A 70,356-nucleotide genomic window follows, 5' to 3' on the forward strand; every position below is an offset into this window, starting at 1 on the left:
AGATTAAAACTTTCTACCTGATTCATATTTGTGATAATCAGTACGAAAACACCAGATGAGATGTTGAGTATCTTGTTCGTACTTATAAAAATGACTTTAAGGATGATCCCACATGGACCTTGTATACATTGCAACAAAGGGTTAAGAGAGACCTCAACATAGATATTCCTATTGCTCGTTGCTATAGATCAAAGAATGAAGCATTGCATCAACTTTTTAGCAGTCATTCTAATCAATATCGCCTCACTAGGAGATACGCGTTAGTAATACTAAGCACCAAACCTGGTAGTAGTGCTTATGTTTATAGAGATGGAGCATTCTTCCAAAGAATGTATATTTGCCTTGATACATGTAAGAAGGGCTTCGAGTATAGTTGTCGGCCCATAATTTGTTTAGATGTTTATCATTTGAAGGGGGAATATGCGGGGCAACGACGACATGCTCCCCATTGCATTTGTTATGACCGAGGCCGAGACAAGAGAGTCATGGCAATGATTTATTCGCATTTTGGTGGAAGACTTATGTGGGGTAAACGGCGGACTTGGTTGGACTATTATGTCTGACAGGCAAAAGGTATTTGGTGTTATTATGTCTTTATGTTCTTATTGTTTTTTTTTATTTGTTTATGTTCTTACATATAATTCAATGCATAAATGTATATGTGTAGGGGTTTGGAATTGTTGTTGACGTTGTGTTACTACATGCTGAGCATCGCTTTTGTGTTCGACACTTACATGCGAACTGCAAAGCGAGAGGCTACACTGGGAAAGCTTTTAAGGATGAGTTGTGGGGGGCTGCATGGGCAGCCAATATTTATGTTTTCGACGACCACATGCAGAAGATCTTCTCAATGGACAAAGGTGCGCAAGCTTACCTTAGTAGTGTACCTAAGGCATCGTGGTCCAAGCATGCTTTCAGCTGTCAAACCAAAAGTGACATGTTATTGAATAACTTGGCTAAGAGCTTTAATATTTAGATTAAAGAAGCAGGGAGTAAGCCCATACTAACCATGGTTGAAGATATTCGTCGGCAGATAATAGCGTGCTTCTAGTAAAAAATGAATGAAATCCAGTCGACACAATAAACAATATGCCCAAAGATTCTGAACAAGTTAGAGAGGTCAAAGAGTGATGCAAGAAATTGTATCAGTCGGTGGTAGAATGAATTAGAATTTGAGGTCTACCACATGTACGATGCACGACAGTTAATCAGGTTAGATCAGTACACATGCACATGTGGGAGATAGCAGTTGAATGAGATTCCTTGCTCACATGCTTGTGCTGTAATTTACATGCATAAACAAAAGTCGAAGGCATATTTGGATGGATATTACATGTTAGACAAGTACATGCGAGGAGATGAAGCTCAAGTTTAGGGCATGCAAGGTCCAAATACATGGCCATTTGATGATCCATGCGATGCCATTCTGCCACCTATCATTAGAAGAGCTTCTGGTAGACCAAAGATTGCTAGGAGAAGAGCTGCTGATGAGCCGACCAACTGCTACAAGCTAACCCATAGTGAATATGTTGTGAAATGTGGAAATTGTGGTTGTTTAGGGCATAATTACAAAGGTTGTCAGTTATATAACATCCCCAGCTCGTTAAGGCTGAGTTTGCCACTTTTCTTCTTTTACAACAAAAGTTTTTACAAAGATCTATAAGGTCTATCAAAGCACTTGATTTTAAAGGATACGATAAATGTATAGAACATTCTTCAAGAGATTTTATTACAAGCGAAATAAGAAAACATTAAACTTTAGTTGCAGAATATCATATTATTACAATAACTGATATGAAAAGACTTTGAAAGTTAATAATTATTCCCGCCCCCATTCCGGCCTCCTATTCCAGCGTCCTTTCTACCTGAAAACAATAAATAAAACTGAATGAGCCCAAAGGGACCCAGCAAGTAATGTCCACAACCATAAATAGTTTTACTCTTTGTCCTCAGTTTTAAAAAAATGTTTTCACTTTTCACAAATATATATACATCTAGCCATAATAATATATGTATGTACGGTTGCATCTCCCATAGCATATACATACTATTACATCTAGTAATAAATCATTGTCATAAATCATCATTATAAATCATCATCATAATGCATCATTATAAATCATCATTGTAAATCATCATAGTATATAATTGTTGAAATTATATTATCATTTTCTCATATTAAGGCCCATGTACACTGTTACCCATGTGTATGAGGGTTGCGGATCTTTGTGACCATGGCATTGAACTGTGGTCTCAGCCATGCCCGACCGTCAATTAACTTTTTTTGGTGCACTCAACTGTCATGTTGATGGAATACCACCTTCTTGCATAACCTCCTTCAGTGGTTTCGCCTCCATCTGAGTATCGGTGCCGAACTCCTCTCATCCTTACTTATCTTGGGGCAAAAAATACTCTCATCCATACATGTGCCCTCATTTCATAAATATTTAACTCATTTCTTATACTTCTCTTTGTACTTCTTTTGATGCATCTTAGGGCAATGTGTAAGAGGGTTTATCATCATTCTTCTTTCTTATAATCATCATCATTTCTCAACTTTCTTTTCTCAAAAATAAAAACTTTTCAAATATAAACGTGTTGTACTTAGAAAGCGTTTAAAGAAATAGAAGCTGTCTAAATAATTCTTTTAGAAATCTTTCATGCATGCAACATATCTCCATGACAGGTAAATAAAATAATTATTTGAGAAAATTACAGTTTACTCCCCCAAAGTTGATAGCATTTTTCAATTCGAACATCAAAGTTTCAATTTTTGCAATCCACCCCCCCCCCCCAAAGTTTCAAATTTTTGTAATTTGACCAATTGTGTCCAAAACTTCCCATATTGCCCCTAATTTTTATTTTTTATAAAAAAATTTTAAAAAAATTCGGGTTGGCCTTTGGCCATCTGGCTATTTTTGCACCTCCAAATTTATTTATTTTTTCATAAAAAATAAAATCAAGGGCAATATGGGAATATTGGGATAATATTGGTTGAATTGAAATAAATTGAAACTTTATGGGGGTGGATTGCAAAAATTAAAACTTTGATGTTCGAATTGAAAAACGCTGTCAACTTTAGGGGGTAAACTGTAATTTTTCCTAATTATTTACAGTTTGATACAAGATTGTATAAATAGCATGACATGAAGAAATTTTAGAAGGAGTAGTGAATTTACTTATCTCTAGACTGAAGATAAAAGTTGTCTGAAGGATCTAGTTGCTCCAATCTGACTAACACTACTAATATATCTTTTGAAACTAATTTCTCAAGTCCGTTCTCTCTCGTGTTCTTTATTTCTTGTAGCGCTTTGTCTCGCCCTTTCTCTCTCTGCTCTGTGTAAACACTCTCAGAAAGAAGAAAGACCGAGTAGAAAGCGGAAGAAGGAAGAATATGTGGAAGAGAAGGGAGATGAGTAGTGAAATTTGTGAAGGGGAAGAGCTCTATTTATTGGAAAAACCAAATACTATTCTATCTTCCATTTATAATTCTACCCTCATTTTACTATTCCACCTACCAACACTATTATACCTACTATTGACTATTCTACATTCCATATACAATTCTACCCTCATTTTACTATACTAATACTATTATACCTACAATTAACTATTCTACATTCCCTTACTATTCTACCTACTAATACAATTCTTCTTACCATTTACTATCCTATTATTTCACCAATTACCATTATCTAATTACCACTTTCTGTAACACCATAATTTTTTCAAGAATTAAAATCAATGGCTAAAATGGATATTAAAATAATATCATCATCAAAATAATTTATTTAAATAACTTTAAAAATTCTAGGGCGCTACAAGTTACCTTTGAATCCGGACCGGAAAAGGTGGAAACCAAAGAAATATAAGTCAAAAAATGATGCTAGTCAAGAATAGGTCAAACCAAGAAATATATACCAAAATTTATTAACTTTGCATTTATATGAATACTAGAATGGGGATAAGTTTTGTTTTAATGTTTGGTTAATGCATTTTAGGGAATACGAGTTCAACCCCACGTAGAAGCAGCAGTTCAAGGATCATCACAGCTAAGTGTTCATGCACGTAGGGCGGCTCAATCACAGGTAAAACCCATACTTTTTAAGGTTTAGATTGGAGCACTAAGTTTTTTTTTTTTTTCTTTTTTCTTTTTTCTTATGATTTCCTAAATATTATTTCTTGGTAGTTATGCTACAGAATTTTATTTTTTTTTTATTTTTTATTTTTTGGGACTAGTGTATGCATTAACAAAATTTCATTTCGATACATTGATTCTTCTCCATGGATGCCAACATAAACCACAGGCGGAAGCAGAAGCGGGGTCATCACAGCCACGTGTTCGTACACGTAGGGCGACTCAGTCACAGGTAAAACCGATACTTTTTATAATACACATTTTATATACCTGTGCAATATGTTATGTAATATTAACTAAGTTCGGAGCTCCTTGGGCCTTTTTGGGCCTCCTTGAGCTTGGTTGGGCTCTTGGGCCTTATGGCTCCCTCTAGCTCTTGCGAGCTTTCTTGGGCCTCCTAGTCTCTTATGGTAAATAACCTGTTGTGAGGCTCTCTTGGGCCTAATAACAATGGTCTCTTATTCGGTCTGGGTTTCGGGACTCAAGTGTATTTTTTAGATCTATCATACCCCATCTCCATCTTGTCAATTAACTGTCAAGTTAGCTCATGAATTGCTGCTAAATGTAGGGAATGATGATGACTGGAAAAATCTTTAGAGCCTCAAAATTCAACATCGACTAAGGGCATATTTGGTTGTGCGTTTGAGGGGCCTAAAAACCAAAAAAAAAAAAAAAAAAAAAAAAAAGTACATGTTTGGTAAAAAAAATTGAAAGTGTTTTAAAGAGTCAAAAAAACCTAAAAATGGTAAAAACACACTTTTAGCAAAATCTTAAAAATGAAGCTTTTGCCAAAAAATACGTTTTGACTTAAAAGCTCTATTTTTCAAACGCAATTCCAAACATGCTCTAAGATATTTATTCCCTATGAAAAATATCCTTGGACATCCTTCCGGTGAGAGCAAAGTTGGCAAAGTTATTTCCATCCAATGGCAATGAGGTTTGGCTATGCCCTTTATGCAATCTTAAATTAGAAACTACTCAGCATCTTTTCTTAGGTTGTAATAGTGCTAGAATAATTTGGAGACAATATTCAAACTGCGCTGGCCTCTTAATTTTTTAGATGCCTTTGAGGATCTCTAGGTTAACAAAATAATCATAAATCCAACAAAGCATCTATCTAGCTAGCCCAAAATTAATATTTGAAAAGCTCCCATCACTGGATTTTTCAAAGCTAATGTAAATGTATTTGTTAGACCTTCATTCTCAGTCATCTTTGCTATATCTAGAGCTAATGTTGTTGCTAAGTGGATACTTTACTACTCATAATTTTATTTATTTATTTATTATTATTTTTTTTTGTGGAGGGGGGTGGGGGGGGGGGGGGGGGGGGGGGGGATTATTCCTTGTAATTCTTATTTTATTTCAGCCTTGTAATTTCTATTATTCTGTCCCTTCTCCTTTCCTTGTATTGCTTAGGAAAAAAAAAAAGAAAAAGACAAAAAGACAAAAAAAAAGACAAAAAAAAAAAAAAAAAGGAAGAAAAAAAAAGCTCTCAAGCCAATTCATTCCCAATGAGCTCAGCATTTTTAAATTATGACATCATTATGACATGCATGATAAGCTTAAAACCCTTTTGTGAAATGTTGAAATAAATATACAAAAAAAAAAATAATAACAAATAAATACTATCAGAGTATACATCACATGCAGATTCCGATAAGCTAGCCTACTTAATCTCTCATTTTCTGGAAAGCCAAATAAATCCGAATAAAATGGAGGATAAATAACCTAAGCACATAGGAATATTAATATATCAATTTGTTCATGATTAATCAGAATTTCCAACCGAATCCTTAATGGCACTAGATGCTTTACAATATTTTTGGTCCAATTAGCACTTACCAGTCATTTTCCCACTCGCTCTTTTCTGTTTTGGATGAAACTTTTTGTGAAGGAAAAATCTGTAATCACCATGTGAGTCACCCACCTACCAATCATATCCCAACTTGGAAAGTGACCTCAAAATTGTGATTTCTGATTGCCTTTCACCTTCAAGCTTGCAATTTAATCATAATCAAGGTTTCCAGTGGTGGCTCATGAAAATATCAACTCATGCATGCAAGAGCAAAAAGGCCAGGAATATTCAATCATTCAAAAGCAACGGCTATTTTTTTTTGGGTGTAATGTGGTTGGGATGTGGATTCTCCAAGTACTATTGAAAGGAAATGGCTCCCTCCCTTTAAAAATTAGTCACATAAGGGGAATAAGGAGTGGGTGGCCGGGTGCAATAATATATATTGTCTAAGGTTTTTTCATGTCGAATATTCATCATGTCTGGTTTTAAAAAAACGATGGTGATTATATGATTCCTCCTTATCGGATCCTTGGTCAACAAGCAAGCAATTATGTGCTCATCTGTTCTATGTGGAGTTTGAATTTGATAGCCATATCAGCACATGTGGGCCTCTCAGGCCATGCTCTGAGGGCTTTTCTATCACAACATGTGTTCATAAACCTTTTTCATCGCTTATATTCTGTAGTAGTTGTGCCGCTCGCAAATATGCTTATTAATATGCTACATAAACACCAATTATATTGTGACATGTGTTTTTAAAACACGCATGCACATGCATGTATAATGCATGCAACAACTTTTTTTATTTTTTCCGTTTGAACTATATTCCATTTATGAAACTTTATTTTGGACCACCTTGTTACAGGGAGTGTCTTGTGATCTTTACAATGGATATTGGTATACGAGAAGAGAAGATTAATACATTACTTATTCATGCTTAAGGACCTAATTAAGAATACTCTCATTCTTTAATTGCTTATTTTCACCCACCAAAACCTAATAGCATAAACATACAGTAAATCATGTTAAATAACTTATGTTTTTTGATTGGATGAAAAATTTCGAATATTTCATGATTTATGATTTAAGGTCACAGCCAGAGTGCCCGTGACACACCCGTGGCACTGCCTGCATGCTCGCGACATGCCCTTGGCACAGCCAAGGTGCCCCCGACATACTCATGGCATAACTTGCATGCCCCTCGTGGCCCTGCCTGCGCTCCCCACCCATGGCACTCTCTGCCTACCCACGACAAGGCAATGGCACTACAAACTAAGGTTAGTGGCACTGCAAACCAAGGTTAGCAGCACTGCCCTGAGTGCCTACGACATGCCCTTGGCCCTACCTGTGCGCCCACACACTCATGCCACGGCTTGCCTTGTTGAGTGCCATAGCATGCCTTGGTGGGTGCCATGGCTTGCCTTGGCAGGTGTCATAACATACCTTAGAGGGTGCCATTGCATGCAAAGGATTGCCTTGGTGGGTGCCATGGCATGCAAAGGCTTGCCTTGGTGGGTACTATAGCATGCCTTGGTAGCTAGGTGCTATGGCATGCCTTAGTGGGTGCCATGGCATGCCTTAGTGGGTGCCATGGCATGCAAATGCTTACTTTGGTGGGTGCCATTGTATACCTTAGTGGGTGCCATGGCATGCCTTGGTAGGTGCCATGGAACCAAGGCATGGCATGCCAAGACTTGCCTTGGGCCTAGTTTGATGAGCTTGAACGGTTTTTTATTTTTATTTTTGAGAAATTTTGTTTTTGAGCCTTTAAGGCTTGCTTTTTTTTTTTTTTTTTTTTTTAATTGAATAAGAAAAGGGCTACAAGGGAGGATTATTTCAACTCTTGATCCGAAATGAAAAGAGAGTGAATGATCCTAAAACCGAAAAATGGGTGGATTCCCCAACAACAAACCCATAACAAAATACAATAATGTGAAAATACATACAAAAAGTAAGAAATTGGTCAAACAAGTGATCCGGTTCTCTTAAAGGGTCGCGCAAGGTAGTTACATAAGTCAAATAGGCACAGATTAAGGTGAACATATCTGAACCCTCACTTGAAAACAGCAAGAACCACCGGAAAGAGGCTGAAGCCGAAGATGCATTGTCATAGTCTGATGTAGGGACTGGAGAATAAAGAAGTATTAACGACACAAATTCAGTTACAAAAGTCTTTGCTGAAAAATTAACACACCTAAGATCTGGGAGATAGTAACCCACCCAAAAAAGTACCAAAAAGCCAACAACGCAACAAAATAACAACAAATAATTACAAAAAAAAAAACAACTTAAAACCCCAAATAATTAACAAGAAGATGAGAGTAAAGGGAATAAGGCTTGAATTCAAGACTTTTGGTCTTATACCTTATTAAATCATCACTTAAATTTAAGTTGATAAAAAGAAAAAAAAAATTATTTAATTTATATTATAACATGAAAAAAAGATAAAAAGGGCTAATATGAGTTTAAAAAATGATGAGTCTTAGTTTTATAATGAAAAGAAATAAAACTGAGGCAGACAAAACTTGGTTTATCATGCACGCATGTTGAAAAGTCGGAGGTAAATCAGAATCTTACTTCCAACGTGCCACTTTTCAGCAAACTAACCGACCATTATTCTCTTCCTGCCCATTCCGCCTGCGTCGGTCCGCCGCGATTCTTATTCTAGCGAAATTGTTTAAGACATTCGCTTTAAAATTAAAAATTGAAAAGAAGAGGGAGCAAATTTACCAGGAAGACCAAATTGTACGTGCTTTATAAAGAGAAATGCTATGTCAATAAGTTTTTTTATATTTAGTCGATATTTATGAGTTATAAATTCAATAGATTAACTATTAGATTTGTGAAGTTCATCATTGACTAATGTAAGGTCCATATATGTCTACAAATCTAATGATTGATTTGTAAGAGAGAAGTGCTAGAGAGCCAAAGAGAATTGTTTAGAATTTTTTTCAAAGTGACGTGGCAGAACTCCAGCCATCTATTGAATTTTCATTTTAAAATTTTGCCACGTCAGTTTGGAAAAAATTCTGGACAATTCTCTTTGGATCTCTAGCACTTCTCTTTATAAGATGAGATGAGAAAATATAGAAAAAATATTGACACATATATTATTAGAACTTATAATTTAGAGAAGAGAAATTAAAACAAGGAAGAGAGACTCAGAGAATTAAAGTGGTTCGGCCTATGACATACATTCACACATCAAAGCCTTTACATTACTACATTTTTTCTTGATATTTTTGATTGTATACAATACTCTTATTTATAGAGAAAAAGTATGAACGTTACAAGTCTTTTCTACTTTTACATTAACAACAATAAAATTAATTTATCATTTATAACTCTTGTCACTTGAATTCTTGTAACTAACTTTTGAATTCTTTAATTCTTGAGTTATTGTTACTCTTGTTTCAATATAGATGGCCGAACACGTGGCAGGCAGCGAGGCAGGAAGAGCATATTATACTAGGTAAGGTATGGTGCACATGTCAGAGCCTTCCCAAGTTCGGAAAGCCCTAGGTGGATATATAGTCGACATGTGACAAGAGAATTTGGACATGTATATGCAAGTAAAGGATCGACGGAAAGAAGGGCTAATGAATGTGAATCTTCTTCGAATGGAATTTCAATTATTGCAAAAAGGAAGGCAAAGATGGAAGGCACAATTTTTTGTTGGACGTGCATTAACAAAGAGAATTTATTCCCATGGTTGAAAATGTTTTCCCCTTGGTGCCTATTCTAACCTGATTCACGTGGATTTTTTTCTTTTTCTTTTTCCTTTTTTTTTTTTTTTTTTTTTTTTTTTAACAAGGAAAAGTCTATACGTACACACTACTAATCTGTGTTAGTGTATAGGTAAATCTTAGGTGTTTAAACGACGTGATTAACGACTAGCGTCGTTTGAAACTGAAACGAAGTTATTAGGCGTGCGTCGTATGACTCTAAAATGATGGAGAAACATTTTCTCAACCTTGGGTAACATGGCCAAATGGAAACAACGTTATTAAAACAAAACCAATCATCATTCCTTAATATATTATCATCATAAGTGTTTCACATTATTTAAAGTACAATTTTAATAATGTATATATAAGTTTTTGAACACCTTCTCCTTACAAGTCGGTTTTTAAGGGTAAATTCTACTCAGTATTTATATTATTTGATATCAGAGCCAGCCACCATGTCAAGTATGAAATCAAATGGATTGCAGCTTTGTGGTCGAGTCACAAAGGAAACGGCCGCTGTGGAGCGTGATGATATGTTATAATCTTAAGTGTCATACATGGCTTAAGTGGAATCTTAACTCTCGGACACCCCTTTCAAGCCGACCCTTACCCAAAAGTTTCCAACCACTTGTCAATTGATCAGATGGTCCCGTGGTGTGAGACATGTGAAACTTATTAAAGTGCAGAATGAACGTTGTGAGCATATATAGGGAAGGTATATGTGCAGGTTAGAAGTTATCAAAAGAAACTTTTTTTTTTTAAAAAAAAATGCAAGTTGGATAAATACAGTTATACACTACATGTAGTCCATGTCAGCTCAGCGCGCGCGTGGAAGCCATGCATGTGAAATAGCCAAACGGGTGGAATGGAGTTGCCAAGTAAAAGCTTCCCCTCATAACACCTGACCAGCTGAATGGATATTTCATATGGAGAAGAGAATAATGTGATTTCTTTTACAATAATGCATGAAGAATCAAGCAAAAGAGGCCATGGAATGAGTGGAATTTTTAGTAATTATATGAAAATGTAGTGCATGCACTTGGTTGTTTCAACCTTTGTAAGCCCCCTTCACAAGAATATAGCAGAAGGAAGAGGAGGTTTTTAGATTTTCATCTAAACCCCTATCATAACTTTTTTTTTTTTTTTTTTTAACTTTTTGGAACCCCACCTCAGGAAACCATCACCAGAGATTGGAAAAAGGGCCCCCCACAGCCTACAGGGTGCGCTATATAAAGCCTCATAACCTTAACACCAAAATCACCTCCTGCATTCATCATTCCTTTTACTCCTAGTACAAACCACTGCCTGCAGCCTGCTATACTCTGCCAACTGATTCTCTGTAAAGCTTGCATTTTTCTTAAAAGGTGAGCTTCTTCATTCACCAGCTTATGCTTACTATTTAGTAGACTGTTATACGACTGTATCATACAACTTAAATGAGGTGGCAGTATAAATTTATATATCAGTCTATTAAATAGCATTTCTCTGAAGGGTAATTGTTGTAGACGACCTTTTGAGTTCTTAAAAAATGTGCCAAAGTTATCAAGAGGGACCATGTTAGGAGTTAAGGTGCACTTTTAGAAGTTGTCTGGTATACAAAACATTTTTTACAAACACCTTGTGCATCTCTCTTATCTCTTATATCATTGCTTATGACATATTCATATATCATAGGATCTTGTGTTTCAGATGAAGGAGAAAATATTTTGTGATATATATTGCTTCTGATATATCCCTTGTTTGGAATGTTGACAATAGGGGTAGAAGAATGAGCTGGTCAGGAGGAGATTGGATGTGTGGCGCCTGCCAGCACTTGAATTTCAAAAAGAGGGATGCTTGCCAGCATTGTGGATACCCAAAGTATGGTGGCCCTGACCCATCAACATATGTGTTGACAAGACCAGGGGACTGGCACTGCACTGCAATGAATTGTGGTGCTCACAACTATGCCAGCCGATCAAGCTGCTATCGATGTGGTGCATATAAAAATGATTATTCTGCCATGACAGCCTCTGCAGATTATGGATCAGATGCCAGTGTCCCACCTGGATGGAAATCTGGTGACTGGCTTTGCAATAGGCGAGTTCAATAATATTCATTCACATTTGCTACTTTCTTTCTTTTCAACAGATTATAGTAATTATTTTGTTCTCTCTCTCTCTCTCTCATGCATGAAGAAATATTGCATTTGCACTTGCATTATCACTTGTTTTGGTCTTGGCTAATATGGGTGCACTTTGATCAATGGGACAGAATGGGGTGTGGAGTGCACAATTATGCGAGCAGGGAGGAATGTTTCAAATGCAAGAAACCAAGGGATTATGGTAATTGAGAAATGTTTCAGTCATTTCTTTTTTCTTTCTATCAAATGCTACTTGATTTTAGTTTATGTAATTAATACAGATTATCCTTCTATTTTCAGGTGGTGCAGTTTAACCAACAAGAATTTTAGATGGTTCTTGTGTGACATCACTGATTTCTCTTCGCATCTGATCCCTTACCAGACACCACCTTTTTCTTTTTTCCTTTTCCTTCTCAAGATAATTAAGCCTTAGAGTAAGCATATATATTGAAGGCTCTTTATTGTATGCTGCAATCCTGCAGGGTGTCCTTACATGAAGCTTAAAGAAATTTCTTCTCCTTGATTAATGGAGATACTATGTTTTCAATGCCTCTCTCTCTCTCTCTCTCTCTCATTTATGTGGGGAACGTTAAAAATTCAAGACTACAACATGTGGGGTGGTCCAAAGAAGGAATGTGTGGCAATGGCTGCTATGACCAGCCAGAGAAATTCAAGTCCTGATCATGGACCATTAGAGCTTTAGATTCAACCAATGCAAAAATGGATAAAAAGATATTAGCCGAATAAAAAGATCCAATGAGTTGTTCACTCAGAAAGACAAGCTTTCTTTTGGAGCAATAATTTATGATCCCTTTAAAGCATCAAAATCCCCAAGAAATAAATACTTATGCAGATAAGAACCTGATGCCCTGCTTTACAAAGTATAGACGACACAACAAAATCCATCTTCAAAGCAAGTCAAATCCAACCTCCCCTGCTTCTGCCCTTCATTTTAATGATCACAGCTGAAATAGACACTGAAAAATTCACTTCCCTTTACTCGATTCATAGCTTCCAACATGAGTTGTAGCGCAGATTGATACCAACTAATCTCATATTACAGATTCCCCTTATTGACTTAATATATAATTTAAGTATTCGTATAATTTTGGTCAAAATGCAACTCTCTATATACTCCATTATTTAGCTTTTTGGAGATTCTAGTCTTCCTCTAAGCAACCTTTTATGTTTGCATGCTTTGTGGGATGTTAAGCAAGGCAAGGGCCCAATTTTAAAGGCACTAGCTCCCCGGCAGAGACAGCTTGGGAGAAAAAGGAAAAAAAAAAAAAAAATTGCAGGACCATTTGCTACTTTCGAAGGCCTTGCTTATTAAGTGTTTCTTTTTTTTCCTTTTTGGGTATCTTTGTCAAGGAAAACGTGTCCAATTAAGGAACATATATATTGTTATAGTTAACGTTAGTCCAAGATTCGAGTGCTGTGTCTCTGTCTAGGTTCCTATACTCATATGCATACGAAATGCAGAAACTAATAACAATAAATAAATTAGTATTATATACTTGCATGAAGATGCACTTGACATAGGCATGTGAGGGTATTACCAAATCTATTAATATAGTTTTTGAAGGCATGAATCTCACTAAAAGCTTCATTATAATTTATACCCAATACGCTGATTGGATGAATGAAGTAAACTTAGAAGTTCATGTATCTGGTTCCATTAAAAAATTGTATGGAATTTTGTTGAAGGAGACACAATTAATAGTATAAAGAAAGGCTAACCTAGGAGGCAAAAGAATACTGCAATTTATTTGTATTGGGTGCAAAGCCAGATCCAACGCTTTACAAAAGCACAGTTACAACTTATAATATCTCTCTATCACTCGCCCTGACATTGCATTTGCGGTGAATAAGGTCTATTAATTTATGCACCGATCTATTGGCATTCATTGGACCGTTGTCAATGAGATATCTAAAAAATACAATATCTCACCGCCTCGATCTTCATCAAAATGAGTTGTCTCCAATTCCCAAGGGGTAGCTCAATTGGCTGAGGACCATAACTTATGAAGCGAAGGTCACTACTTCGAATCCCCTTCCTCACTTTTCCTTCCCTTGTGCAAACATGTTAAGAAAAAAAAAAAGAGTCATCTCCAAATCATAGCCTATTCTAATGCCGATTGGCTAGATGTCCAAATGATCATCGCTCTACAAGTGAACACTGTATTTTTCTCGGTCCTAATCTCATATCACAAAGCTCCCGTGAAAATTCTATAGTGCCTAGATCAAGCTCAAAGGCGGAATAAAGAGCAGTGGCAAATACCACTGAGAAATTAACGTGGCTTCAATCTCTATTTCAAGAACTTGGAGTTTCAATTAAATCTCCTCTTATTTTGTGTTGTGATAATATCGGAGCTACCTGCTTCATTACAAATCCAGTATTTCATGCTCGTACAAAGCCATAGAAATCGATTATCACTTTGTGCAAAACAAAGCTGCTTATGAATCTCTTATAGTCCAGTTTCTCCCAAGTAAGAATCAAATTGCAGACATTCTTACTAAGCCCTTCACAAGAGTTACTTTTTTTTTTTTTTTTAACGGATATTTGAGGATTTCATTGATTAAAGATTTCAAGCATAAAGCTCTTATAGAGCAGAGCAAAAAGCTCTTACAGTAGAAAACATAAAGCTCTGCAAAATCATAGCCACATGCTATGAGATTACAAAGTCATAAATACAAACAAAAATTCTTACAATCAAGTGCTATCTATGACTTTAATCTCCCGTTAATCTACGTACAAATATAGTTAAAGAACAGATCTACTCCGAGCATACTAGATCTAAAACATGAGTAGTCAAATTTCTTAATAAAATTTATTTAAACTGGCCATGAGAGATAACTCCTCACACCGAAATATCCAACCCGTGAGAAATAACCCATCATACCTAATTATTCATACTCCCTCATGAGGGCAGATCTAGAGAGAATAAACTTTTTATTCAAAAAAAAAAAAAAAACTCAAATAAACAATCAGCAAACAGCAGCAGCGATCGGAGAGGAGATAAACGGCACAACACGGTGAAAGGTAGATGAATGCATAGCGAAGAGGCCGAAATTGCTGATCTAGTCGGAGAACACCTACAAACATAAAGAAAAAAAAACCAAAAGGGGATATGAGCGGGGAGTAGAAGAGGAAAGGGAGAGGAGAAGTATTAATTCTAAACCTCGACAAGAGTTAATAGACTCAGCTCAAACCTCAACATTGGTGACCTAGCTACCATTAGGTTTGCGATGGCGTATCAAACATAAATCTCACATAACAATGAAACTCCTCAACAATCCAATGATTATCAAGTTGATCGAGATAAGAAGATGTAGTACTCTGAGAAACACAAGAAGATGCAGTACTCCTCAACAATCCAATGATTAAGGAATTCACGGGAGTCCACAAAATTCTCTCTAGCGTGTTTACATTCTATTGGGCCAATGACCTTTATATTTATCAAATATTAGCGAAACAGTTTAGCCTTAAAAATTGTGCATTTTCACCAAAAAAAAAAAAAAAAAAAAAACTTCCTTACCTGCGATTTAAAAAATCAAATTTTTACGTTTTCAAGTCACAATTTTTTTAAAAAATTTTTGCTTAATTTTTTCACCAATTATAAAATATATCACATCGTTTACTTAATGATTTGTAGTAAAATAAATAATATTAACAATACTCAAACCAAAAACTAGGCCTTATGAAGATATGTCTATTTATTTGTTAGGCGTATTAATATTTAAGAGTGATCCACATATCTTGGAAAAAGATTTCTATAGGCCCATGTAAAATTTAGATATGGGCCTGAGATCCTCAAAAGCCCATCTGGCTTGTGAGTGAGTCACCAAAGTTTCCCACCGGGTGACCTCGGATTAATAAGCAAAACTAACTCCGATTAATTAGGCATACCCGTAATCTGAGGGTTTTGGGATATGTTGGGGGGTTTTAGCCGTTTAGGGCTTTAGCTTTCCAACTGCTTCTGGCTGTGAAACTTTATAGAATTTTTCTTGTCAATTAGGTTTTGCCCTAAGGCGGCTAGGGTTTTGACTCCCACTATAACTCTGCTGCCTTCGCATGTGCTATAACTTCCGCTTCCACATTGGAGTTTCCCTAGGGTTCTCATCTTATGAGATATAAATGTTAAGGTTCTGAACTTTTGTCATTCCCTTTCCCATTTCTCAATTTTCTTCAGCAAAATTCGTTTTTAGCAACAATACCCATCTGGGTTTCTCAGTTTTCTTCGCCAAAACTCGTTTTCCTGATTTTCTTCAATATAAACTTGTTTTGGCCGAAAGATTAATCTGGTTTTTCTTTCCCAATCTCTGAAATTTGACTTTTCAATCTTGATTTCTTAATTTCGTTCAAAAGATTTCGAATTTAGCATTCTTGATTCGTGTCTGCATGTTCTTTGATCATTATCTGGTTCAGGCTTTCTGATTTTTCATTGCCATTCTACGTCAAATCTTTCCGGGGTTTTGTGTCTTTATTGATTCCGATATTCATTTTCCCCAAAGTATTCATCTTGATCTGTTTGATTGCAAAGAAAAGTCTCTGCTAGATTGGGTTTGATTTCAGGCCTTAAAAATTTGTTAATATGAGTTTTCCCGATCCTCGCCCTCCGTTTATGGCGCAGTCCCAGCGTTTTGCTGCAGGCAGTGATGCCATTGCCATTGGTGTCTGGCCTCAAGTCCCGATGAACGATGAACAAGTCGACCTGCATTCACAACCATTCAAGAGGCCCAGAATTTCTGAGGACAACCAATCAAATGTCTTACCCTGCGCACCAATGAGTTCTAGGATGAACCCGCCAAATCCTCCAGTCAATAGAGGCACAAGCAACATTTTCTACAAGACTAAGATGTGCACCACTTTTATGGCGGGTATGTGTAGCAAAGGTGCGGATTGCAAGTATGCTCATGGTATTGAAGATATGCGGCAACCTCCACCCAATTGGCAAGAACTTGCTGGTTTGCGTGGGGTGGAAGATAGGTCAACTGGAAATTGGGATGATGACCAGTCAATAATCCACAGGTTGAAGCTATGTAAGAAGTTTTATAATGGGGAGGAGTGCCCTTATGGGGACAGGTGTAATTTTCTTCATGAAGATCCGACAAAGTATAAGGATGATTCAGGGAGGTTTAGGGAGAGCTCGGCAATAAGCATTGGAACTACTGGATCATCTGTGGTGCATGGAAGTGGCTCTAATCTGTCTGATTGTAATAGGCATTTGAACAATGGTTCGGATGCTTCCCGAGTACATATGAAGCCGTATTTGAAGACAAAGATATGTAACAGTTGGGAGAGAGGACAATGTCACTATGGTGATAAATGTCACTTTGCTCACGGGCATGCAGGTATATGGTTATGCTTAGCTTATCATTTTAACTCTGTTATATGATCAGAAGCAATTATTCTACTTATCTTAGTAGGCCATGGAAATGGGCGATGAAGAAGGTAGTGGGTAGCATCGGCTTTTCATTTATAATCATGAATTGTGAGCTTTTTATTTAGGTTGTGAAGTTTTAGGAATCTCGCTATCTTTTAAAGTGCAGAGATTGTAAGTTCATTGGTGTCTCTGATGTGAAATGCAAATCCAACCTTTCTAAACACTTTATTTCTGCAGTTTTTAATTGGAGAAGGAGAACATGTGTTTTTCCAAGGGCCCAGATAATTAACTCTGCAAGAATTGTGAGAACCAAACTTCCAATGTAGACCTTATTTTAAGGTTTAGCACTGATTTTTTCTTGGTTGTGAAAGAGTTGACTATTGTCTGCAGGACTGGTTCAACTCTTGATTTGATTGTATTGTCCCCTAAGAAGCAGAGCAAACCTCCTCATTTCCATCTCTTGGAAGTAATAATTCATAAAATGAACCGCTCTTCCCTTTCGAACCAAAATTCCAAGTTTGTGAGTTCCACTGCCTGAATCCAGACAAGCAAGCAGTTTTGGAGTTGGTTTTCAAGCATAATTGCACTTCCCAAGTAGCTCTCTAGAAAAAATTCCACCACCCGAATCCAGTTGGTCAGAGTTGTTTATGGTTGACAGAAGGCTATTATTACTGATAGATTGTTTTCTATTGTCTGGTTTTATGTTTAATTATCTGTTGATTATCCTTGAACATTTCTCTCGAAGAAGGTAGATGACACTGGGACAGTTCTATTAAGATAATATCCATTGCTTTTATGGATTGAGTGTTGGGAGATCAGCTTTGCGTTTCTGGCTTATCATTTGTTCATGCAATTTGTGCACCAGCATTTTGTTGCAAAATTGGAATTATAAACATTATACTGAGTAATACTGTATATGTTGAAATTCTTGTTATCATTCTTATTGGCATTTGATCAAAATTTCTGTCATCCTTATTGTCGATAAATGGTACTTTCTGTTAAAACACAACGTTTTTATGGAAATCTACCAATTGAAATGTACAAGGTGCCTTTGTAATTAATTACTAATTAGCCGTCCCATGAAGGTCATTTAAATTATGAAACAAAATAGATGATTGTCATTTCATTATGCAGAGGAAATTCCTTTGTGTCAGTTAAGTTTGTATTTGATCTTATGACTTATAACTTGTATTTCCAATGTCCTAATTGAAGTGTCCATTAATATGCATAAAGTTTACCAGTGAAAAGGCTACTTCAAAGCCCTAACTAACTAATTGGATGGCAATATTGAATTAACTTTTTTAGGAATTGTTTCTCAATTTTTAGTTAAATGACCCGAGTAACCAGATGGTAGGCTAACAAACTCCGAGATATCCACTTTATAATGAATCTAACCTTTTTTGAAAAAGCTGTCGGCTCATGGAGCTACAGGGAATGATACCGACAGAGAAGGGTAAACTCCTGCCATATCACGTTGTTGAGAGAGTGCAGCTGAGTACACAAACATGCATGCAGTGCTCCATTTAAAGGGACTTTCTTTCTTTCAGTTTTCCCTTGACTGTGTTGGTTTCAGTATAGGTATATTTATAAGATGATTAATTAGGAAGTAGTTTCAAATATATATGGTTTGATTAAGTTGCTACATGTGCAGCAACAGCTTGTATTATATGAAAAATGCTAGAAAATTGTTTACTTCAGTGAATTACTTTTTGGCTAATGGTTTATTTTCTGATGTTTGGTTTTCCTTCAAATTAGAGTTACGAGCACCAGTTGCACATTTTGAAGGGGAAGCATCGAGTATGGGCTCCATTCCCATTTCTGCAAAACCTCAATCTGTTCCTGTTTATGATGCATCTCCACCTAAAACAGCAGGTCTGCCTACTTTAACTGAAGAAGGAAATGGTAATAAGTTTTTGCTGAAGTGGAAAGGATCCAAGAAGATCGATCGCATATATGCTGATTGGCTTGATGATATGCCGCCATTGCAACACCTGCCAAGCAAAGTAGAGAGCTGATTTCAAGTTCTGAACTTTTCAGTTGGATTAAAAAATTTTAAAGAGTCATGCTTCCAAGTTTCAAGAGTTTGGTCTTTTAGGATATATAGTGAGTCGTTTCAGAGAAAGCAAGAGAATTCTTTACTCTTTTAGGTATTTGATCATATGTGGTTGTGATCAGGTTATAATAGTTTTGCTTGTCCTTCCATTTCTTTTTTCTTTTTCCTTTTTAGCTTATTTTATCTCCTCTTCAATGATATATGAAATATAGTTTTGCAATTAGAAGTGGCTATTGTGATTAGAACATCAAATAAGTGTCTATGGTTCGAATGTAATTCCATTTGATTAAAGCAAGATCTTGGCTTGAAATTTCCCATTCTAAGTTGGCTTGCTTTGATATTGACAGCCTTATTAACATTTTGGAATCAGTTTCCTTCTGTTTTATTGGAAGTGATTCTACTTGCACCAACTTTGTGTACATTTTTGTCTCCTCTTAACATGGAGCCTTTTTTTAATATAAATTTGTATATTAAATATTAAAAATTATTCTTCTAATTTTTTGAGATTTAAAATTACTAATCAAATTTTTTTGTTCAAATTTTGTTAATATTCTCAATAAATAATATGACTAATCTATTTTATTAATCATTAAGATAAACAATTGTAAGTAGGATTTAATTAAGTTGTTCATTAAAATCTACACACAATTGGAACTCGTTACAACTTACAACAACAATAGTATAACATAAAATATCAAATAAATAAAGAATGATAGAACTAAGTAGCAAAAGAATAGAAGTAATGAGAAAAAATAAGGAAAAAAAAAAAAGAAGAAGAAAAGAAAACGGGTTGTGCTTTAGTTTCTAATTTTTTGAAGACTTTAAACATGTTATATCATTTTTTTTTCTTTTTTTTTTTGAGATAAATTTAATATAAAAAGCCTTTTTATAAATTAAGAGCCTTAAATGATGGGCTAGCCAGCACTTAATATAAAAAGTCATTGGTTTATTATGCACACATGGCATCCAATATGGCTTGATATATCAGGGATTATGTAGCTTTAAAAAAATAGAAAGAAAAAAAATTATATTTATTCCTTAAGTTTTCATTTAATTTGAATTTAATTTTTGGGTTTCTTAATTTCAATAATAAGGTCATTTAGTTTTGTCCAAATTTAAATTAGTCAATTTATCACTTTACATCATAGTTAACGGTTTTCTATCACTTGTGTCTCATTTGACATGCAAGGGTCCATCTCAACGTCAAAATTAATGATTTTTTTTTTTTTTTTGTTCTCTAATGTTACAAATCTATGAAAGTATAATGATATAGAATATGGATTTTGTTTATAGAGTTGGGGTTTTTTTTTTTTTTTTTTTATATGGTGTGGATGACTTGGCACTTAATAGTATGTCATTGGTATTAGGTGCTGATATCAACGCTGGCGTGCCAATTGAGACACACATGACATATGACAAGCCATTCATTTTTAAAAAAAGAAAAAGAAAAAGTGATAAATGAACATATTTTTGAACTCTGGACTTAACGACCATATTCTTAAAATTAGAAATTCAATAACTAAATTTAAATCCAATAAAAACTTAGGGGCTAATTATGATTTTTTTTTCTTAGAAATTATTCATCTCATTTTCTACTCATCTCCATATCTTAAATGGAATAATTCACCATTAAATTTGTGGGATCTACGTGTGAGTTTACAAATTTAATTGCAAATTTGAAAAGAAAAAAAAAAAGGTTGAAAAATGATGGGAGAGAGCTTAAGGTCCGTTTGGCAATTGCTTGTTACTATTTAGTAGTCTTTACTATAGTAAAAATTGATTGATGTGAGAGAAAAGTAAAAATATTTAGTATGAAAAAATAAATTTTTTTTGTTTGTTTAATAGTGATTTTTATATTTAAATAATAATAAAAAGTGATTGATGTAATGTAAAAAGTAAGAATTTTGAAACTTAATTTTGTTTGGTGAATAGTAATTGGTTGTTGGCAAACGGTGCCTAAGAAAGTTCTCTAACTTCTGTTTTTACGTGCCATTGATCTCAACCATGGCTTGAGTGTAGTGAGCTCAGAGGTCTCCATCTGACCGAGGACACATGTCATCACTGCAACGCTGCTAGTCATCACTGACCTCAGCTCCTTAATATCCTCGCTTTCTTCAAAATGCAACCACAACCCAATGGACCAACGGAGTCATGCTCTCCTTCCTTTCTTCCTCAACCACCTCTCCCCTCCTTTATCTCTCTAGAAAACTCTCTCTTCAAACGCTAACAAGAAACCTCTCACACACCACCATGGCGATAAACTTACACTACCATGCCTTCGCTGGCAATCCTCTGAGATCCAAGACCCCAAAGCCCGAAGACCCATTTTCACCAATCTCAGCCCTCGAAACCCTCAAGACCCAGCTCTTAGATACCTCCCACAGCCTCTCCTCCCCTGCTTCCAAGGTCCTGCCTTTCAGGAAAGGCAGGCCCTTGGCATCTTCCAGTGGCGGGCTCGGTGACTTGGCGCCAAATTGGCAGCTGGGTTGGATTGGTTTGGATGATTGCAAGGGTTACTTGGCCAATTCTGGGGTCCAGCTGAGTGCGGACTCGTTGGTTTACTTGGGTTCGAGGCCTGAGGACGATGTGGTCTATTGGGGAATTGATGTTTCAGGTGAGGGTGGTCTGGTGCCGGAGTTTGGGAGCAAGCAGCTCAGCTTTGTGGAGCTGAGGACGTTAATGGTGGCAACCGATTGGGCCGATGAGCAAGCTATGGGGGAATTGGCTATTGCCGGTCATGTAAGTGCTTATGGCTATTTGACGAGGATTGTGATTCTTTTGGATATAGGTGATAATATGCAGTTTTGCTCGTTTTGTTGAATGCTGACATGTAGGTGATAGTTGGAGAGTCCCACGTTGGTTGGGTATATACTTTGGTCAGATGCTCTTAACAATAATAATTTTTTATGTGCTTAATAGGTGAACCGATTCAAATTTTAATTTGGTGGCCTATAAAAAATTCTCATGTGCGTGAATTCTAGTTTCACTAGACGTATTTCTGGTATTGATTGACAACATCCTAAATATGATTGTTTTGGCTGCTTGCTTGTTTTTACAAGTTTTATTAATGTTAACCAAGCAAATATCTGTATGGGATTTGCTAAAAAACTTCTGTATGGGAATCAATCTCAAAGTAAGTGCAGATATTAATGTCGAGTATTTTGGGGAAAGAGATGTATACCAAGTGACCTCAGTTTGTTAAGAGTTCAAGGAACCCAACGGTATTTGACTAGCTGACTTGTAAAGCCGCTGTTTGTGCATGATAAATACAATTTTTCTTCATCTTTTGTTACTGCAAAGACATGATAAATACATGATAAACAGCCGCTGTTTGCTGTATTTTAATTATGTACAATTTTTTTTTTCTTATCTGTATTTCTATTTCATACATATTTTTTTAAAAAACCATTCAGAGATTTCGAATGGCTAGTTTCTGCTAGATTTCTATATATGATGTCTGACTGTAGTTTCAGTCTCTGCAAAAGAAGTTCTATAAATGATGACTTTAGAAATGAATGTATGCTTATTCATGCTTCTCATGACCATTTCATGACATATTCCTTTTGTATTTTGCTTGCACTTGCTTTTATTACCTGTTATCTTCCTGCATCATTGCATAGTTAAGGTTGCTGAGAGCTGCACGTATTTTCCCTGGTCTTGGGGTTTGATTAGGCCAGGGCATTGCTAGAATGGCATAGCATATCAAATTTCTGTGGACATTGTGGGGAGAAAACAGTCCCCATGGAAGCTGGGAGGCGGAAGCAATGCTCAAATGAGTTATGCAAAAAGAGGATTTACCCTCGTGTTGATCCGGTATGATTATGCTTAATATCTTCTGCTTCATGTGGTCATTAAAAATCCCTATAAAATGAATGCTTTAGGTGTCACATTGGTTTCTCTGGCTTATACTTATTACAGGTTGTCATCATGTTGGTCATTGATAGAGAGAATGACCGTGCACTCTTAAGCCAACAATCAAGATTTGTACCCCGAATGTGGAGTTGCTTAGCTGGTTTTATAGAGGTATGTGCTTTGTCAACTTCTAAGTGTTGCATGTTTATCTGTCGTCATTAAATTGACATGGTCTATCCCTCCAAGAAAAGAGAGATTGATTTATGAAGAAAAAGATCATTTCGCCTGAACTGGGATGCTTCTGACTTCACTATATGTCTTTGTGATCCAATTGTAGCCAAGAGCGTCTAGAATCTCAATGTAATAAATTCCATCATATGCAGTGATAGTTTGATAAACTATTGTAGTCTTTCTTTAATCTTGTTTCAATAAATTAGTAAAAATATCATTGATTTAAGGCTTTTGATTCTCTGCAGCCAGGAGAAAGCTTGGAAGAGGCAGTGAGAAGAGAAACATGGGAGGAGACTGGTGTTGAAGTTGGAGAAGTTATATATCATAGTTCTCAACCATGGCCTGGTATAAGTTATGCAAAATGCATTTTCCTCATGTGTTCCTAGTTGACACCATTTTTAACACTGTATGAATGCAGTACCTTAAACTTTATGGTTCTGTGTCTTGTCCATTAATTTTTATTTGTTAAATACATTACTTCCATTTTTAAGGCTTTTAAAAAAAATAATAATAAAAAAAAAATTTAACGAAAAAGTCGCAAACATAAAGAACACCTGGTCTTTTGGCCATCTTATGAAAATTTGAGCCTTTTAGTTTAGTAAGTCCTAAATTATAGAGTGATTTAGACTCTCAAATAGAGTCCAAAAAAAATTAATTTTATAATAAGTGATAATGATCCTTACTTTGTTGATAATTCGTCAGTTCAACAGAAACATGGTTTTGGTTAGCTTATAATATTTATATTTTCATTCATACCCCTGGGTGGGAGATCCCAAATTTGTGAAACTTAAGATCTTGTTTTAAATTCCACCCTCCTCTCTCCTTTTTTTATTTTTTATTTTTTGCCCCATTGGTTTTGTTAAAAAGATCTTAGTAACTTTCCTCATAAGAAGCCTTCTAACTCGTAATAAACTTTTGGAATCATTTGCATAAACCATCTTAAAGAATAGTCATCTTATTTTCTTGGTTTTTAATTATAAATTTTTTAATATTACCAACCGTGGTATAATGTTTTGTCCTCTGATCTTTGAGGCCCCATTGGGGGTCGAAATCTTATTCAGTTCAACGGAGCTTTCTTTGGGAAATGGTTATGGCACTATGTGCATGAGAGAGACTTTGGAGGGTGGTAGTGGGTTATATGGGGTGGGCCTTTTGGCATGATGTGTGGCGTAGGAATCAGCCCCTTACGGTAGCTTTCCATGTGCTATTTAGTATTGCAAGTTGTAAGGATGTTTCCGTGATAGATCATCTGGAGTTTTCTAGTGACTCTCATTAGGGGGATTGTTAATTTTATCAAAGTGGTGCATGACTAGGAGGTGGACCTTCTTATTTTGTTCTTCAATTTGTTGTTGTATTCCTTCAAATTAAGACGAGGAGGTGAAGCTAAGGCCTGCTGGGTCCCTTCCAAGAAGGTGTTGTTCGATCTTAGATCATTCTATAAAGTCTTATCTCCCCATGATAGTACTCATTTCCCTTGGAAGAGTATATGGTTGAATAAGGTTCTATTGAAAGTGGTGTTTTTTGCTTGGTTGGCTGCGTTACGGAAAAATCTCACTACGGATAATCTAAGGAAACAGCATATCATAATGTTAGATTTGTATAGTATGTGTAAGAAGATTAGGAAATCCGTTAATCACCAGTTTCTCTCCATTGTGAGGTTGCTAGTGCCTTACGGGATTCTATCTTCAATCTTCCTTAATACCTTGTACCACTGGATAGCTGCCAATTATTACTTTCAGATTTCAGGCTTTCTTGATTTTCTTGCTCTTTTGTCTTTTTATGAATATGTGTTTCTGTTGTATACATCATGTGTACTAGGGTTGCGCCCTTGTGCTTAATAATAAATTTTCAATTACTTATCAACTACCAAAATACAGGACTGTGAACATTCTTTGTATCCCATTCTTTGCATCCTCAGCTTCCCCCACTCAGTTGCAACCACGGATAAGTAGTGTTTCCATAAGCTTGTCCATTGTGAGGTTGCTAGTGCCTTACGGGATTCTATCATCAATCTTCCTTAATACCTTGTACAACTGGGTGGCTGCCATTATTACTTTCAGATTTCAGGCTTTCTCGATTTTCTTGCTCTTTTGTCTTTTTATGAATAGGTGTTTCTTTTGTATGCATCATGTGTACTTGGGTTGCACTCTTGTGCTTAATAATAAATTTTCAATTACTTATCAACTACCAAAATACAGGACTGTGAACATTCTTTGTATCCCATTCTTTGCATCCTCAGCTTTCCCCACTCAGTTGCCACCACGGATAAGTAGTGTTTCCATAAGCTTGTCCTGACAGCATGATTAGTTGAGAATACTTGGTGTTTGTTTATTCTGCACTATTTGTATTTTTTAGTTGATTTTTCAGCTCTGTGCTTTTCTGTATCAACTGATGAGATTGATGGTTACTATTTCCCTAATGATGCACATATAATCAGTTTATACAAATCTTCATGTAGTTTTTCGATTATTGTCTGTTGATTTATTGTTCTCTTGATTTTATTTTTTCCCAGTGGGGCCAAGTAGCATGCCATGCCAGCTGATGGTTGGCTTTCATGCATATGCAAAATCACTAGAGATAAACGTGGACAAGGAGGAGTTGGAAGGTACTTTCATCATTTACCAATGTTTAATTTACCCTTTTTCCTCTTGATTCTTTCTCCTTGTCTCTTCTCCATGATGAACGGCTCTTCTTGAAGCTATTGTCTACAATTTTTACTACAATCTCATTTACAAAATGATGTGGCAGTCCCTAATTGGTAAAATAATTAAGAGAAATTGATAAGCCAAATTTTTTTCTTAAAGGGAAAATTCACTTTACTCCCCCTAAAGTTTGAGGTGATTTTTAATTTGAATCTCAATGTTTAAAAATTTGCAATGTACCCCCTAATATTTCAAAAATTTGCAATTAACACTCTCCATTACTAATTTCCGTCTAAGTAGACGAAAATGACATCACGTGCGTCTCACGTGGGATTTTTATGTTGCGTCTTCCAATTTTGCACCCAATCTAGCTAGTGAAATGACCTAATTGCCCCTCATTAAAACCCAACGCCTATTTTGATTTTTTTCTCGTAAATTTTGAACAGTCTTCGGCTCACGCGACTCAACTTGACCCATTTCGTCCAATTGCTCCACCATGCGCTAAGATCCATTCGAAGTTTCGTGAAGTTGATGATTCGTGATATGGGATCTCGACGCCGCTGTCAAATCCATCGACCCCAACGCCACTTTCACGAACCCAAGCCACCGGTTCTTCGCCTTCAAATCCTTCGGGTGCGTAACCATGTTTGAGGGCTTCAATTTCCCTCAATTTGATCAGTCCCAATGACAACCTCTCAACAAACATCGCCACCACCTCTTCTTCGACAAGTTGAAGAAGCTCACAAACGTAAACCCTAAACAGTTTCTTTCCCAGAACCCAAACTCGTCGTTCGCAAAGTTCGCGAGCAAGTACCTCCACCTCGTACACGCGAAGATTGGATGCTTTCTCTTTGGCAACCTGAACCAGCGAAAGCTCGTGAACGCTGGCGGCATCCCCGACTCCACGTTCTTCGTTGCGTTTGCTGAGACTGTGAAGCGCGTGTGGCTTTTGCATTTCTTGGCATTTTCGGTTCAAAATTGACGAGAAAAACAACAAGACATGCGTTGGGTTTAATGAGGGGCACTATGGTAATTTCACTAGCTAGGTTAGGTGCAAAATTGGAAGACGCAGCGTAAAAATCCCACGTGAGACGCACGCGATGTCATTTCCGTCTACTTAGATGGCAATTAGTAACGAAGGGTGTTAATTGCAAATTTTTAAAACATTAATGGAGTATGTTGCAAATTTTTAAACATTGGAGTTCAAATTGAAAAACACCTCAAACTTCAGGGGGTAAAAAGTGAATTTTCCCCATTTCTTAATTATTTTATCAATTATAAACTATCACATAAGTTTTTAAATGATAAAAGTTGTAGTACCGCCCTTTTACTTTTCCTTGAAAAAGGAAAATTCCATTTCAAGTACATGTGAAGTATAATTGGTGCTTGACTTCATCAAATGAATCAGCTTAGCAAAAGGCAAGAAGCATCACATACACAAATAGAAAGTTGAATTGAGAATGAACCTACTTTAAGATGCAGGGATTTAGTTTATCCGGATGGGGGTTTGTTTAACATAGGAATGATCTGTACCATTTGTATAAACTATGCATTTAGCAGCAAAATCATGTCTTGTTGAAGTTTTTGGATATCAACCAGAATTAGTGTTTATTTTGACTGTATAATTTACACAAGTTCTTACACTTGTATAGTTTCATGGGCAGTGGCAAAAAGGAATAATGCGAAAAGTAACCATCGCAGGAATAATGCGATGGTTACTAATTTGAGCAGTGGCAAAAAGGGCAAGAGGGAGGTTAGGAATCTGGAGTGCTCGGTGAATTATGATGCTAGAAGTGTGAGCTCTAGCCGTGGCAATAGGAAGGGGAGGGGGCATGTAGTAGTTTTATGAAGCTAAGCATTCTATCTTGGAATGTGAGAGGGTTGAACAAGAGAGATAAACGTTTGAGGGTGAGTAATATGCTCAGAGATTGGAAGGTAGATATTGTATTTCTTCAAGAAACCAAGCTTTAGGGTATATCTCGCAATATTGTCTGCAGCTTATGGGGTGGAGTCATGTGGATTGGTGTTGTTTGGATTCTAGTGGGGCCTCGGGTGGTATTTTGATTATGTGGGATAATAGGGTGGTGGAGAAGGTTGATGCTTGTGTAAGGGCTTACAACCTGGTAGTGTCTTTCGGGAATGTTGTGGATCTCTCTGTTTGGGCTTTTGTAGGGGTGTATGACCCGAATCTAGATAGGGATAGAAGGCTCCTTTGGGAGGAGTTGGCTGGCGTTCTAAGTTGGTGGTGGTGTTCTAAGTTGGTGGAACATGCCATGCTGTATTGTGGCTGATTTTAATGTAACTCGGTTTCCTAGTGAAAGATCAGGTGGAGCTCGTCTAGATTCTGCTATGATGGAATTTTTTGATTTTATTTCTAAACAAGGGCTAATGGACCTTCCTCTTGTTGGGGGTTCTTTTACTTGGTCGATTTCTAATGATCCCCCCCTCTAAGGTCAAGGATTGATCGGTTTATTGTTTCTCCAGAGTCGGAAGCCTGGTTTCCAGGGGTTAGGCAGAAGAGGCTTTCACGCCTTTGCTTGGATCACTTCCCAATCATTCTTGAGCTGGGGGATGTGGTAAGGGGGAAGCTTTGTTCTTGCTTGTAAGCTCAAGGCCCTGAAGATGAATTTGAAGACATGGAATGAGGAGGTGTTTGGCAACATTGGTAGGAATAAGAGGATTCTTCTTTAAGATCTCTGGGTGTTTGATGTGTACGAAGAAAGTAGGGCCTTGGATGATGAGGAGCTAAGGAGGAAGGCGGAGGTGGTTCGAGAGTTAGAGAAGTGTACCCTTATGGAGGAGGTGAGTTGGAGGCAGAAATCTAGGGTGATGTGGTTGGTTGAAGGAAGGTGATAAGTGCACTAAATTCTTTCACTCTATTTCCTACTCTAATAGAAGATACAACTCTATAGATACCCTTATGATTGGAGACAATCCCTCTTCAAATCCGGCCAAGATTAGTGAGCACATTGTTGAGTTCTATCAAAAGCTCTTTTCTGAGCAATGTAGTTGGAGGCCTATGGTAGTAGGCATTTCCTTTGATTCCATTTCGGAGGTAGAGGCTCGTTGGTTGGAGAGAGACTTTGAAGAGGAAGAGGTAAGAAAGGTAGTGTTTAAGATGAATGGCAATAAGGCGCTGGGCCCGATGAGTTTTCTATGGCTTTCTTCCAAACTTGTTGGGAGGTTGTGAGGGAGGATATTATGAAGGTGTTTAGTGCATTTCATGCAGGAGGGGTGTTTGAAAAGAACCGCAATGCTTCTTTCATTTCGCTTATTCCGAAGATTCCTAGTGCTATCAATCTCAAAGACTTTCGACTGATTAGCCTTGTGGATGGTATCTACAAAATCTTAGCCAAGGTTTTAGCAAATAGATTGAAGGTAGTTTGGGATAAGACTATCTCCAAGTCGCAAAGTGCTTTTATCAAGGGTAGGCAAATTCTAGATCCTATCTTGATTTCTAATGAATGCCTGGATAGTAGGTTGAGATCTAAGGAGTCAGGGGTTATTTGCAAAATGGATCTAGAAAAAAGCGTATGATCATGTGAACTGGGATTTTTTGTTGTATTTGCGAAGGAGGAGTGGATTTGGGGGGATTTGGTGCTCACGGATAGAACATTGCATTTCATCGGTGTGGTTCTCGATTCTGGTCAATGGTCCTCCTAATGGTTTTTTTAGCAGTTCTAGGGGATTAAGACAAGGGGATCCCCTGTCTCCTTTGTTGTTTGTTTTTGTGATGGAAGCTTTGAGCAAGATGATTTTTGCGGCGGTTCATGGGGGGTTGTTAGAAGGTTTCAAGGTCAGTAATACTACTTTCTCACATCTTCCGTTTGCTGATGATACCTTAATTTTTTGCAATAGTGTGCCTGCCCAGTTACGCTATTTGCAGACTTTGTTTTTGCTGTTTGAAGCTGCCTCCGGTTTGGAGGTTAACTTGGCTAAGTCGGTGTTAATCCTAGTGGGGAATGTGGAGCAAGTGGGATTGTTAGCCGGTATTCTAGGGTGTGGGGTTGCCACTTTGCCTGTAAAGTACCTTGGTCTTTCATTGGGGGCCTCTTATAAGGCTTATAAGCATATTTGGGATGGAGTTATCGAGAAGCTAGAACATCGGTTGGCCAATTAAAAAAGGTTGTATTTGTCAAAGGGTGGTAGGGTCACGCTTATCAAGAGCATTCTCGCTAACTTGCCTACTTATTATTTGTCTCTTTTCCCTATTCCGGTGAGTATTGCTAAGCGCGTTGAGAAGTTACAGTGCAATTTCTTATGGGGTGGGTTAGGTGAAGTGCTCAAGTACCACTTGGTGAAGTGGTCGAAGGTGTGCACTCCGATTAAGGAGGGAGGGCTGGGTATTAGAAACTTAATGGTGTTCAATCGCGCTCTTCTAGGGAAATGGTTGTGGCGTTATGGATCAAAGGGAGATATTTGGTGGAGAGGGTTGTGGTAGATTCGAAGTTTGGAAGTTTATGGGGAGGGTGGTGTTCTCTTGAGCCTGGAGGAGCTTTTGGTGTGGGGTTATGGTAGAATATTAGGAATGGGTGGGATACTTTTAAAGGTTTTACGAGATTTGAGGTGGGGGATGGGACTAGGGTTAGCTTTTGGCATGATTTGTGGTATGGAGATACGGCTTTCAAGATAGCTTTTCCAGGTTTATTTAGTATTGCTTGTGCGAAGGCTGCCTCAATTGCGGTTAATTTGGAGGTGCTAGGTGGTTCCAATCAGTAGAATGCAAGCTTTTCTAGAGAGGCTCGTGATTGGGAGGTGGATGTATTTGCCTCTTTCTTCCATGTGTTGCAGTAAGCCAGAGTGAGACGATGGTGTGAAGATAGATTATGGTGGATCTCCTCAAAAAGAGGCATTTTCAAGGTCAAGCTCCTCTTTTTATCCTTGGCATGTTCTGAAGGGAGGAGATTCACTTGGAAGAGTGTGTGGCGAATGCAGGCTCCTCCGAGGGCGATCTTCTTTGTGTGGTCTGTAGCTTTGGGCAAAATTTTGACCCTAGATAACCTCAAGAAACGACATGTGATTGTGATAAACAGATGTTGTATATGCAAAAGAAGTGAGGAGACGGTGGATCTTCTTCTTCATTGTGAGGTAGCCTATGCTTTGTGGAGTGCCTTTTTTGGTCGTTTTGGGTTGTCTTGGGTGATGCCGAGACGGGTTTTCAATTTGCTCACCTGTTGGTGGCCTTCGGGGAGGAGGGAGAGTGTTGCGGTCTAAAAGATGGTGCTTGCTTGCATTTTTTTTGTGTTTATGGAGAGAGAGAAATAATAGGTGCTTTGAAGACTTAGAGAGGTCCTTGGAGGACATATTATCCTCTTGTTTTTATACTTTGTACCTTTAGACTGTTGCGTATGTTTTCTCGGTGTCGATTAGTTATGATAATTTCCTTGTACGTTTTTTCCTTTCTAGTTAAGTGATCCTATTGTATACTTCCAGTGTACTTTGGAGCGCCTTACGCTTTTAATAAGACTGATTATTACTTGTATAGTGTCATGGGTTCACAAGATGAGAATTTTTTTATCTGGCAAATTTTGTTTTACATAATGTTTCTATTTTTCTTTGCGTAGATGCTCAGTGGCACAGTAGAGAAGATGTGAAAAAAGCTTTGACATTTGCCGAATACAAAAAAGCTCAAACAACAGCTGCAGTCAAGGTAGAACAGATGTGCAAGGGGGTTGAGAAAGGACAGAACTTGTCTGCAGATTTCAACGTGGAAAGTGGTGAACTTGCTCCCATGTTCATCCCTGGGCCATTTGCTATTGCCCATCACCTCATCTCTTCCTGGGTCTACCAAGATACAATCAATGGTGTTGAAGCTCTTTTAAAACAACCTAGTGGTTCTATGTCAAGTTTGTAGAAGCGGCTCAAATTCGTTCTTAAGATAGCATGATTTCATGGAAATTATTTTCTTTTGATCATCAATATATATTATATATTGTTTCCCAGGATTGTAAAGGGTAGTTGGTATCCAAATGCCTTGGAAATTCATTATGATTTCAACTTGTCATTGTTGTAAAAGATCCTACAGCCTCTGCAATGAGTCCGAGCTGTTCTCTTTCTTTCAATTATTTATTTTAGGAAAAAATTTACTTCACCCCCCGTAAGTTTCAAGAGTTTTTCAATTTGAACCTCAAAGTTTAAAAATTGGCAATGTATCCTCCTAATGTTTCAAAAATTTTCAATTTAAACCTTCCGTTACTAATTTTCGTCAAATTGGACTAAAATCTCTAAAATTACATAATTATCCTTAGGCTTTTTTTTAAAAAAAAATTTTGTCTAATTTAACAGAAATTAGTAACAGAAGGTTTAAATTGAAAATTTTTGAAATATTAGGGGGGTACATTGTCAATTTTTAAACTTTGGAGTTCAAATTGAAAAACTCCTGAAACTTCAAGGGGTAAAGTGGATTTTCCCCTTTATTTTATTTTGTTTTATTTTAAATTTACACTCATGAGTATGTCATTTTGACCATTTGATTACATATGGAGGCAATGGGCAAATTTCAAGCAACACTCCAAAGTTAACCCTGGCCACTTGTATTAAAATACATGTTTCTTAGATAATCAAAATGAAATTGATTATTTAAAGGAAAAAGAAAAAAAAAAACTTTAATGTAAAATGGTTTAATCATGGATTAAACTCAATCAATATCTCTTTTATATAATTTCATCAAAAAGAAGAAAAAAAAAATCATATTCATTTTGAACTTTTCCACATTTAACGAAGAATCAAATAAAGAGGAAATTTTTTAAGTTGTTTAATGGCAAAGCCTGTTGCTTCCTCAAGTCTTTAAATAATTTCTTCACTTTTTGCTTTTTGTCCATTAGAAATATTTATTTATTTATTTTATTATTAGTATTTTTATTTCATATCACTAAGCAAGATCTATGCCTACGCGTTACCTATTGGCTATTGATGGAGTCATATCAGAAAGCACATTGAATTTATATCCATAAGATATCCGTAGACAAGAATCACAAGATGGGAAAGATGTGGGGTATAAATGACCCACTTTGAGCACCAAATTAACATTTTCTTTGGAAAATTTGTCTCATTTTCTCTTATTTAACTTGATATTGGCTGTAGAAAGAAGGTTTAGCCGCCACACACATGCATAAAGAAGACCTTTGCCACTCTTTGTCGGGACAGTACCTTTCTCTAGAAAAACTTATCAGGTTTTCTCTTTCTTGATAAGAACCTAACTCTAGTTTTCTTCTTATCTTTTCTTTTCTTTTTCTTTTTTCTTTTTCTTTTTTCCTTTCATTCTTCTTTTCCTTTCCTTATTTCACTACTATCTTATTATTCTGATCCTGAAATTTGTTAGCAGTGCAATAACTTTTACACCCAGCAACACAACTTTTACACCCAGCAACACAGAACATACTTTTGGATAGAATGAGTATATGCCATATAAAGGGTGCACATAACCCAAATCGCAGTAGATTATTCAGATGATCAAACTAATCAGGTTGATTGATCTTTCCAGCAGCTCATACTCAACTATGGAGTTCTGATGCATATTCCTCCTATACTCTCCTTGCATCAAGTTCTTTGCCCTTTTCATTTCATTATTGGGAGAGATAATGTTAATTCTCCAATTCCACATCAGGAAGATGAATAACCCACATAAAGGGAAAAAAATCATAAAGATACTCAAGGACGCTAAGTCTCATACGAGTTTCTTAGTAGGTGAAACTGTGCTTTATAAGTGATTATAGAAAATTTCAAATTGACTAGTTCTTTTAGAGTGATAGCGCAAATGTGGCTACCACTTTTCCTAGATCGTTACAAATACCATCTAAGCCATGCCTTAACACAAAGCGAGTCACATGTCCAATTCTATTCTTTGGTATGGTCTTTCTGCTTACCACCCTTCATAGCCTTCATAGACTCAACAATATACAAGCATGGGCACTGCTTTTTGATACACCAGCATATTCCAACCGTGATGACTCAAAGAACTTGTACATATTTTCGGTGATGATGCTAGGTTTTCTAATGCACCTTTTATGTAGATTTAGCCCACTTTATAGTTGACCTGGCCAAAGCATCCATGGGGTCAATACATTTCTTTAGAAGAGGATCATCATGAGGCAGAAGACCATGCATTTCATCAGAAGCAAGGATGACAGTGTTCACAGCCCTCACCAAGAGAAGTTGGATAGCAATTCTTAAGAGATTCCTCGCCCCTTCAATGTCTCTTCTGTTCATTGCATCAATTGCAGGAAGTACAATGTGCTGCATGCTTGCTTGGTCTGGCAACACAACCTCAAAGCCCTGCACATTGAAGGTTGTCGTTTCAAGCACAAAAGAGAGCAGGTATTTTAGGGCTGGCCATCAGTGTCAAGTGTCAACCAGTGGATCATAAACACAAAATGCAGACATAAGCTTATAGCTTTTAATATTTTGGTTACTAATGATCTTAGTTTGATGAAACAATTTATAATTCAGAAAAATATAAGTCAGCCACAAAATAGTAGTATAGAACTTGAAAGGGGATCTAGATACCAAGTCTCCGTTTGAGTTTGCAATTTCAAAACGTGGGATTTAGTTTAAAATCGCACTTTTAGTACTTGAAATCTAGTGCCAAAGTCGCTCTAAATTGGGTTACCTGACTTCGTAGTTTCTCCTGATAAAAACCAGAGATTGAAGCTGCATGTGTAGCAAGCACACCAATTCGCACATCACTCCCAGCTTCAAGTGGCCTGAGCTTTGCTTCGCTGAGCTCCCTGGCAACACACTCACCTACATGAAGGAAAGGTAAAGAACATCCCTCAGAAATCTCACTGTGCCACGCATGTGAGAGATGGCATGGCATGACTATGCAACGAGCTCCAGAATGCTCAAGAAACACCCTTTTGCGCTGCAGATTCCCCACTATTGGGTCATGATTGAATTGGATTTTATCATTTTTACCCTTGAATGAATGAAATGAGCCAAGAACTGGAAGCCCTGTACTTATTGCTGGGTCGCTGCAGACAACGAAAGGCATACATCCTTGTCCATCTTTAGAACTCCAAAGGACAAGCTTTTCCAAGAAAATCAGAGTAGAAAAGACAGACACCCCTCCAATGATTCCAACCGTATTTCGTTGGCTGAGCAGGGAATTTGGGGCCTGACATCTTTTTAGAGCCAAATTCCTCTTGGATTCAAGTAAGTTTCCACTCTCATCACAGTGTATAGGCTCTGAAGATGTTTGTGCTGCTACAGATGGATTTCTGAACTGGGTTTTATTCTTATTTACATTACCTAGAACAACTGGCGGGCAATTTAATGGGTGGAAGGACATTGTCATGGCCAACACCTATCCTATGAACTTCACCTCTGAAGCTAAAATCTCTCACTTGTGAACAAAACCCAGCTCTTAAAAACTCTAGAGACTCTCCATGGAATCTTCACTCTAAAACACTAGTATTTCCATCTCTAACAGCCAACCCAACCCACCTCAAAGAATCTTGTATGCCATGGCTTCCAATAGACAGATCCATTATGATCCCAAAATGAATCTAAACTAATTACCTCATGGTTGGGTTATAGACAGATTTCAGAATCATAACCCAAAAAGACATCAGAATCAGATTTCCTTCAAGCACATGATCCTCCAACTTTGGAAGGCTTTTTATACATGCACATATATATCACACTGAATGTACCCAAGCCATGTGAAATCAGGAGGAATCTACATAATTGTAATAGCGTCAGCAGTTGCCAGTGCATCATTGTCAAAAACATGGATATTTAATATATAATTTGTAAATATCCACAATAAGACAAATCTTTCTTATATTGACATGCATCACTTTTAATTGTTGTCTACATGTACGACAAGGATGGCACTTTGGAAGGACATAATAATAATAATAATAATAACAACTGTAGAGTATCTAACCCTTCAGATTTAGTCTCCTACCATTGTTGGTGATCAACCTAATTTACAGAAAAGAAAAACTCAGGAAGTTTCAAGACAACCAAATATCATATATAATGACTTTCTCTTCACAAATGATTACAGCAAAAATGAGTGAAAATTCCAATAAGGGTTGCATAAAAGTTAAGCAACAATCAACGGAAATAACCTCTATGAATGAATGATGGAGAAAAGCCTAGCTAGGGTATTAAGCAAATAATTTAAAAAGCATTTTCGTCCTTCACAATGGAGAGAGACGTGAATCAATAGCAACTAGACACGCAAGGATTTAACTCGAACATTATACCAAGAATTTAGAGGTAGACACATATTCAAAAGTCTTTCTCAGTCCATTTAGCTGGAACCGACAATTGTTTACACCACCCGCGAGCCAAACACTAATTTTATATGAAATTAGCATATTAGAATTAAAGGGTTCGATCGGTTTACTTAAATGAGTTGGGTTAACATAATTTGAATTCGATACGAGACATAAGTCCTAACAATTTTTGACACGATCTGCGAAACTTGAAAAAATTCATAATATTTTCAATATTAAATGCAGAAATAATAAAATAGACAAGATATTTTATGTAGTTCGGTAAGTCTATTAACTATATCCACAGATAAAGCTCAAAGGACTACATTATGTTCTTATTGAATTGGTTTATTTACAATACAGATGATCCTTATTTATAGGGATAGAGAGAGAATACAAAAAGATAAATTTTTGATAAAATCAAATCAGAATTAAATATTTTTGATTTGATTTTATCAATTACAATCAATACAAAGATATTCTCGTAATATCAAATATGACACTATATATTCTATTAAAACTGGCAAAATTAGTAGAATAGGGTTGAGGATCGTCTGACCTGTTTTATTAAATGGATCAAATTAAGATTGACATATATAATCTTATATCTATATCTCAACATAATTTAAACCACACATGTGTGAACACAATTTACCGCCCCTTATATTTAACTAGCGAAGGCTATGAATCAGCCTTTAGCATCTTGTTCTTGTTAAAGTTAAAAATAATGTAAGAAAAAATTGTTTTATGTTCCAATGGTTATCCCCATGACCAGTCAAACTGATTGTCTCATAAATCCTGACATCATGGGGTCTAAAATGATTGGTTTGATCAGGATAAGCGAGACGGTTTGCGATAAGTCATGTTGCTACACAAGCTTATCCAGTCTTGATCATGTGTCATTTGATGAGCTCAAATCAGCCAGAGCTCCTCTGGGTATATATGAATCAATTAGTCCTGGAATCTTCTAATGGTTTTTTCTTCTTCTTGGAAAATGATGTCTCATTTGATTAACAAAGTGGAGATGTCCAAGTCTTACAAGCCATCATGCTCCGAGAGAAAAATGTTGCATTGATAATTGATAAGGTTTAGTGTGGAAGATAAACACTAGGGATTAAATCATTAATACGTGTATTGCACTATTTAGCTCTTATCTTAGCATTTTCTTTACTTTCTTTTAAATACTATTTTTATTCATTTAGCTAGTATAGGCATTTTACCCTTCTTTATTCATTTCATAAAAATAGTTGCTCATAAATACATTGAAGATTTTTTTTTTTGGAAAAATGCAGTTTTTCCCCCTGAAATTTCAGGAGTTTTTCAATTTTAATCTCAAAGTTCAAAAATTGGCAATTTACCCTCCTGAAGTTTTAAAAATTGGCAATTTAAACCGTCCGTTTAATTTTTCCGTCTAAATGGACGGAAATCTATGAAATTACATCATTATCCTCAGGCTTTTTTTCAAAAATTTCCGTCTAATTTAACGAAAATTAGTAACGGAAAGTTTAAATTGCCAATTTTTTAAACTTCAAGGAGGTAGATTGCCAATTTTTGAACTTTTTGGTTAAAATTGAAAAACTCCTAAAACTTCAAGGGGTAAATTACATTTTTTTTCTTTTTTTTTTTTCATCCACACTTAATCTATGCTTTGTTTAATAGCCATTTTGGCTGACTTAAGGGCAACATAGTTTGCCACCTTTCTAACACGAACAATATGCCAATCAGACATTTTATTAAGAATTCCTTAAATATCATCTACGATATATATATGTCCATACTTGCTCCAATTTCTTCTCTTGGATTTGACAGCATTTACTATTTGAAGTGTGTCGGTCACTTCCAATATGATTTATTGAAGACCCAAATCTATACAAAATTCTACACAATGTAGGACTCCCAAGGCTTGAGCTACAACCGGTTTTAGATTCCCCAATTTTGTCGAGCTAGCCAGCCGAAGATGTTAAAAAAAGAATTGCTTATTTTATTTTTTTATTAGGGTTAAATTCATTTTACCTCCCTAAAGTTTCAGAAATTTTTCAATTCGAACCTCAATGTTTAAAAATTGGCAATGTACCCCCCTAATGTTTCAAAAAATTTCAATTCATATTCTCCGTTACTAATTTCCGTCTAATTGGACAGAAATCATCTCACATGCATCTCATGTAGGATTTTGATGCCCTCTATTCCAATTGCCCTCATTACCCTCAATTTCATAGGTTTTAATGAGGGTAAAATTAGAATAGATGACATAAAAATCTCCCGTGAGACGCATGTGAGATGATTTCTGTCCAATTAGACAAAAATTAGTAACGGAAGATACGAATTGAAAATTTTTTAAGCATTAGGGGATACATTACCAATTTTTAAATATTGAGGTTCAAATTAAAAAATTCCTGAAAGTGAATTTTTTCCTTTTTATTAACAAATTATTGTTTGGCTTTTTCTCTCAATATAATATGGTGAGACATGGTGAAAGGTAAGCTTGTACCTTGGTATGGGTGCTTGACCAAGTAGAAGCACTTTTATTTAAATTATTTAATCATGTATGATTTTGAATGGGAAAAAAATATCTATGGAGATTATGCACCCCAACAAAGTCGTGCCTCATAGGCTCATGCATCTTTATCACCCAACAAACAGCTCTCCTTTCTTTACCCAAGTCCAACTTGTGCCAAAGACTTAGAATAAGGAAACAAATAAGTATTAATCAAATTATATTGAGGAATTTAGAACAAATAACAAATTTACACCAAAACCGCTTCATATTTCATATAATCGTTGGGAAAAAATCTGATTTTTTTTTTTAAAAAAAAATAAAATAAAAAATTTAATATATAAAATGTGATTTTTTTTTTTTTTTAGTAGAAAATCAAAGAACTTTTTGTTCAGCAAGTACAGAGCTATGAATACAACTGGGACATTCTCCCACCCACACTTGATCTAAAGATCTGATACTAGCAGTCTTTGCCACTATATGTGCAACACTATTTGCCTCCCTACCGGTATGTCTAACAGACCAAGACAGGAAACTATGAAGATACCGACCATACTATGGTGGCTAAGTATGTGACAAAGGACATTTTATGATTGTTTTTATTGTTTATAAAATGTTGGATTAATTAGATGCACTCAACCCTCACCACACAAGAAGTCAACACTAGTTGAATTTAGAGAATTTTTATATAACTTTTTTTTTTTTTTCATTATTATTATTTATATGTTTTTTTTTGTTATTTTGACAAGAAATGTCATCATCATCACCTACCATCACCGGAGCCACATCATTGTTGTTTGTTACATGTCGTAATCAAACTACCAAATGTGTAGAATACCTAACTACTTCAAACCTTCATTCATTCTTTCTTTTTCTCTTCAACAACATCTTCCATTCATTTCTAGAACCTCTAATTTGATGACCGGCTGCCATGAGAGAAATCTACTTATAATTTGTAAAAATACCATTCAACTGTATTCTGTGTTCCGCTATTGTGAAGTCATTCTATAAGTCATTATTATATCACTTTTGTATCACTTTAAGACCTTCATTCATTCTTTCTTCTCTTCAACAACATCTTCCATTCATATCTAGAACCTCTAATTTGATGACCGGTTGCCATGAGAGAAATATACCTATAATTTGTAAAAATACCATTCAACTGTATTCTGTGTCCCGCTATTGCGGAGTAATTTTATAAGTTACTATTATATCATTTTTGTATCACTATAAGAGTGTTTAAGATTGTGTTTGAGAAATCGAGTTTTTAAGTCAATTTTTTTTTTTTTGGGTCATTTTTTGAGTTTTTTAGACTCTTAAAAGCGTTTTCAATTTTTTTTTTACCAAATGAGTATTTTTTTCTTCAAACGAACTTTTTGAGTGTTAAACGCACTTTAGTTTCATCAAACGCACACTCAAACAAGCCCTAAAAATAATGTGCCTTTTAAAATTAGTATTTGATTAAAATTATATAATAATCAATTATAAGGTTAATAGAGATTTTAGAAGTCATATCGTTTTTGAAGTGACACAAGAGTGACTTTTAATATTACTCGGTAGTGTTAGGACGGGAACTAAAAATTGAGGTTAAAGTGTATTAAAAAACATTTTAGGGGCCAAAATAAAAGAATGAAAGACCTAATTTAAAAAAATAAATAAAAAATTTAAAGGTCAATATTTTATTATTACTTTTTTTTGTAGAGGGAGCTAGGGGGCATGGGCCGCCGCATGGCCCATCCCAGCCCTCCTTATTCTGTCACTAGCTATCGTGCTCTAAATTATATTATTGAGTATTTACACTTGCCTAGCTAAAAGTGGCTAGCAATAATGTAATTTTGAATAAAAAATCACCCACTAGCTAACTATTTTAACCAAATTTGGTTATATATTAAAATTTTAAAATTATGACACTTCGAAAGAGTATAAATAAAGTATGCCCCAATTTTATTTTTTATTTTTTTCATTCTATCAACAAAGAAAAATGAATAATAATAATAATAATAATAATAATAAAAAAGTCATTGAGAAATAATATTTAAAAAGAATAGCAAAAGTTGATTGTGAAAAAAAGAAAAAAAAAAAGAAGATGTAATAGCTTTAAAAAAATAGATAATTAAAAGGGATAACTTCACTTTAGAAACATAAATTATCACGTGATTTGATAAGTTTCTTAAACTTCAAAACCTCTCAATTTGAACTCCTGAACTTTCAAATGCAGTTAATTTGAACTTCTTCGTCAGATTTAGCAGTTAATTTCTAACGACAATACCTAAAAAGACCAAAATATTCATAATTTTTTTTTTAAAAAAAAATACCCGTGGGTCAGGCCAGACCCATGCGTGTCTGGCTGTGACCCACGCTGGGTCTCAGTTAGAGACCCACGACTAGGTATGGCCCCAGCTGTGGGTTTGCACAATAACCAGGGGTGGTTATGGGTCTAAACAGTTCGGTTTTGGCTAAGCTTTTATTTCGAAATTATCGGTTAAATTGGTAATCGGTTAAAACGGTTTGGTTAAATCGGTTACTGTGAGCTTTTTGTTAATTGGGCAAAAAATTAGTTGTTTTAGGGCCCAGATTTTTTTTTTGGGTTAGGGTTATGAAACTTAAATCTATAAACAAAACAGAGCAAACCGAAACATGTTCTTCAGTCCTACATTTTCTTGGAAACCAAAAAACAAAAGAAATCTATAAGCAAAAGAAAACAGTGAGAGGTGAGACAGATTGTGAGAGGCGAGGCCGCGAGAGCACAGAGCGACTGAGCCACAGAGGCGAGGCCGAGGCACGAGAGCACAAAGTCGACTCGAAGTCGAGAGCGTATGAGAGAGTGAGAGGGGTGGCAGTCGACAAAGCAAAGAAATTAGGTTAGGGATTTTTTTAGAGATGTATTTATAGCATCTCCTTAAAAATAAAAAATAAAAAATAATAATCATTTTGTCTAAAACGATGAAATGACGTCATTTTATTGGTCCTTATCGGTTATATCCGATTACCGAAATTTTCCAACCGATTATCGAATCGATATAAAAATCTTAACCGATTATCGACTGATTACTACCGGTTGATGGTTAATTTCAGTTCGATCGCAACCGATAGACGATCGGTAATCAGTAATCGGTTAATCTGCCCATCCCTAGTAATACCTTATTGGAGCCACAATAAACCCCGGCAAATTTACATGGGTCAGACGTGAAGTCCTAGGATTGGAGCCGGGCAAGTCCTCGAGAGCTTTCTTGATGGATTGCAGAGCTAGAAAATCAACTGGGTTTAGAATCGCCAACACCCGCAGATGACCAAGGCAAGCACAAAGCAAAACCCCATAGCCACAGATGACCAAATTTAGGAAATGAAGAAGCGTGGGTCACGGCCAAAAGTTGAGTATCCTTCTTAATTTTTTTTTTTTTAAAAAAAAAAATTTGTAATTAAAGGTAAATTTAAAATTTTATAAAAAAGTCAGGGGTGTAAACGTCATTGTCTCACATTTAACATTTAAAATTTGACGGATGGTCCAAATTGACTGTAATTGAAAGTTCAGGGGTTCAAATTGAAAGATTTTGAAGTTTAAGAGGCTTGTTAAATCACATGGTAATTCATGGGTCTAAAGTGAAGTTACCCCTAGTAATTTTTTTTATAAAAAAAAAATGATAATTTACTAAATGATTTATATAAAAAAATAATAATAATAATTTACTAAGGGGAATGTGAATGCATTCATTAGGCCATGTATGTATTCATGAGGAAATAGTTTTTTATTTTTTTATTCAGGAAACTAGGAAAGAGTTGTTATTGCAAGTAAAACGTTGGTAAATTTACAAGCAAAATGGGCTCTTGGGTCCATTCTATCGACCGAGAGCAAATGGATGGTAAGGCCTAGAGGGACAAATTTAGCAAACCATTAGAAGAAATAAAGTAAATAATGAGGCCCAATTGAACTTTGTCATGATAGGCCCATTCTTTCAAAATGTGACCCACTTAAACACGAGCGTAGGCTCGCTTTAAAAATTTAAGACACCTGGCAGCATTTCATTCCTCTATTATTGGCCTTTTACCACACTATATCATTTCTCTTCTTCTCTCCAGAAGAAGAAAGGCACAGAGATATTCGACTAGCGTACAAAAAAAACGAAAAGCGCTAAAACCCTCTTTATTTGAGCGTTATTTCTTTGCTTCTTGTCCATTGAAAATGGCTACGTTCTTCAGGAGGCTCGCCAGAGCTACTCCGATCGCATTTACCAATGCATTTGGCGGCCAAACCAAGTCTAGCTTCAGCGCTTTTCGGATACCCATTGGAGCAGTCGCAGCTGTTTCTGGTGGAATCTCGTACTACTACTACTTTTCCTCGTCGAATTTGGTAATGTACCTTTATAATTCCATCTGGGTTTTCTTCTGATTGGTCGGTTGTGTTGTGATATGCGGTGGTTGATTACGTTTCTGTGGTTGAATGGTGGGGTAAACTCGGTTGGGTTTTTAAACTTCGAATGCTCAGGGAGAAATTTTGATATTTTACGAATAAAGAGAGAGGATTCAGATATTTGGAGTGATGGACTGGTTTAATTTGATGTGTATAGTACTTGGTCAAATCGATTGATTATTAATGTTTTTTAGTTTATGTGAGTTTTGGAAGTGCTGTGGCAAATGGCAATGCTGTGAAATTACACAAGTGTTTATCTGTATTCGAACAAGTAAAGATATAAATATTCATATTTTACGTTACAAGAACTGAACGAAATAGACATAGCACACAATTTCATTTCTGGGTAAGCACCAAACAAACTCATAAGATTTACTGTGAAGAGGAAAGAAGGAAAGACAATTTTCATACAAGGATCTTTAAATGTATGCACAACTCATCCCGCCACAAATGCCCTAGACTCCACGTATCTGTGATGGGCTATATACTTATAGTTTATATGGTGCAATTCACAAGGAATCAGTTTGCGTTCCCTGATGAGAATAGCATAATTTGATATCTTTCTGCCTCTGAACAAAATTCACTGCTGATAAATGTAAAAGCTGATTTTTTGTAGATATTTCAAGTTGAGTGCTCTTATGAAGTTTAAACTTTAATGTGTTTTTCATGCTCATTATGGGGCTTTAACATGAAATAGTTGTTAGATTTCTGATTACCATATTTGACTCATATATGCTAGTTATCTATATCTGCTTTTTATTTACAGGTTTATCTGGATCAAATCAATGAAGAGGCAGGTCCAAAAGTTGGTGAGTCTTTTATCAACTTTAACATTGTTTAGGAAGGACTGGCTTGGACTTTCTTGGCTTTTTATTTTTTTATTTTTGATAAGTAATTTTTGTCCCCAAGGGGAGGAAGGGAAAAGGGAGATTCAAATTGGTGACCTTCTCTTTATAAGGCGTGACTCCCAGCTGATTGAGCTACCCCTTAGGGACACTTTCTCAACATTAATAATCAATTTATGCAGATGTTGCAAATTTCATATGCTAACGAAGCTTTTTAACATTTGTAAATTGCTTCATACGGCTGCAAATTCCTTGAAGTGCCTGATACGTGATTTTTTTCACCCTTTATTGTGTTGTGTAAGTTCAATGGATCATTTTTTTTCATTTTCAGCACTCAACCCAGATAAGTGGATTGAATTTAAGTTGCAAGACACAGCAAGGGTTAGTCACAATACTCAACTCTTCAGGTATGTAGTCTAGGCTCAACCTTTTTCTGTTTTATTGAAGATCCGCTAATGGGTAATCATCTTGATGGGTGAAAAGTGTTTGGTCAGGAATCCGTGATCAGTTTCAAAGAGACAGTACTCAACCAATTGGGGGCAATGTAGAAAAACTTTAAACAAAGAATATAAAGGAGAATGAAGAGAGTCAAACTAGGAATAATTTACGTATAGTTGTTGGAGCTGATAAAAACAAAAAAAATATATCTAAATGAGGGTTGTTGTGGATGACATAGTATTAGTAAGTAAAGTGAAGTCTATATCAAATATACGGAGCCTTTTGTGATATCTACACCCCTTACTGGAATGAACCGTCATTTCTCAACATTTACATGTATTAAAAGCTCACAATGGCACCAGATTTCTCATGGAGGTTTATTTTTACTGTTGGATGTCACTCACCATTAAAAGCTTATGAAAACCTATAATATGCTTATGTCCGCTAGTCAACTTATGTTTATTTCTATCTTTCCACTAGATGTACAGTCGACCTCCAAATATTCTAAAGTACATTTGATCAGCCTGATATTGTGCCCTGGTTAATTTGGCAGCATCATCATAATTTGGTTAACCTTTCTAACAGTGTAGGCTTTTTAAGTTGTCAGTGTGGCTTCCACATGCCTTGTTTGTATAGTTTGGAAAGAGTGTTCAATGTAACTTATTTTTTGATTTTTCACCTTGCAAATGGTAGGTTTTCATTTGATCCTACCGCCAAGTTGGGTCTAGATGTTGCTTCATGCATTATTACAAGGTATGTTGTGCTGTTTGTGACAAGTGAACTTTACTGTAAAAAACGTGTTGGATCTGGAAGAAATCCACCTCTGAATTGATCATCTTGATGCATTATTGTCACCGTAGGGCTCCTATAGGACAAGATGCTGAAGGGAAACCAAAATATGTCATACGCCCGTAAGTCTTCCACTCTTCCTGTTTAATAAGATGCCTGATTGGAACCTTTTTATCTCAGTCTATTGTACCTGATTGTGTAAATTTGAAGTTTATTGTTTTACTAATTGTATCTATTTATGATGAGGTTTATACTCTTTAAATTGCATGAGTCTGCAAATACACACATTGCCATGCCCTTTTTATACTGGCAAGCTCAATATCATCCATTTTTTAGTTCTCAGTTCTTGCATTACCTGAACCTAGAAGGTAAGGTCTGTGTTAGGTTTGGCAACACTGAGGGATGAATTTGAGCTATTAGTTTCCAATTTAGAACGTTTAGTTTACTTCATATTTATTTATTCATTTTTCCTCAAAGTCTTTAGATGTTTGCAGCTTACTAACCAGAGAACAAATTGTGAGTTAGAGAAGACTGTATACTAGATACAGAGGCTCTGATCCTTATCTCTAAAAATTACATTTCCTTGGTCTTAAATTTAAATAAGCATCTCTCCGTCCCAATAAATATAATAACCTAATTATAAGCATCTCTCCACCCATTTATTGACTTACCTAATATAATTTAGGGTAATGCTTATTTATTGAATTGCGTAAAATTATTTAGGCCAAGCACCTATTTATTGAATTACCAAAAAACAGCACCATTGACTCTTAAAGCATAAAACTAAATATAATAACCTAATTAATTAATAGGGAGTGCGTTTTAAAAAAAATAATCTGCGATTTTAAACTAAATCGCAACTTTAGGGTGTTTGGGATTGCGATTTTAAAAACGCAAATTTTAAAATTGCAAAAAAATCTGTGATTTCCATAAGCTGATTAGAGGGTGCTTATTTGAAAAAGTGCGAATTTAAAACAAAATCACGATTTCTATTAAAAAGCTATTTGGCGCAATAGTTACCTTTTTTAGAACGGGAATGAAAAAAATACCAAGAATACCCACCTAAAATATATTTAAAACCCTTCTCTTCTCTTTTTTTTTTTGTATTGTTCATCCTTATTGGTAATTTGGTCATGAAACCGCAATTATATGCTAATGTTATCCAAACACTCAATTTATAAAAAAAGTACTTTTTAGTATGTTTTACCAAACGCCTGTGCGATTTTAAAAAGTAGCGATTTTAAAAACGCAATTTTTAAAAACGCAATTTTTAAAATCGCACTTATTGAAATCGCACTCCCAAACGGGCCCTTAAAATAAAATTTGTATCTTTCCATCTGCATCATAGGCCAAGTTTGTTACAAGCTCTAAATGCGTTGTTTTTTGTTATGAGATCTCTACCCCTATCTATTTTAACCATGTTGTACTGTTGTATCTCATTTTTTCTCTTTGACTTGGTTATATCACAAATCCTGACGCTTCTGTATATTTGGATGTCCTGATTACCTGGATTAGTTACTCTGTAAGTTAGTTTGATATTAGATTAGTTGTACTTTGATGTATTTAGACAGTATGATCACCATAATTTAAGAGATTGGGTATCTTTTATATTTCTTCAGCAAAAATCAACTAGGAAAAAGGCACATAGTTCCCTGTTAAGGTTCATGTCTTGATTGACAATGTCTTAATATTGAAATGATCAGATGTTGATCATTTACTTGCCATGTTGGCTACTTTTGGTTTTGTTTATAGGCAACTTGTGGAGCTAACTTGATATGTTCTGTTTTCAGCTATACTCCCATATCAGATCCAGATTCTAAGGGATTCTTTGACTTACTTATTAAGGTTTGCTGTCAATTATGGATTACTCAACTTTCCTCCTTTTTCTTCTGATTTCACTTCTGAACATGTCCTGCATCATACAAGGAGTGCTCTTCATATTTAAAGGATTTTTTTTTTTTTTTTTAATTTTAATTATTCCAGGTGTATCCAGAAGGAAAAATGAGTCAGCATTTCGCAAGCTTAAAACCTGGCGATGTAGTTGAAGTCAAAGGGTAAATTATACTTGTCCCCAAGTGTTAACAGATGATGTGCTGTATATTATCTTCATGGAAAGCTCAAATTTCTTGCAGGCCCATTGAGAAGCTAAGATATACTCCCAATATGAAGAAACACATTGGCATGGTAAGAGAAATTATCTAGAAATTAGATTTTATTTGACACCGATGTCGTCAACTTATGGTGTGCCATTTATTTACAATTTAATTTATAGTAAAATGATAGTGCTAGGCTGCGACTCTTATTGTATCAATGGCGTATTATCTGTTTGTGATTGGAACTGTCTCTTAGTTCTTAATATTACATTCAGTTTCTAGTTCTCGTTGCTGTCCTTTTCTAATGACAAGAACCATTACTTTATCTGCAAATTAGTCATTGTAACATGGAATATTTTTGAAGTTTAATGAATATGTGTGCTCCTTTATCTGAAGTAGATTATATTTTGTTCATTCAGATTGCTGGTGGCACTGGCATAACTCCAATGCTTCAGGTTATTGAGGCTATACTGAAAAATCCTGATGACAAAACTCAGGTGAGGGTTGTGCCTCTCATATTGCTATTTTTGTAACCCTAATTAACATTTTTCTCTTGTTGTGCAGATTGCATGTGCTACATGCGTGTGTGTGTGTGTATTACAATTATGGTTTTAAAGGCATTAGGATTAGGTAGGGGTGGCAATTTGGGTTTGTGCCATGTCGAGTCGTGAATATACAACTATATGGGTTGACCCATTTAATTAATCGTATCAAACCCCTCACTCGACCTGTTTAACTAAATGGGTAACACAACAAGACTTGAATATCTCGTTTAATAATTAGATCGTGTTGGGTTGACACAAACACGACCCGTTTAAACTTGTTTAATATAATGGTTTTTTTCCCTAAGCAACACAATATTTGACTGATAAAAGAAGATTACAAAGGGGAGTGGAATAGAGCCCAAAAACCAAAAGAAGTAGCCTGTGGGATGGGCATTAAGCCCATTAACAGTAAGTCAAAGGTGGGCCAAAGGCCCAAAACCAAATAACCCATGTTCCCGGTGGTGGGACCCACCACACCAGCCAGGGTGCCTTCAGCAGCATGTGCCGTGGTGGCCGGTTCATGATCTGGACCAAGTCGGCCTTCAAGAAGCTGGACTCGATATACAGATTGTTCGAGAAGCCCTCAGAGGACTGTACAAACTCAGGGCACTGGGAACACCTGCTGTGAAAGGGCCCATATATTTGCCATGTGGGTGGAAAATGAGCAGGTGGATAGGTGTTTGCCCCGTGCGCTGATGTGGAGGCGCATAAGGTACACACACGGACACACGGTGGATAAAAGGTGCAGGGGGCAGAGGAAATTCTGAAGATACTAGAGGAGGGGCATGTGGGCGGGGATGGAGGGCGGAGAGGAGCATATCTGGCTTTTAAACAAAAGAAAACGAAAGGAAGCGGGGAAGGAGGGGCAGGAGGAGAAGTTGTGGAGGAGGCCCCCTCATCCTGCCCGGAGCTCTCATTGGGGAGGGGGGGAGTGCCCTCACTAGGAGATGGGGAACTCACATGGTGGAGATGGAGACTCTCACATGGGAGATGGGAAACTTCTTTTTCCAATGAAAATGCGGTTATATTCTTGAGATTTTAAAGGGTAAAAATGCAATTTAATTATAGGAGGTACACGGGTTGACACGATTTTGACTCGTTTTTTAATCGTGACTAAACGGGTCGACCTATTTTGACTTGAACCCTATTACACTAAACTCTAACCCTCTAATTTTGTGTCGTATTAATGTTGGGTTCGTGAGTTATGCCAATCATTGCTAGTCCTAGGATTAGGTGCATGCGCATGCATAAGTGGGAAGGCATTTGTTTCTGTAGATTTAAGTGTGTTTTTTCTTTTATACCGCCCTCAACAGATATTTGTAAAATTTTCTTGATGATGCTTTGGGTTCTCGCAGGTATCACTGCTTTATGCCAACGTCTCCCCAGATGACATACTGCTTAAACAGAAGCTTGACATACTTGCAACTAGCCATCCAAACTTAAAGGTACAGATGTTTCAGTATGTCAAGGCTATTGCTGTTTTGTCCAAATTGCTTGTTTGAAAACAACATTATGGCTTATTTGTTATGACAAAAAAAAAAAAAAAAAAAAAACCAGGTATTCTACACCGTCGATAATCCATCAAAGAATTGGAGAGGAGGTACAGGTTTCATATCAAAGGATATGGTTGTCAAAGGTTTACCTGATCCTAGTGATGATACTCTAATCCTTGTAAGTGTTACTTCGTTACTCATCTCAACTTTCACATGCTTCTACTTAAATCATGATATGGCATCAGGATATATATATATATATATGAGGAAGAGCAAAAGCGGAAAAAAGAAATACAAAAAGTCGACTCCAATTAGTTTAGAAAGGATCCATGGAGGTGACCCAATTAATTGGGATTAAAGCTTTGCAGTCTTTTGGCATTTTTTTGACTATTGGTGATGACCCTTATACCCCATTTGTAATCTGAGGTAGGATCCCCATTTGAGTAGCAAGCCAATCTGCACATGAGTTGGATTGGCTTTGCTGTGAACTTGCAATTTATCAAGTTCCTGCACCCATCAACCAGAGCTTTGTCCAACTCAAATTGAGAAGGGCAATTTTTCAAATTGTCCACTGCTGCTTAAAAGCACCATAAGATTTGAAAGTATTCACTTAAAATGGATTATGGAATGGAAATGTGGCTCTTGGAGATTGATCATGGTGTTACCAGACAAGTGTTGTTTGTACAAGTTCATGTTCATATAATCTAGCTTGATTTTAGTGTTCCCATAGAATTGGGGTGAGATATTCTAACGTATTTTCAACTCCCTGAATAAAATTTGTTCTGTTTGTTCAGGTATGTGGCCCCCCTGGAATGATGAAACACATATCTGGTGACAAGGCTAAAGACCGCTCACAAGGAGAGGTATTTTGAGAGAGCATTTTCTGCTCTTTAATTGGTGCGACCAATTTGCTAATATGTCTGTCTTTTTAACCTTGACTTCTCTCCTTATTTTCTTCACTGCAGCTTACTGGCATACTCAAAGAGCTCGGATATTCTGAGGAAATGGTTTACAAATTTTGACTGAAGCCTGTGTGCATTTGCTTCAAATTTTGAGTTCTCTCTAAAGAAACATAATAGGCAGATTGAACTCGAAGAGCATAACATTGAATTTGCAGATGATATTCGATATAAAATAACGCACTGTGAGAGCTCGCACTAACTCTAGAGTTTTGATTTTGAAGAAACTTGCAGAGTTTCTACTATGGGTTTCTCCAGGCTGTTTATATTTTCCATGAGAAATAATATATACTACATTTTTATTTCATGATTATCAGACAATACTCACGTGGCAGTTTCAATTAACCCTTATTTATTTATTTATTTATTTTAACAATAATTCAACTGTGTCAATAAATCTCTCATTTTTATTCAAACCCTAACCCTTCTTCCATTACTCACTTTTCAGCAAACCACAACAACTAAATCACACATAAACAACCTCAACTTAGATATCAATAACACAATACAATTAACATTATCTCTTTGAAACATCAAATTAACCATACAAAACACAAAATAGCTCCATACAAACTCCTATAACACCTTAAATCAGCATTAAATCACCATTTTTTTATGTAGGTTACAACTACTTATTTTGAAAAAACACAAACAAATTTAAAGTTTACTTACAAAAAAAGTATTAAAAAAGAATAGCTATGTAGCCACCTTTGGCCGGAAAATAAGTGGCCGCACAACCCCTTTCTCATCCGTTGAGGGTGGCCAGCAGTTACACGATCGGGACGGTAGTTACACGACCATTCTTTTTTATTTTTTATTTATTTAAACATTTTAAAATAATAAGTTGACCTTTGCACCTTTAAAAATTAAGCACGTAATTTGTTAAAATGTATCTAAAAGGCATGAATTATTATTATTATTATTATTTTTTTTTTTTTAAGGTACCTCAAACCCCTAACAAAACACCAAAATAAAACCCAATCACGCACACTCACTCTCTCTCTCTCTCTCTCTCTCTCGTTTGCGATCTGACTCTCGGCAATGTGAAGTTGTGAACCACAATTCGAAGGCTGATGGCCTTTTCTTGATCTCTCTTCTCACATTTCGCCTTTTGCAAATACTCTCATTCTCTTCGAAAATGGACGAAGAATTGCAGAAAAGGAACACCGACTGCGTGTATTTTCTAGCCTCACCCCTCACCTGTAAGAAGGTCCGTGAAAGGCAATGCGGCTGTTTCGTTTCTTTCTACGAAATATTTCTTGCTTTCATGAGTTTTTTTGATGCGCCTGTTTCTGCTTTTATGCTGCGAATTCTGTTTGTTTTTTTTTGCTTTACGATTCATATTCTATGATCTGGGACCTACATTTGAAAGGGTCATATGCTACGTTAGGGTTTGTTGAAACGAAGGATAGCTTAGGGTTTTGGATTCGACCTGAATCGAGTTAGTCTTATTTTTCATGTTCTTTTACTTGGAGATAGTCTGGCATTTCCATTTTTTATGTGGTGTTTGCTATTGTGACGAATTTTGAATTTATCTTTCATGCATTCGACTTGGTAGGGTTTATGGACTTCTGGAGAGTTGGGGTTTTCTTTTTCCAATTTTCGTTAGTGTACTCTTTCTGTATCGTTATGAGTGAAATGAAAGCATCTATGTTTTTCATGGTACAAGACTCAGACACTTGAAAGAAAAAAGATAGTGATTCCTGGTGTTTGGAATATTGCACAAGTATTGGTAGAAATGATGTTGTTTGTTCAAGACTGGGTTCTAGTGTAGATTGTATTGAATCATATGCGATTGCGTTTCGTGTAAGGAGAGTCTAGTTTTAGGGGTTTATGCAGTCAGGTTTTGTTGTTAGTATGCCATAATCTTTGTTTCTGTTTCATGGTGAGATTCATCTTTCTTTCTTTTTTTCTTTTTAATTTGTTTCTCTCTCTTCCAGGGGATTGATTGTGAGTATCGGCACAGCGAGATTGCGAGGCTCAATCCCAGAGATTGCTGGTACTGGTTGTCTGGCGATTGTCTTAATCCTACCTGTGCTTTTAGACACCCTGTAAGCTTGTGTTCTCTTTCTCTTTCTCTCTTGTTTTTGGGTTAACTTGTCTCCATATATTTTGGTTAGGAACCTTGATTTATTTCCGAATATCATTTGCACATTCAATAACCTAAACCTGGGTATTGTTTATGCATTCTTTTCCACCACTTTTGCTATCTTGTGTGTGTTGTAGATGAGTTTGCCTTGTTAGGCGGTTGCATAAGTTATGTTGGATGGTATATCTTTAAGATAAGTCAGTTGCACCTTGAGAAACATGTCTTTTATATGCATTAATTGATAATTATTACTTTGATAAATACCGTGAGAAACCAGTATTTACATATTTAGTTTCCATCTTGATAGATACATGGGTTCCATTAAAAGGGTCAAACCTTTGCATGTTGCTAAAACCATGTTTTAAATTATTTTGTTTGGGTTTGCGATTTTTTTTTTATTCTACTGAACTGAATTCAAAATTGCGAATATCGAGGAAAAAAAAAGAGTTAAGATTATGTTTGAGTTGTTAGAAGAATATAAAATTTTGAATAAAGTTGAAAATTTTTGAGTTGAGTTGAGTGTTAGTGGTGTTAAATCAACTAAAAAAGAGAAAAAAGTTGAGAAAAATTGGGAAGAATTGTCTTCCCAAACAAGCCCGTAATGAAAAGGAGGTGTACTGTGAGAAACCAACCATTATGAAGTAGATAATTTTTGCTGTTACTAATATGACCTAGATGTTGTAATTGACTTATTACCTTCTTTCACACCAACTAGTTTTCTGTGCTTTTCATGTGGGAAGCTTCTTTTTTTTTTTTTTTTTGGGTAACTTTTCATGTAGGTAATAGTTGATTTGATGTGCTTGGATGAGGATGAACTGATGAGATTGTGATAAGTTTTACAGTGACATCCTTGAACACTCACAAACTAGAAGACAGCTAATGTGGGTTGTTTAAATTCATAGGCTGATCGGCAGGAAATTGGTGCTTTTAAGTATTTGACTGTGCAGTCTGTAGTCTTGTAGCAAGGTCTTTGTTCCAGTGGTATGGCATCACGAATGATGTAGTCTAAGCAGATCCAGCAAGGGTGGATAAGAGTTTTTAGTGCAAGGATCATGGATGATAAGTGTAGTGCCACATTCAAATCTATAATATTCAACTATGGGAGTTATTACTTGCTGGATCCTTTCCAGAAGGGAAAAGGGTCCTTTTACTTTTTCATTTAGACAAGGGGGATGGAGGTTGGGTCTTTTAATTAACATGTTGCTTCTGTAAAGACTGGAGTCTATGTATGATTGCAGAGAAATTGTGTGCAAGTAATAAATGAGACTGAAAAATTAACGAATGGAACACAGAGATATTGTTGCACTTATGCCCAGGACTACATCTGTTTTATTCTCAATCTGTGATAGTATCTTACTCTTAAGGTGTGTTTTAAACTTGTTCCATCATCTTTTACCGTATCAGAGCTTTTCTTTTGCACATCTTTTGCATTCCTTTTTCTTTCTTTTTTTCTTCTGTTTTTTTTTTTTTTTTTTTCGGTGTGTGTTTGAATTATATGCCAGGGGACTGCTGTGTTTACTATTCTCATCATCTCTTGGTATCTGCTAATGTCATTCGAACTAACCTTTGTTATCTTGTAGCCATTGGATGGGCATGCTGGAGCAGCACCTGAATCTGCCCACTGTTCGACACCTGTGAACAAGACCAATGTTCCCTGTTACTTTTACTTCAATGGGCTCTGCAATAAAGGTGACAGATGCTCTTTTATGCATGGTCCTGATGGTAATGCACCTGCTGGGAAATCTACAAAGACGGCCTCTAGAAGCAGTGATGCACCTGCCTTAGAAAACAAGACATCTGCCGGAAGTGAGACAGGGTCAGCAACTGCAGAAACACATCTGAATCCATCTGAAAGTGCTTCTAAGGTACCAATCAATTTTAATTTTCTTCCCAAGGAAGAACTTCAGCAAGCAGTACCCAAAATTCTCTTCCTGCAAAGTGCCTCTCCACAGATTGCTGTTTGTGAGTATGATGATGCGGTGATTAGGTCAGAGTCGTTGATTCCAGCAGAAGGTTTTATTCAAGGAAGATCTCATATATGCACAGATCAGAGTTCAGAGGAGCAAGTGGAAGACCATATTGAGCCAGAGGAGCGGTGGGAATCATCTCCTGGCTTTGATGTTCTTGTGGATGATAAATCAGAGAATTTGGGTTATGAGGACGATCCAGAGTATTTGCTGGACCTTGATAGGGAACATAGAGAGCTGAATAGCCACTTCTTGGTGTATGGTTTTGAAGATTCAGTTGAGTATGATCCCATGTACCCTGATGCAGAACTTCTTCGTGAACATGGTATATGTGATGGCTTTGATCATCTGGATGATGAGCATCTTTTCACTAATGTTGAAAGAGAACCTGGTCATTCTAGAAGCAAAATGTTGGGTTCTATATTGTCTGGGAAAAGGAAACTCGTTCCATTGGAACTCGCTGTTGGTGACTGTAATGACATGGATCTTCGAGACCATCTGAGAAAACGCAGGGTGATTGATGGTTGTCAAATTACTGGCTCTTCAAGAAGGCATGGCTCATCCCATCTAATTAATCGTAGCCAAAAAAGGCATCCAAGGCATGGTATGGGTCAACGGCTACATAGAAGAAGATTGGCACCAGAAGTGGGAAAGAACACTATTGAATCACTGAGAGAGAATGGGACCTTTTTAAATGGTGCAAACCAACATGGTTTGCTGAGGCGCTCACATCAAGATAGGTCAAAGAAGAATTTCAGGAAAAGAAGACTACCTAAACGGCACTTCTCAAGTGAAGTTTCAAGGAAACCAATTGAAAGAGAGAGGAGAACAACTCGGGAGTCTACTATGTTTACCGGACCCAAGACCCTTGCCCAGATTAAAGAGGAGAAGAAAAAAACTGAAGACAATGCAGATTGCATTTGGAAAGTTGGGAATTCAAGCAGAACTAAATTGGCCGACTTCCAAGGTCCCAAACCCTTGAGTGAAATCCTGAAGGGCAAATGGAGGCTGGATTCTGTCAGTGACAGTGATATTAGTGGCCGCTAAAAAAAGGTGCGCCATTGATGCTAAGAGGAATCATGGTCATTTAGTGATAAGTAGTAATTTTACAGAGCAATCATCAACATTTAGCAAAAAGTAGTATGTTTGGGCGATGAAAAAGGGCCTAAGAAGGAGACCTCTAGCATAATTTTGTGATCATTGGATATGCAGGACACTCTAATTTTACATTCTAATGAAGGTAATGAGGGCCTTGAGGAGAAGCTTACCTGCACTTGTTCTCAGACCTTCTCAAGATCTTTTCTGTAGCCCCCAACGATTTCTAATCTCTGAAAGTTCAAGGCTACAGCAGCCTCTTGGCCGGCTTCCACGCGAACACCTTATACAAAAACTCTTAGATCAGTGTTATCAAGCTTCTCTTGATTTCTTGTACAGAGGTGCTGATGAATACACTCACTTAGTGATTGTTGCATTTGTATTAGAAAAGTTTACTGTGCATAAAATGCTCTTAACGGTGTCCATTTGGTTGCATAACAATGATGGAGTTGTCTCTTTGGATTTGTTTGATGTGCTTTATATGGGTTTTTCATCACTCATTTACCAGCGACTTTTATTCTCATCCATCTATTTCTTTGATTTGTTGGCCTAGAAATGCTGAAACGTTGGATTTGATGTGATTATGATGGCATACGATTTGTTAAACCATTACCTAAAACATTAAGATTGAGGACGGGCTAAATAAGAAAAGTGCAAGAACAAATTAATTACTAGATATAGAATAAGACTACATATCATGAATTTGGCTAAGGTAGAGTGTCTAGATTTAATTTTACTCTTTGATTTTTCTTAAAAAAAATTGAAATTAAATCTAGACCGTTGAAACAACTCTATCGCTCTCATTGACTATGTTATTAAGGTTGGTTTGGCAAGATTTGGGCATTTTTTTGACATTAACAAATCAGACTATATATACGTGTATAGCATCAGATTTTGACATCTGCAATTTGGATGCTCATCCATAAACCAAATCTCTGACTTATCACCATAAATGGCCAGAAAATCTCCCAGTCGTTCGATATTATTGCTTGTTATTGTGAGTCAAATGTAATTTGACCTTATCTACAAATTCAAAAAAAGCAATATTATTAATATTACTCAAAGCCTAGGGGGAGTTCTTAGATTTTGTAAATCTTAAAGGAGGATTCTCTAATTTGTCACCCCACCTCATATATATATATATATATATATATATATATATATATATATATATATGAGAAATGCCATCTTACGTCTCTTCTCTTTTATTCTTCATTTGTCATTTCCCCTTCCCCTTACATTTCATTTATATATATATATATCTGCCTGCACTTCATATTTCCTTCCAACGAAGAAACCTCTAGAGAGAGAGAGAGAGATGGCTGGATTGCAAAGGTCTACAACATCCTTCAGGAGACAAGGGTCGTCAGGTTTGGTCTGGAATGACAGGTTTCTATCAGGGGACTTGAGCAAAATGAGGCCTAACCAAGAAGACAAAGAGGTGGAATTCAGAGACCTTAGGCCATCCCGGAGCGTCGGATCACTCGGTATATTGGAGCGTAGTCGATCCGCTGGAGGCGAAGGACAGGCGGCGTATCGGTCGACCGTCAAGGCTGAGCCGCCGGCCCTCGACCCGCCATCTCCTAAGCTTGCAGGCTGCGGCCTCTGTGGCCTATTTGGAAAGCCAGTGATGATCCGTCAACCCAAATCAAATAAGAGTAGGTCAAAGTGACTTTGCAGGACTTATATATTGCATGGCTGCTTAATTTTCCAATTTTATTTCCCATTTTCCCTACACCTTTTTCTTGTTTAATTTCCTCCTTTTGATGGTGTATTTGGTTTTGGGTTGTTCTAATGTTTGTGTATATAGCAGACTAGCTAGCAATAGTTGGAATTACAATTAATCAACCACAAAACCTGGGGTCCAAGGATCATCAAAGAGCACAAACATGTATGTTTGGTTTTTTAGTTTCTTGGATTTTTTTTTTTTTTTGGTTTATGGATAGTATCCCTATTTTGTAGTTTATCTGTTCATCCAAAGAGAAAAAAGAGTGCGAATTTCTATTCAATGTTTACTATGATTCTATGAACCTCCGGAGATTGTGGTAGAATGTTTGCCATAGGTTTCTGAAAAATAGTGTGAATTATTAATGAAATCTCATTTATTCCTAAAAGATGCGTGTTTCTCAACACAATTAATTTTACTCCTTTCCCTCCATCCATGGACTCAAAAAATCCCCACAACCCAATTTTAATAATTAAAAAATTAAATTAAATTAAATTAAAAAAAAAAAAAAAAAAAAGAAAAAAAGAAGAGAAAGAAAGAAAGAAAGAGAAGAAGAAGAAGAAAACTCTTGGGCAGTAGTAAAAGAATTGCAAATGATGGTAATATCGTATTTGAGGTTGCATCAGAAAATAGAGTTTTTTAAATCAAAAATATTTTTTTTTAAAGAGCTATATTTTTAAACTTTTTCTAAAAGTGTGTTTTGATTTTATAGAGTAATAAAATTCTTTTAGAGTTTTTTACCAAACATTCCTTGGTTTTGTTTGGCACATTTTTTTTTTTAAAAATGTATTAATAGTATTTTTTTAATCTCCTTAATTCAATCTCAAACCGACTTTAAAGAATACTATTAAGAGTACTATAATTTTTATTATAAGTAAATTGATACTGCCACGTGAGTTTGTATAGGAGAATTGTAGTACTAACCAAGCATTTTTCTAGGCAACTAAAGATTTGAGAGCTCTAATTATTAGCTATTGGATTCATAATTAAATCCATGCTTTCTTCGATGTTTTGGTCGAACTAGATCAAGCTATAAATCAGTCAGAATTAAGGGGTCGCCTGCAATTCCTACCATTTAGGCCTCTTACGTGCGGCTCCCAACGAGTAGATGCTACTATAATCACGTCCAACTAAATTAGCCATAATTGTTTTATCATGCTTGCCTTTTTTGAATAATAATAATAATAATAAAATACATCCTTTCTTTACATTGGCCTTTTCATCCTTTGTTATTGGATGAACTCGATTGCTGTTACATGAGCCTACATAAGCTTTAATTAACCTTTCAAATCAAATTCATAAATAATAAAATTGTGACATCTTTTGTTGCAATTTTTGTCTTTTTTTTAATAATTGTTTAATATATTCTCTATTTTTATTTATTTTTTTATTACCTAACACTTACAAGTAGATGAGTTGCCTCGCATAATATAAGAAATCTTTTACACCAAAGATTTGTATACTAATATCAGTCATTATCTGTCTCCCTTTCTATCCTACTCTTTTGGCTTTTCATGTCTGCCCTTCTTGTGTGATAGAATATAACCATTATTATTTGTCTCATCTCTCATAAATAAAATATATATATATATATTTATAATATATTTTGTGTAATTTTTTTTAATGATTTAGATTTAATTTTAAAATTTTCATATAAAAACGAAAAAAAAAAGTAAAAATAAATCAAAGATTTGTGGGCTTATAGTGCCAATCATAATTAAATAAATACTCAAGAAAATAAATAAACCACATGGTCCTTGCTACGATGATGTCATGCCTACCAATTACATTTAAAACGAATTAATGGGGTAAAAGGTCAAATTATATTGATTTTTTTTTTCTTCTGATAATAAAAAAATGCGTAATTGATTGATTTTAATTAATATTATTTGTGGATGCCCTCATTATCTCATAAGTCATACCTATAGGAAATAATAAATGAAGAAAATAAAGACATTTTTAATCAGAATATGTAGCCTAGTCATAGGGTACAATGGCATCAAGTGCCTCCTTCATTAGGGGGAAGAACCGAGGGATCAATATCTCTTATCTATGCCTTCAAGTGCTTTGAATATGATTCTATATGGAGTGGAGCTATTTTGTTGTCATAATTTAATATTATATTTATATTACAGAGAGGATGTTGCATGATAAATATGCTAATATGCTATATAAAAAGTTAAATAATGTGTCATCATTTACACTATTAGATGCAACAACGTTAAATTATGACTATAAAATGTTCATTTACATTTTAAGTAAAATAGAGATGAGCCATTTTATAATCATGATTAATGATGTTGTATCAAATGTTGTAGATCACCCCGAATTGGGATCTACATCAATTAGGTGCCTTAAGGTTTTGTGAGAGAGCTCATGTAAGACCCAACTGTTCGAGCAGCCAAAAATTTATTTAGAGCTTATTTAGAATTGTGTTTGACAAATAGAACTTTTAAGTCAAAAAATGTTTTTTTGGCAAAACCTTAATTTTGCAAAAATTGTGTTTTGGCCATTTTTAGAGTAAAAAAGTCAAATAAGTACTTTTGAAATTTTTTTACCAAACATGCTAAGGGCTTATTTGGGATTGCGTTTGAGAAATAAAGCTTTTTAAGCTTTTGCCGTGTTTTTTTGTTTTTTTTGTCATTTTTAGGATTTTTAAACCTTTAAAAGTGCTTTTAATTTTTTTATCAAACGAGTATTTTTTTCTTTAAACAAATTTTTTGAGTGTTAAAAATGCTTTTAAGCTCTTCAAACGCATCCCAAACAAGCCATAACTTTTGTTTGGTACGGTTTTTTAAGTACTAAAAATATTTTTTAAGTTCTCAATCGCAATCTCAAACATGCTCTTAAGTAACTGGGTCTCACTGACATTGGATCTCTCTGTGAATCCTTATACAAATGATGTCAAATGATAAATATGTTTGCAATTTGCCAATTCGAATAAAGGTCAGTTTGTCATAAATACTCCAACAAGGAGCTTATTAATTTCTAAAATGATATAAATTTCTTATAAATTAAATTTTAAGATATTTTCTAATTTTAAAAGTGCCGTGTGTCTTTGAGCATGTGAAACATAATTTTTTTTTTTTTATTGATGCTATTAAAAAAGCGTGTAAGAAACAAACCATATGCTACATACTAAAAGAAACATAATACTTATAAAAATTGAATTAGAGAAATTTTTCTATAACTCAATTTCTAAAAAAATTTCAGCCAATTTTTAAAACATTGGTGTTCTATAGATACAGGAGCCAGATTTCGACATATATATGCCAAGTTGATTGCCTATAAAACCTTTGTTAATTCGTCTTGATTCAATCTAATTAAGGATGAACTATAAATTAATTCCCTATCACTAGAGGAAATTAATTCATAATTTTTTATTCTTTTTTACTAAACCCATTTATGATTCAGAGAATTTTCCATTTCATTTGACGGGTTTTTTCATGTGACATGTCGCACAAAACATGAAATTTATTTCTCAAATGGAGCTTAAGGTTTCATAGAAGAACCAATAAAACAAAATTTATTTTTGATTTAGAAATAGAACAATTTTATTCTCACTCGTTAACATAGTATCAAAACAAACGTCACGAGTTTAAACCTTGTATCTTGTTATTCAACTCCCATTTTAATTAAAAAAAACACAAAATTATTTAGGCCCAATTTGTGAAAATTTTTGTTTTTAATCTTTTATTTGTTCTTTTTGAAATAAAAATATTAACTAGAGATGACCATGTAACGTGTAGATGTTAGAGAATATATTTCCTACATAGAAAGAAATATACCAAATTGATATTATAGATTAATTATTGATTGTAACGAGATTTGATGGTAATCAAATCAATCAGAATATATTTCCTCTAACAGTAGATACATATTCATTCGGGAATATTCATGCCATTCTTTTTTTAAAAAGGTCTTTTAGTATTAACATTAATTTATATTTTTACAAACAATACGATGACCATCACACTTGTGCTGAAGTTGACATCTGGAGAGGTGTGTTTTTCAAATAATTCAATGGAGAATGACAACTTGGCAAAGAATATTCGCACTATGTACTAATAATTTACTAAAAATAAGAGCTTGGAAAGGCATGCCCACATGAAAATAAAAAATAAATCGTAAAAAAAAGGCCATTTGCATAAAATAATTTCTCTTTGGGATTGTAGCTTATTATAGAATAATAACTATACCATTAAATTTTGGATAGAGTTTTTCTCCAACTGGGTTAAAGGAATTTTCTTCAACCCTGTCTATAAAAATAACATGTATCCATTTTGTTAATAACATGCGAGATGCACATGAGTTTTTAATATTATTTATTATAGCTTTATCCCTCCTATTAAAAAAATATTTGCATCTTACATATTTAAATGACATATGCCATTTCTATAAACTGGGTTGAAGGAAAGGAAGCTCCTCCAACCCAAATTGGAAAAAAACTATTCTTAAAATTTCTACAATCCAACAGATTTAGTTTTGGAACAAATGGATTTTTTTTTTTTGGTAAAAAGGCAAATTTATCTTGATTTGGAGGTCTATTTAGGAGTGACAATTTTTGACGCGACCTGCGAACTCGATACAATTTTAACACGAAATTAAAGGTTTAGGGTGACCAATATAGTCGTATATCAATACTTCGACGCAACCCGAACCTGACACACGACAAAATGGCAAGCAATTTTTGACATGACCTGTGAACCCGAAACAAATCCAATACAAAATTAGAGGGTTAACGTTGATGCATTTGACTTGTTTAATTAAATGGGTTAGGTTAGGGTTAACCTATATAGTTTTATATGCATGTCTCGACACGAATCGAATCCTACATGCGAACACGAAGTGCCACCCTTATCTGTTAATATATGAGTTTGACATTTATTAGGTCATTTCTCACTGAGTAAAAATCAAATTAAACTCTTGTAAAGTGAAATTGCGAAAAGCCGTTATAGTTATCGTTAGATGCAACAAAACACAAATGTAATAATTAAGGACCAAAACTACTTCAAATAATATGTTACACTTTACTTTTTTTTTTCTTTTAAGGAGAAAACATTTCATACTCACTCATATGTTACACAATATTACAATGCTTTTGTTTTTTATACTCAAGACTTCTGATCAATACAAGAAAGGATCAAATTTAATATCATAATACATGCATTAATGTTCGAAAAAGCAACCTATATATAATCCTATTTTACTCAACCCAAAGCCTTTTGGATCTTCGTTTTAAATAACAAAATGCAAAGCTTTTCCATCGAAAAGTAAAGGAAACAACCTGTTGAGTGGGTGACGAAGGACCCGAAACTTGAGCCCACGATGCAATGCCAGGCCGGCCCATAGACTTGATCGAACTCCTGTGTGACCATCAACAAGGTTGTCATTGATGAATTGAAAAAAAAAAACAAAAAAAATAGTTGTCATTGACATTCTCCGTCCACAGAGACAGAAAGAGAGTAATGATATTTATTACTACCATATATGATGGTTATACAATTTAATAATGTGAGTGAAAATGAATTAATATTTGAAAAAAAAAAAGGAAGATAATTTTCACGGATTAAGATCCTTTACAATTTCAAAAAAAATTGTAGGTTTTTAAATTACGGAATTTCGGTCATTTCTAGGCATTAAAACGCTTTGAAAATGACACATTAAAAATGAGGTATGTTACAGTTGAGAATTAAGTATATTTTTATCAAGTACTTGCTCTCTGTGTTGTAAAAAAGCTTTGAGCCAAAAACTATCTTTTGATTTTTCGAAGAAGAAGCGTATTTGCAAAAGTGAAAAAGAAGTCCTTTGGAGATAAAATTATTTCTGGCTGTTTTGATAACATGCCACATTTTTAATATGTAGCAATGTTCAAGCGTTTAGATACCTAAAAACAGCATAAATTTTGTAATTTAAAAATATACATTATCTAAATTATTTGACAATGATATAATAATTTATTAAATAACATTACTCATTATAATATAAATGAGGTTTGACTTAAAATAAGCTTGGGAAAAGTAGTAATTTAGTGCATGAGTAGACGAATAAGTTAATAACTCTAGCTTTTTTTCTTCATCATACACATGGGCTGCATGTTGGACTCTTTATCCAATTGAATATCTAATAATCTAGACAACCTAGCTAGATCTGGAGCATGGTCCAGATTAAATGGTCCAGAATTAAAAAAATTCTTTTAATGGTTCTATCATGAGATCTTGTGAATGGGACTGTTCATGTGTGGGCACACCTAGAGAGAGAGATTCATATTCCATGCTCTACCTTCTCCATATAGAGGAGCCAAAAAGGTGTAGAGAAAGAGAGATAAAAATGAAAATCCAATCATGAAAATACCAAAAACAAACTCCCAAGAAAATAATTTATCACAAGACACATTTTTTGGCTTGGCATCAATAGCCCTTTTCTTAGTTTTCTATGTGGTCACTTTTAAAGTAGACCATGATAATTTTTAGCTTATTTTGGATACATTGCTTGCCAACAGAGCAAATACTTTTTGACACAATTCATGAATCTAATAGAGTTATAATTGATGGGTTTAACTTGTTTTTAAATGGGTCGAGTTAGAGTTATCTTAGATAATTTTATATTTATGATTTGACACGATTCGAACCCGATACGTGATATTTAAGACTAATAATTTTTTACACGACCTACGAACCTAACACAAACTCAACGGATTAAAGTTGAAGAACTCTACAGAAAAGTAGCAATGAATTAATGAATTAAACGTTTGAAACATACCTTCTTCATGTTGAAGGCCATGTGTTTGGAGCTAAACTTCTCCAAGCTATCATAAGTACGCCTAGCGCATCGGAAGGCATGCACTTGCATGAATCCAGGCATGTCGGAGACGAGAACCTTCACCTGAAGAAATGCTGCCACCGACGCCAAATTCGTTTCGACATGGGAAACCGATTTCCTTGCCTCAACCAATTCTCCCTGAACTCCTCCTCCCTCTGCCACTCTCCGGCCACCTTGCTCAATTCCCTTGCACGTTTTCGATTTCCTTAATACCCAACTGCGCTGAATGGATCTTTTGTCCACCACAGCCGGCGGCTCCAGCATCGGCTTTATATGGTTTCCGGCCACGGAATTGTAAATGGACATGAATCCTTTCTTTTGCTTCTCATGGGTGGCAGCCATTGCTTGCTCTTCAAGTGGCTGCCTATAGGTTCAATTCAATTAGTTATAAGGTACAATATATATATATATATATATATATATATGTTTGGAATCATGAGCACAAGGAAGACCCATTAAATTAATGTTGATTAGGAAGTGGAAAAGATAAAGAAAAGAAAGGAAGCATGTGTAATTGGCGATGGCCACGGAAAATAAAAGGTGGTCATTGGTAGTGACAGATTTGATATATTTGGTTGTTGCTTCAAATAATTGTTCTTGTGATTAGGGTTTGGGGGCATATTTGTCTGCAATGGTTTGTTTCAGGACAGCCAGCACACAAGGATGTCTCCTACCATCCACCGTCAATTTTCTGTGGTACCAAACTAAAGATAGGATCATTTTATCATTATCATAGTCCTCGTTTTCGAACCAACAGTACAGGCGACAGGGAGAATTGACTAGGAGAAAATGCTTTGCCAACCAATTATTTGTGATAAAAACATACAAAAATGAGATGAATTATGGTGAAATTCGCTGAAAACTTTGTATAGGTTTTGCAGTGCATGTTATTCTCTGAACATGTTATTACTTATTGATTTTTTAAAATATCTAGGTCAATGAGAGCATAATTTAGTTCTTTGGACTAACCATCAGTTTTCCTAAAAGCTTAAATTTAATTACTTAACTATTACTCTATTACTTTAACACTTTCCCTCACGTGTAGGTTCAAACTCCCTTTTAATAGGTGTGGGGCGGCCCAACAGAATATTTTATTTAAATGTGAGTGATTTGACGGAGTTAAAATTCGAACTCATAACCTTTGGCTTTAATACCATGTTAAATCACCAGTTTCCCTAAAAACTTAAGCCGATAGGAATATGTAAATTTAATCACTTAACCATTACTCCATTACTTTAACATCTAATACCAAAATGTAGTCATTTAGATTCTTTTTAGTAGTAAATGTAAGTGTTTAAACACCGAACCAACCAAATTTTTTTTTTTTTTTTCTCTTTTTTCTCCTATTTCACTATAATCTTTCCAATATTTTCATGTCATTACAATTTTCTCTCTCTCTCTCTCTCTATATATATATATATATTGTAAGGCTTTCAGCATTATATTACTACGTATATGTTTGGCACCACCTTGAAGCTAGCTTGACCAACATGTGCAATCTTAGGGTAATTTTTTAATGACTTGGGGGCCATGTTGTCTGCAGCAAGGATCCATATATGTATGGCCTTAAAAAATTAAAATTAGAAAAAAAATTCCATATATATGTATGGTCATTTACAAATATTGGGCAAGTCATATCATGGAGTACCATACATGTACCAAGGACTGACATCCTCGGCAATAGTGAAAAAATTGCCCACCAATTTTTTTTGAAATTTTGACCATCAATTTTCATCCAACAGTCACCATTTTGCCGCATGTCTCACTTAATATAAAATAATAAAATATTATTATTTTTTAAAAAATAAATATAAAATCAAATAATAAAAAATATAAATAATTATTAAAAAAATATGGGGTGGCCAGCCACCCCAGTTCAGCCTTGGGGGTGGCTGGGGCCAACCCCCAAGGGCCGGTTGGGGTGGCCGGAGCCACCCCATGGCCCTAGGGGGTGGTTCGGCCACCCCCATGGCCCTAGGGGGTGGCTTCAACCACCCCCAACCGGCCCTTGGGGGTGGCCAAACCACCCCCTGGGGTGGGGCCCTAGGGGGTGGCTTCGGCCACCCCTGGGGCCATGGGGGTGGCTCTGGCCACCCCAACCGGCCCTTGGGGGTGGCTGGCCACTCCCTATGGGGTGGTTCAGCCACCAGATATTTTTTAATAATTATTTTTATTTTTTATTATTTGATTTTATATATATATTTTTTAAATAATAATATTTTATTATTTTATATTGAGTGGGACACATGGCGAAATGGTGGCTGTTAGATGAAAATGGATGGTCAGGATTTCAAAAAAAAAATTGGTGGGCAATTTTTCCACTATTGCATGGGATCTCAATCCATGTACCAAAGGGAAATGTCAATGTGAGTTGATCTTATCATGCTTTTTCAAGACTCTTCTTAAATCAGACCTTTTATCATCGCGATGCCGTCTCATCAATGGATAGGAAAACATTAGGAGAATACTGAACAGAACATTTAGCATTTTCCTAAAAAAATATATAGTTAATGATAGAAGACATTCTTGGTCCTCTATGAACAGTACTTTCCGATCCTCACTAAATTTTGTTCATCAAAATAGTTATAAATTATATTTTATTTTATTTTAATTACCTACTTTTTAAAGCATCCCAATAGTTTCACCATTTTATTAATTATCATCCTTTACTATTCTATTAAATTTTTTTTTTCAAAGATTTCTTTATTCTTTTTATAACTTTTTTCAAATAATAGGAACGAAGAGAAAAAAATTATATTATTTTTTATTCAATTGGTAAGTGAGTGAGTACTTTCATTCACCAAACGAAAATCACTATTTTGTTGAGGCTGCTGGGGAGTTTTTTTTTTTTTGTGATTTTTAGTGATTTGGCCCATCAAAATAGGCAAAAAAAAAACCAGTTTGGTGAGACTGCTAGAAATATTTCTAGCAGTCTCACCAAACTAGTTTAATGCTCTAAGAGCATTCGTAGTGGTTTATGTATATTTTTATGCAAAATGGCTAATGAAAACCCAATTTATCTAGTTTAACTAATAAGTTTTAAAAGACACCATATATCCGATTATCTATTTTTTTTTATCTAAACCATTTAAATTTTATTTATTTTTATTTTTTATAAGGATTGTAGTTTTCCTAAAGATCATATTTTTTTAACTTTTTGGAAAAAGATATGTGGAGAGAGAAATAGTAGGAGAAAATTTTGGAAAAAAAAGAGATGTGGACCAGAAATAGTATGAGAAAATAAAATGGCTCCCGTGAATAGTGCCGCTACATGTAGTATTTTTATGGTAGTTGATTTTTTTGTATCAACTATCAAGGATTTCGACCAAAATGTATGCTCGAATTTGAATGAGTACTTTGAGCTTACATTTGAGCAATGGTGTTATATTATTTATGATGCATCTAATAGCATGGGGTGTGCTTAATTAGTTTTTATTGATTATGAAAAGGGGATACAAGCAGTGAGATCCTTTTCAAAATAAATGTGACAAAAATAGTGGGGTTGGAGTTGGTATGTTTGTTAGAGAAGACATTGACGGGTGATTTTGTATTATAGTTCCTCATCATGATATCCCTGGAATAACAAAGTACGTACTGTTCGTTCATGTGGTACATGGGCTTCGGATCGAGCTAGCTCTCAATGGCTCACCCCATTTTTAGGATTTTTGTAGGCTAAAATCTCAGCAACATACCTTTCAACGAGACTGTCAATTGCTGATAATTGAAGCAATTAATTATGAGAAGCCCCTGTTCAATCTTTCAATGAATTTTGTTGCAGTGCCTGCGTCCAAACAATATCTGCCCCATTTGTACGTATAAGGGTGGCAATTCGTGCTTGTGTGTCAAATTTGGATCGTATCAAGATTTGAGTATAAGATTATAAAATCAACCTTAACCCGAATCATTTAATTAAACGGGTCAAACCCCTCAACCTTAACACCATAATTTTGTGTTGGATTCATGTCAAGTTCACGGATTGTGTGATTAAAATATTATTGGTTATAATTTGTATGTGTGTTGGATTCATGTTGAGCTTTTGATAATCTTAAATGGTAAGGTCTTAAAAATCTTAACTTTGCAAAGTGACCATTTGTAATAATTTAAGATAATAAATATGTTAAAGGTGATTATAAACATGTCCAATAAACACTTGTTTAGCCCCAAAAAAATTCATTTGAGATTTTGCCCAAAAATTTGGTCAAAAAGAGATTTCGCCCATAAAAGTTAACCAACCGACGATTAACCGACTTTATCAAATTAAATGAATTAATCGAAATTGTCAAAATTAATATATATCGGTATAAAATCGGTTAATTAACTGATTTAACTGACATAATTGGCCGGAATGGACCAACACCAATTTAACCAATATCCTAGTATTTTCAATGAGTAGCTTTTGTGCCTTTGTCTGCATATTAAGGCATTCAAATACTCAATTTTTTTTTTTTTTTTTTTTTTTTTTTAAAAGGGCATTCAAATACTCTTTAATCTTCAATCTTAGGCTTGTTTTCAAAGCACCAAAATCCTTCATTTCAAGCTTATCATCCAATTAATTGAGATAAAAATCTATTAATCTCTGACATAGTTTTGGTAGCAATAAACATGTCATGATTGTCATCCACACATAACAACTAGACAAACAAATTAACCATATGACCACAATTGTCTGTAACACATGCAGCAGTCATATCTGGTGCATGTCTACAGAATAATCATGGCCCACCATAAAACTGCCAAAGTGATCGTACGTACAATTGCATCTCAAAGAGGACAAATACGATCTTCTTTCTCTTCCGCAGCAGATGCGTATATATATGCATTTTTCTAGCCATCCACGTGTGTTGACTTGAGCCAAGCGACTGTTAGCTAGTTCGTTCAATGTGGGCTATGGTGTTGTACTATAGTCAGTTAGGTTTTGCAGAGGGCAGTCCAGCTAGAAATCGGCTAAAGAAAATGACGCAAGTCGGCTGCAATGAACACAACTTTGACCAAATCACACAACCAACCCTATCGCAACTGATCACCTCAACATATTGCTGTGCCACAATGTAGGCCTTTGAACCCGTTAATGCTCATGAATCACTCACGAAAATTACCATTTTCTATATATATATATATTTATGATCATCATCATCAGATCAAGCGAGTTTTTAACAATCTCTTTAGAAAAAGAAAGATAAAATCTTTTATTCATCCAAAACTACACCTCGCAATACATAATACATGTTTTAAGAGCCGTTCATGTGAGCCAAACAGAACTTATTGCACGAGAGAAGACGGACAGAAGGAGGGAAATCACTGGGAGTATATACAACGATTGTTCTGCAAAAAGGTACTGCATACAAAATGACATAAGAAAAAATAAAGTTGTGGACGTTTGTTTTAGGCACAGTGAAGATAATCTTCCGTTATGTGAACAGAAGGTAGGCATGTCAACCGTTGCTGCTGTGGCATTTCGATCATTTGTTGAATCTGCTGTTGCTGCTGGACATTAATGCAATTGACAAGTGAGCATGATCGGACAATGTCAGCAGATAGAGGAATCACAGGGAGGTTGTCGCAGTTGCAGATTTCGATCATCGTGCCATCTGGGTCGTGGAAGAAGAGTTGATCCACGTAAATCCCGCCCTCTTCCACTCTATTCTTCACGTACTCTATCTTCATCTCCTTCAACTTTTTCTCCACATTTGCCATGCTCTCACACTGCCCACAAATGCCACTTAAATTAGCCATTAATTACATAAAAAACACATGCACAGAGAAACAGAGAGAGACACAGATAGAAAGATGACAAACTTGGAAAGAAATGTGGTTGTCCTTTGGATTGATGTGGGTAATCTTTGGCATGCTTTCTGGGTTTTCGGATTGGATGAGGTGTATGCCGATTCCGTAATTGAATAGCCTATTGATCAGAATCAAAACCAAAAGGAAATTAATGAATGATAATTAATATTCAACAAATTGTTAAGGAATATTATTTTCTGTTATTCAATTTTCAACAAATTAATTGCGTACCATGCACCATCAAAATCAAAGGAACCGGGCCTTCTTATGGAAGAGAAACCAAGAACATTCCGGTAGAAATCAAGAGATTTCTCCAGCGATCTGCAAACAAGCGAGATGTGATTCAACGACTTTAGACACAGGGGATTTCCCATGCTTTCTTTCATCATCTTTCTCAACAAATTAACTAACAAGAGTTTTCCGACAATTCTCAAGATAAAAGAAACAAACAAATTAAATGAATGGGATTGAAGAGCTAGAAATGCTGGTATATATAAATCAAGAGATCAGTGTGACTGTGAACATTTTTTACATGATGCTTCTGCGAAGTTTCAAAATATAGAAAACAGAGAGATAGAGACAGACACCAAGGTTTGGCTTGCGGGCACGTTTCCTATTTGGTTTCGGATAGTTATAGA

At 35.6% G+C, this 70,356-nt stretch overlaps 9 protein-coding genes across 9 annotated transcripts; 6 read left to right on the plus strand and 3 right to left on the minus strand.

Moving 5' to 3' along the window:
* The first annotated feature begins 11,429 nt into the window (after positions 1-11,429).
* Positions 11,430-12,328, plus strand: LOC132166805 (Ran BP2/NZF zinc finger-like superfamily protein). The gene is made up of 3 exons (XM_059577690.2): positions 11,430-11,740; positions 11,915-11,985; positions 12,084-12,328. Exons 1-3 carry the CDS (start codon positions 11,430-11,432, stop codon positions 12,095-12,097), a joined length of 396 nt encoding a protein of 131 aa, XP_059433673.1. The 3' UTR covers positions 12,098-12,328.
* Positions 12,329-15,745: 3,417 nt separating this feature from the next.
* On the plus strand, positions 15,746-19,561 carry LOC132166723 (Zinc finger (CCCH-type) family protein). Its single transcript, XM_059577594.2, has 2 exons — positions 15,746-17,138; positions 18,926-19,561. Exons 1-2 carry the CDS (start codon positions 16,379-16,381, stop codon positions 19,183-19,185), a joined length of 1,020 nt encoding a protein of 339 aa, XP_059433577.2. The 5' UTR covers positions 15,746-16,378; the 3' UTR covers positions 19,186-19,561.
* Positions 19,562-21,318: 1,757 nt separating this feature from the next.
* On the plus strand, positions 21,319-32,039 carry NUDX19 (nudix hydrolase homolog 19). The gene is made up of 6 exons (XM_059576094.2): positions 21,319-21,962; positions 22,896-23,036; positions 23,142-23,246; positions 23,552-23,651; positions 25,819-25,911; positions 31,513-32,039. Exons 1-6 carry the CDS (start codon positions 21,375-21,377, stop codon positions 31,800-31,802), a joined length of 1,317 nt encoding a protein of 438 aa, XP_059432077.1. The 5' UTR covers positions 21,319-21,374; the 3' UTR covers positions 31,803-32,039.
* A 1,539-nt stretch (positions 32,040-33,578) lies between these two features.
* On the minus strand, positions 33,579-35,634 carry LOC132165636 (uncharacterized). The gene is made up of 2 exons (XM_059576279.2): positions 34,557-35,634; positions 33,579-34,222 (listed from the first exon to the last, which is right to left on the minus strand). Exons 1-2 carry the CDS (start codon positions 35,238-35,240, stop codon positions 33,953-33,955), a joined length of 954 nt encoding a protein of 317 aa, XP_059432262.2. The 5' UTR covers positions 35,241-35,634; the 3' UTR covers positions 33,579-33,952.
* A 7,116-nt stretch (positions 35,635-42,750) lies between these two features.
* Positions 42,751-50,556, plus strand: LOC132165401 (FAD/NAD(P)-binding oxidoreductase). Its single transcript, XM_059575943.2, has 13 exons — positions 42,751-43,013; positions 43,840-43,882; positions 44,250-44,325; positions 45,050-45,109; positions 45,217-45,267; positions 46,936-46,990; positions 47,129-47,199; positions 47,278-47,329; positions 47,658-47,735; positions 49,139-49,228; positions 49,341-49,454; positions 50,071-50,139; positions 50,242-50,556. The coding sequence occupies exons 1-13, from the start codon at positions 42,846-42,848 to the stop codon at positions 50,296-50,298; spliced, it is 984 nt and encodes a 327-aa protein (XP_059431926.1). The 5' UTR covers positions 42,751-42,845; the 3' UTR covers positions 50,299-50,556.
* Positions 50,557-51,233: 677 nt separating this feature from the next.
* On the plus strand, positions 51,234-55,864 carry LOC132165400 (zinc finger CCCH domain-containing protein 34). Its single transcript, XM_059575942.2, has 3 exons — positions 51,234-51,445; positions 52,176-52,286; positions 53,905-55,864. Exons 1-3 carry the CDS (start codon positions 51,374-51,376, stop codon positions 55,336-55,338), a joined length of 1,617 nt encoding a protein of 538 aa, XP_059431925.2. The 5' UTR covers positions 51,234-51,373; the 3' UTR covers positions 55,339-55,864.
* An 810-nt stretch (positions 55,865-56,674) lies between these two features.
* Positions 56,675-57,240, plus strand: LOC148583018 (plant/protein). Its single transcript, XM_088511980.1, has one exon. The coding sequence runs from the start codon at positions 56,705-56,707 to the stop codon at positions 57,056-57,058; it is 354 nt and encodes a 117-aa protein (XP_088368106.1). The 5' UTR covers positions 56,675-56,704; the 3' UTR covers positions 57,059-57,240.
* Positions 57,241-62,141: 4,901 nt separating this feature from the next.
* LOC132166411 (Dynein light chain type 1 family protein) lies at positions 62,142-64,439 on the minus strand. Its single transcript, XM_059577213.2, has 2 exons — positions 63,875-64,439; positions 62,142-62,478 (listed from the first exon to the last, which is right to left on the minus strand). Exons 1-2 carry the CDS (start codon positions 64,274-64,276, stop codon positions 62,323-62,325), a joined length of 558 nt encoding a protein of 185 aa, XP_059433196.2. The 5' UTR covers positions 64,277-64,439; the 3' UTR covers positions 62,142-62,322.
* A 4,797-nt stretch (positions 64,440-69,236) lies between these two features.
* LOC132166533 (glyoxylase I 4-like) lies at positions 69,237-70,280 on the minus strand. The gene is made up of 3 exons (XM_059577362.2): positions 69,950-70,280; positions 69,731-69,836; positions 69,237-69,637 (listed from the first exon to the last, which is right to left on the minus strand). Exons 1-3 carry the CDS (start codon positions 70,105-70,107, stop codon positions 69,317-69,319), a joined length of 585 nt encoding a protein of 194 aa, XP_059433345.2. The 5' UTR covers positions 70,108-70,280; the 3' UTR covers positions 69,237-69,316.
* Positions 70,281-70,356: the final 76 nt, after the last annotated feature.

The sequence above is a fragment of the Corylus avellana genome, chromosome 11, assembly GCF_965113065.1.
Source record: "Corylus avellana chromosome 11, dhCorAvel1.hap1.2, whole genome shotgun sequence".
NCBI lineage: Eukaryota > Viridiplantae > Streptophyta > Magnoliopsida > Fagales > Betulaceae > Corylus > Corylus avellana.

Coding starts and splice junctions, on each gene's coding strand:
- LOC132166805 (XM_059577690.2), top strand. CDS start 11,430: ATGAGCTGGTCAGGAGGAGATTGGATGTGTGGCGCCTGCCAGCACTTG. Junction 11,741..11,914: donor GGTGACTGGCTTTGCAATAG/GCGAGTTCAATA, acceptor TCAATGGGACAG/AATGGGGTGTGGAGTGCACA.
- LOC132166723 (XM_059577594.2), top strand. CDS start 16,379: ATGAGTTTTCCCGATCCTCGCCCTCCGTTTATGGCGCAGTCCCAGCGT. Junction 17,139..18,925: donor CTTTGCTCACGGGCATGCAG/GTATATGGTTAT, acceptor CCTTCAAATTAG/AGTTACGAGCACCAGTTGCA.
- NUDX19 (XM_059576094.2), top strand. CDS start 21,375: ATGCTCTCCTTCCTTTCTTCCTCAACCACCTCTCCCCTCCTTTATCTC. Junction 23,652..25,818: donor TAGTTCTCAACCATGGCCTG/GTATAAGTTATG, acceptor ATTTTTTCCCAG/TGGGGCCAAGTAGCATGCCA. Junction 25,912..31,512: donor GGACAAGGAGGAGTTGGAAG/GTACTTTCATCA, acceptor TTCTTTGCGTAG/ATGCTCAGTGGCACAGTAGA.
- LOC132165636 (XM_059576279.2), bottom strand. CDS start 35,240: ATGACAATGTCCTTCCACCCATTAAATTGCCCGCCAGTTGTTCTAGGT. Junction 34,223..34,556: donor AGGAGAAACTACGAAGTCAG/GTAACCCAATTT, acceptor TTCAATGTGCAG/GGCTTTGAGGTTGTGTTGCC.
- LOC132165401 (XM_059575943.2), top strand. CDS start 42,846: ATGGCTACGTTCTTCAGGAGGCTCGCCAGAGCTACTCCGATCGCATTT. Junction 45,110..45,216: donor GCTTCATGCATTATTACAAG/GTATGTTGTGCT, acceptor TTGTCACCGTAG/GGCTCCTATAGGACAAGATG. Junction 47,330..47,657: donor TGAAGAAACACATTGGCATG/GTAAGAGAAATT, acceptor TTGTTCATTCAG/ATTGCTGGTGGCACTGGCAT.
- LOC132165400 (XM_059575942.2), top strand. CDS start 51,374: ATGGACGAAGAATTGCAGAAAAGGAACACCGACTGCGTGTATTTTCTA. Junction 51,446..52,175: donor CACCCCTCACCTGTAAGAAG/GTCCGTGAAAGG, acceptor TCTCTCTTCCAG/GGGATTGATTGTGAGTATCG. Junction 52,287..53,904: donor CCTGTGCTTTTAGACACCCT/GTAAGCTTGTGT, acceptor GTTATCTTGTAG/CCATTGGATGGGCATGCTGG.
- LOC148583018 (XM_088511980.1), top strand. CDS start 56,705: ATGGCTGGATTGCAAAGGTCTACAACATCCTTCAGGAGACAAGGGTCG.
- LOC132166411 (XM_059577213.2), bottom strand. CDS start 64,276: ATGGCTGCCACCCATGAGAAGCAAAAGAAAGGATTCATGTCCATTTAC. Junction 62,479..63,874: donor TGGCCTTCAACATGAAGAAG/GTATGTTTCAAA, acceptor ATGGTCACACAG/GAGTTCGATCAAGTCTATGG.
- LOC132166533 (XM_059577362.2), bottom strand. CDS start 70,107: ATGATGAAAGAAAGCATGGGAAATCCCCTGTGTCTAAAGTCGTTGAAT. Junction 69,837..69,949: donor TTTGATTTTGATGGTGCATG/GTACGCAATTAA, acceptor TCTGATCAATAG/GCTATTCAATTACGGAATCG. Junction 69,638..69,730: donor ACAACCACATTTCTTTCCAA/GTTTGTCATCTT, acceptor ATTTGTGGGCAG/TGTGAGAGCATGGCAAATGT.